At 35.0% G+C, this 67,924-nt stretch overlaps 3 protein-coding genes and 1 long non-coding RNA gene across 12 annotated transcripts; all 4 read left to right on the plus strand.

Annotated features, from left to right (window-relative positions):
- Positions 1 to 25,486: 25,486 nt before the first annotated feature.
- On the plus strand, positions 25,487 to 31,110 carry LOC138312050 (uncharacterized). Of its 2 annotated transcripts, XR_011206837.1 has the most exons (4): positions 25,487 to 26,298; positions 28,069 to 28,130; positions 29,912 to 29,974; positions 30,455 to 31,110. It is a non-coding gene; the product is annotated as an uncharacterized lncRNA (long non-coding RNA). The 2 variants fall into 2 exon arrangements; XR_011206836.1 differs by lacking the exons at positions 29,912 to 29,974; positions 30,455 to 31,110 and adding an exon at positions 28,611 to 29,726 and having other exon boundaries at positions 25,880 to 26,298.
- Positions 31,111 to 32,560: 1,450 nt separating this feature from the next.
- LOC138312053 (uncharacterized) lies at positions 32,561 to 50,234 on the plus strand. 8 transcript variants are annotated; one of them, XR_011206841.1, is made up of 5 exons: positions 32,561 to 35,194; positions 44,477 to 44,633; positions 46,238 to 46,333; positions 46,833 to 46,898; positions 47,113 to 50,234. XR_011206841.1 is itself a non-coding variant. In XM_069253129.1 (4 exons), exons 1-3 carry the CDS (start codon positions 34,540 to 34,542, stop codon positions 44,964 to 44,966), a joined length of 831 nt encoding a protein of 276 aa, XP_069109230.1. In that variant the 5' UTR covers positions 32,565 to 34,539; the 3' UTR covers positions 44,967 to 45,013; positions 46,238 to 50,234. The 8 variants fall into 8 exon arrangements, 2 of the variants coding, with proteins under 2 accessions (XP_069109229.1, XP_069109230.1); XR_011206843.1 differs by adding an exon at positions 44,948 to 45,013 and having other exon boundaries at positions 32,565 to 35,194; positions 46,833 to 50,234; XR_011206842.1 differs by lacking the exon at positions 46,833 to 46,898 and adding an exon at positions 44,948 to 45,013 and having other exon boundaries at positions 32,565 to 35,194.
- Positions 35,207 to 40,431, plus strand: LOC138312051 (repetitive organellar protein-like). The gene has a single exon (XM_069253126.1). The coding sequence runs from the start codon at positions 35,299 to 35,301 to the stop codon at positions 40,429 to 40,431; it is 5,133 nt and encodes a 1,710-aa protein (XP_069109227.1). The 5' UTR covers positions 35,207 to 35,298.
- On the plus strand, positions 41,646 to 44,390 carry LOC138312052 (ATP-dependent DNA helicase PIF1-like). Its single transcript, XM_069253127.1, has one exon. It carries the CDS (start codon positions 41,646 to 41,648, stop codon positions 43,935 to 43,937), a length of 2,292 nt encoding a protein of 763 aa, XP_069109228.1. The 3' UTR covers positions 43,938 to 44,390.
- Positions 50,235 to 67,924: the final 17,690 nt, after the last annotated feature.

Raw genomic sequence — 67,924 nt, forward strand, 5'->3', positions numbered from 1 at the left:
TCTACTTGTCTTTTATATAATAAATAGTTATTGTACCTGTATTTACCTAGTTATTAGTTATTTATTGGATGCTTCCAATAAGTTAGTAGTGCTTCCGCTACATCCTAGAGATCGAACCTGTTGAGATACAGGCCTGTAACCTGTGGAGGAAACGGGATCAAATCGGATAGAGGATTTGTGACGACTGTGGACTCTGTTGTATACTAAAAATACTATACGATCACGATTTGGGACTTATACATATAACGGGAGCTACAGTCGGATCGCCCCTCCGGGTCTCTTGTGGAAAACCCTCCCTATTACAGTAGCACTTAAAACTTACGAAAAGTATTGAAAACATAAATGTAAAAATACCTTCGAAATTGAAACGAAGATTGAGCCCAGGACAAATTTTTTTAAACCCGGCCGCTGAAACTGGTTTTATGAATTCAAAATTAAAATGTGTTTTCTGACAGGTAATTATTCCTTGATAACCTTGACAAAGCCGATATGAGATTTACAGATTTTTATAAAGGAAATTTTTAAAATGAACTCCTGTATCAATGATATTTTGACATAGATTCAATCATGTAATTTTAAATGACAACGGAATTCTCCTTTTCTTCCAAATATTGTAATTCAAAATTAATCTTTAATTTTTTCAGATTTGAAAAATATCCCCTTTAGAAACATATAATTTTGTATTATTGAAAGATTTCACCAAATCAAAATGTAATCAACAACTCAAAATCGCTGAAAGTGATATACCTACGCCAAATCATATGACATTGAAATTGGTCAATTTTAATTTAGGATCTTTCACATCCAATTCAAACAATTACCTTAGAATAAACATTTAAATATAAAATTTAGGTAAAAACTGAACGAAACGCCAATTCGGAGGTTGTTTTAAAATTTTCAAATTCATTTTGAATTAAAACTCTGTTGGAAAGAATTCTTGGTACATTTACATTAAAATAACAATGTAAACATAAAGGTTACGAGCTAAAAATTAGAAAAAAATAAGACTAAAACATTATATCCCAATGAAACGTCGTGCCACAAGGACAAATATCAAACTCAAAATTCGCTGATGTTCTATATCTCCGCCATTTTGAATCTTATGACATTGAACTTTGGTCATTTTATGTGTCTGAAAGCATGATCTTTCACATCCAATTCAAAACATTTCACCGTAATAATTACATAAAATTTACGTTAAAATTGAATCCGTTAAAATTTTGTCATTTAACGGAAATTATGTCATGTAAATTTTTTGGAAAATAAAAAATGTCGAAACATTTTCCATTTAAATGTATATTTCTATTGATCCGCATTTCAACATTTCATGAGATTTTTAAATTGGTTTGACAAAAATTAAAAAAAAAGAAACAAATTGCCATATTTAGTGCATTATTTCCGCCATTGCTAAAATATAACCCCTTAAAAATAAACTTGAAAATTTACAACATAAATGATCCAATTGTTTCTGTACATACAACATGAGGACAAAATAAAACTAAAAATACGAGCTCGATGTCCTACACAAAAATAAAAAATTGAAAAATCATTTTACAAATTGCCATATTTGGAGAGCTATCCTATATTTTCGCCATTTTTCTATATTTAACCCCTTTAAAACCTTAAATAACTTTTGAAGATAAAAGTTTGAAAAAAAACATAGGTATGATACATCAACATGTTTGTACATACGGTTTGAAATACAAAGGCGCTGAAACGTTCGTTCTCGTGCAAGGGACAAAATAAAAACTAAAATTTCGATTTTCGATGTCCTATATCTCCGCCATTTTGAATTTATGACCTTGAACTTTGGTCATATTTATGTGTCTTAAAGAATTAATTATTACTCCAACGTTCAAAATTTTCTACATCCCTAAAAATTCGTTTTTCAAAATTTTTTTATTTCATTTTGTGATTTTGAATGAATTACCCTCAAAAAAACGTTTAAAAAAACATGAACGAAATATAAATATTCAACTGTGTGTTTTCCGCCATATTAAAGGCGAATTTAAACCTTAAAATTTTTTGAAAATTAAAAACCTTGTACAGACAAAGTTAAAGCCATTTTGGACATTTACAAAAAATTGTAAATATTAAATAGGATCAAAGGCCCTACGAGCTCACAATAAACATTTCGGACAAAAATTTTGACCTTTTTTAAAAAACTCTTGACCTTTATGCCATATTTGGAAAAAGAAATTTCATAGATATTTTCGCCATTTTCTATGTAACCGTAAATAATGAAATATTTTTTTAAACTTGTTCAAATAGTTTTTTACAAAATTAGGTATGAATAAATGAACAAACATTTACTTACATGTACATTAAGGCGAAAAAAATCAAAGTAAATTTCAAAATATATGTTTTTTCTAACTTTTGATGTTGAATTCTCCGCCATTTTGAATCTAGATAACCTTCAAATTTTTGAAATTGAAAAATTTTCAAATAAGTATGATTCTGAAATAGACATCGCGAATCAAAAAACTTTTACATACATGTCATTTTTGAACTTGAAACATTTGAAAAGGCATGTCACTCAAAATCAGAAAATTTTGAAATTTCTGGTTAACCGAAAAAAAAGATTTAAAATCGCCCTTTGGGAAAAGATTTCATGAGAAAATATATAAATCACATTGGAAATTTGTGGGTCGGAACAATACATGAATGTAAATTTTGTAAAAATTTTGAAACTTCCAAAAACCTGATTAGTAAGCAAAATTAAAACGGTAACCTTATAATTTATTTGGTACTTGATCTTAAAACGTGATATCTGAAAATAGTGTTTTGTGATATCCTTGTGACATGAGGCTTTTTTAAAACATAAAAGCATCACAAAACCTTTCATTATTGTGTTATGACAAATTACGTCCTATTAACAGGGTCACGTAAGGACGGCCTCCCATATGGGAAAAGTTAAAATTTAACGCCATTTTCAATATATATGAAACTTGCAATCTAATATTTTGAATTTTTAAATTGAACAATCAACATGTATTTTATAAATATAGATAAGCTATCATTTTGCATAAAATGTAACCAATTGCAATCTTCTATGTCTTCACTTCATTGATTGTTTATTATCTTGAACCCAAATTCAGGGGAAACCGTGAAAGGTCTTTCTTAGGGTGTGTAAATTTTACAGTCAATTTAATCAAAGTTGTCCTCATGAATCACCCCAAGACAATTTTCCAAATTACAATGGTACAATAATTTTTAAAGTCAGAATTTGAAAAGTCAATAACATTTTATATATTTAGTGTGTAGGTAAATTTAAGCTACGGTTTCACCTAAATATTCTCTGTCCGGACATTGAAAATTGGTAACTTTGGGGTACTGGATGATTTGAATAAGTTATAAAAAAAATGATGGGTCTTTACTTAATGTATATATATAACGTAAAAATTTTCACAGGTTCTTACACCAAAAAATCCTTTTTACTTTGTTTTCCAAACCTTATTCCTAAGGCTAATCAACATTTGTTGGGCTCAAGGGGTTAGGCTTTTGTTTAGGGGAATAAAAATTACAACCGTCAAATATTAAAAACCTCGAAAACAATAATCTTCCAAAATTAAATTCTTAAAAATTATTTTTTTTGCCATATTTGAATTTTGCAAATAATTTAGGAAATTTCTATTTATATTAAATTTTGGAGATTAAATACTGTTTTTGAACTGTATAGTTAATTTTTAGTGTCATACAAAAACATCTAGAATCAACCTGTTACATACAGGTTTACCATGGAGGAAAGGGATCTTCTGAAAATCTCTGTGGTAGGGTATAAAATAAACTAAAAAAAATATCGATTTTTCGATGTTCCTAAATATGTGTGAAATCACCTTTTCAATCTTTATAAAACATTAAAGTAATTGGTCAGGATTTATGATTTTGACGAAAGCATGATGTTTGACAATTATTAATTTATACATTTTACCTTTGAATTTTAATGAATTACGCTAAAATTTACGTTAAAAAATTTCGAAACTTTATGCCAATTCGGAACTAAATTTGGTACATACATGATTGGAAAAGTATTTGAAAATCAACACTGTACATACAGTTTAAAGGCGCTGAAACGTCTCGTGCAAGGACAAATATAAACTAAAATTTTCGATTTTCGATGTCCTATATCTCCGCCATTTTGAATCTTATGACCTTGAACTTGGTCATTTTATGTGTCTGAAAGCATGATCTTTCACATCCAATTCAAAACATTTCACCTTTGAATTTTCATGAATTACGCTAAAATTTACGTTAAAAAATGAACGAAACGCCATATTCGGAGGTCTATATTTCCGCCATTTTTCAAATTCATGTCTTTGAAATTAAAAACCTGTACAGACAATAGGCTAAAGCTAACATTTACAAAAAATCAACACCCTACATGAGATGATAAAGGCCCTACGAGCTCACAAACAACGGACAAAAATAAGAAAAATGAAACAAATTGCCATATTTGGAGAGCTATATTTCCGCCATTTTTCTATATATAACCCCTTAAAAATAAATAACTTTTGAAGACAAAAGTTCATACAACATAGGTATGAAAAATCAACACTGTACATACAGGTTTAAAGGCGCTGAAAACGTCTCGGCAAGGACAAATATAAACTAAAAATTCGATTTTCGATGTCCTATATCTCCGCCATTTTGAATCTTATGACCTTGAACTTGGTCATTTTATGTGTCTGAAAGCATGATCTTTCACATCCAATTCAAAACATTTCACCTTTGAATTTTCATGAATTACGCTAAAATTTACGTTAAAAAATGAACGAAACGCCATATTCGGAGGTCTATATTTCCGCCATTTTCAAATTCATGTCTTTGAAATTAAAAACCTGTACAGACAATAGGCTAAAGCTAACATTTACAAAAAATCAACACCCTACATGAGAGATAAAGGCCCTACGAGCTCACAAACAACGGACAAAAATAAGAAAAAGAAACAAATTGCCATATTTGGAGAGCTATATTTTCGCCATTTTTTCTATATAACCCCTTAAAAATAAATAACTTTTGAAGACAAAAGTTCATACAACATAGGTATGAAAAATCAACACTGTACATACAGGTTTAAAGGCGCTAAAACGTCTCGGGCAAGGACAAATATAAACTAAAAATTCGATTTTTGATGTCCTATATCTCCGCCATTTTTGATCATATGACCTTGAAATTGGTCATTTTATGTTCCTGAGAGCATGATCTGTCATATGCGCTATTCAAAACTTTTCTGTGACAAATTTCGTTTTTGACCTTTGTTTGACCCCGTAGCGAACTCTTGACCTTGACATAATCTCTGATAACATGGCATGGGAAAAGCACGCGCAATGTCAAGATCTGTCTGAATAACTAAACGTGAACCATGTACAGCGTACGGTAATGAAGTAATGAGCGTTTAAACTTCGTTCCGAAAAATTTGTTTTTTACGTCTGTGACCTTGACCTTGAACCTTATCGTACAAAAAAATACGAACTCCATTACGTTTCAAGTTCCGTCTCATGAGTACATACATAACGTGAATAATAAGAATAATAATAATAATCCAAATTTGAAAAAAGCGTCGTACCTTGTTCCATCCTTCGTGAGAAAAAGTGTAATAAGATGGTTTTCGTTAATGAAAACAATAATAATAAGAAATACCATCCTTAACAACATATAATAATAATAATAACTAGATTTGATCGCGATCAAAACACGGGATTTCCACCTTTGTAATGATGTAAGTAATGTTAGCGAACGGACGATTGCTTGAACGAACGGGCGATCTCACTCAATATTAATCTGAAAGCGTTTCTTACGAAAGTAGTCTGGTTCAACCGAAAAACAGATTTAGGGGGAATCCCCCTTTGGGCAAAAGATTTCATAGAGAGGTGAATATATAGGAGCCTGCTGATTGGATATATTTGTGTGGGTCGGAACAATACATGTAGATGTAAATTTTGTAAAGAATTTTGATAACTTCAATTAACCTGAATAGTAGCAAACGTTAACACGGTCCTCTATGGGAATTTATTTGGTTCTGTGATCTCAAAACGGCCGGATAGTTTCTCAAAATAGCACCGGTTGTGTTTGAACATCCGGTGTCACAGGTGACGGCTCTGCCACACACATAAAAGGTTTTTAAACCTGTCAGTTATTGTGTTTGTGCATTACTTTTATTGTTTGTTTGTTCAAATGTACGTCCTATTAACAGCTAGGGTCACGTAAGGACGGCCTCCCATGTATGCGGTGTAGTTACACATGTACGTGTATTTACGCAAACACGTGTACATTGTTCATATATACGTGTATATGTAGTGTGATAGAACGGGTTTCTATCATTGTTGCATTTATTATATATACAGTATGTATATTTGTTATTGCACTCTTCTAAGTCTTCACTTCAGTGATCTGTTTATGTATCTTGGACCCAAATTCAGGGGAACACCGTGAGAACAGGTCTTATCTAGGGTGTGTTTGCTGTTTAGCAGTCACATTCATCAACCTAGTTGTCCTCATGATCACCCCGATGATGACCGCTGGCCGGAGTACACGTGTGGTACACGTGGGAGGTTTTTATCAGTCAGTTGAGCCTTGTCTGTTTTAAGCGGAAGATATATTTAGTGTGTAGGTGGGTTGTTGTAGCAACGGTTTCACCTAAATATGGTGCTCTGTCCGGACATTGACCAATCAGTGGTCACTTTGGGGTACTGGGTTGATGAGTTGTTATAAAAGGGGCTGATGGGTCTTTACTTAGAGTGTATCTATAGCTAACGTAGGGTTTGTGTATAATTAGGGGTTGTCAGGGGCTTAGGGCTTAGGCATCCTAAGGTATCCTAGTTTACACCGTTGGTTTTATATACCTCTAGAGTTAAGAACACTTGTAGGTGGTTAGTTGGCTCCGTAGGGTGTTAGGCTTTGTTTAGGGAACGTGGTAATCACACAGGACTTAGCTAATTAGGCCTAAAGTTTGGCTATAGTTAATCTTGGATACATTGTAACTGCTTCGGCACTTATATATCTCTTATTGTTATCTGTCTTAACGGGCACTATTGTGAATCTTCTATGTAATAATTAATCTACTTGTCTTTTATATAATAAATAGTTATTTGTACCTGTATTTACCTAGTTGAGTTATTGGATTAGTGTCAGTGCTTCCGCTACATCCTAGAGATCGAACCTGTTGAGATACAGGCCTGTAACCTGTGGAGGAAACGGGATCCGGAGAGGATTTGTGACGACTGTGGACTCTGTTGTATACTAAAAATACTATACGATCACGATTTGGGACTTATACATATAACGGGAGCTACAGTCGGATCGCCCCTCCGGGTCTCTTGTGGAAAACCCTCCCTATTACAGTAGCACTTAAAACATCCCGAAAAGTATTCAAAACTAAATGAAAAAATACCTTCGAAACGGCCCGTGTGTATACAAGATTGAGCCCGGGACAGAATTTCAACCCGGCCGCTGATTGGCTGGCTAATTCTGAATTTCAAAAGTTAAAAATGTTTTCTGACAGGTAATTATTCCTTGATAACCGTGATATGAATTTGGAAATTCAGATTGAGATTTAGGTTCAAAATATCAATTTTGATAATGAATAGGTAAAAACATTAGAATTTCAGGTTTTTTAAAAGTGCAAAAATTCTCCTTATCTTATGAAGATCTTGGACCAATGCGGAATAACACGTACGATTAGAGTTTTAGTATTAGATACCGATTATCTCCCTTTGGCCACATGCCACATCATGTAATCACAACTCAAAATCGCTGAAAGTTCTATACCTCCGCCATTTTGAATCATATGACATTGAAATTGGTCATTTTATGTGTCTGAAAGCATGATCTTTCACATCCAATTGAAAACATTTCACCTTTGAATTTTCATGAATTACGCTAAAATTTACGTTAAAAAAATGAACGAAACGCCATATTCGGAGGTCTATATTTCCGCCATTTTCAAATTCATGTCTTTGAAATTAAAAACCTGTACAGACAATAGGCTAAAGCTTACATTTACAAAAATTCAACACTCTACATGAGATGATAAAGGCCCTACGAGCTCACAAATAACGGAAAAAAATAAGAAAATGAAACAAATTGCCATATTTGGAGAGCTATATTTCCGCCATTTTTCTATATAACCCCTTAAAAATAAATAACTTTTGAAGACAAAAGTTCTTCATACAACACAGGTATGAAAAATCAACACTGTACATACAGGTTTAAAGGCGCTGAAACGTCTCGTGCAAGGACAAATATAAACTAAAATTTCGATTTTCGATGTCCTATATCTCCGCCATTTTGAATCTTATGACCTTGAACTTGGTCATTTTATGTGTCTGAAAGCATGATCTTTCACATCCAATTCAAAACATTTCACCTTTGAATTTTCATGAATTACGCTAAAATTTACGTTAAAAAATGAACGAAACGCCATATTCGGAGGTCTATATTTCCGCCATTTTCAAATTCATGTCTTTGAAATTAAAAACCTGTACAGACAATAGGCTAAAGCTTACATTTACAAAAAATCAACACTCTACATGAGATGATAAAGGCCCTACGAGCTCACAAATAACGGACAAAAATAAGAAAAATGAAACAAATTGCCATATTTGGAGAGCTATATTTCCGCCATTTTTCTATATAACCCCTTAAAAATAAATAACTTTTGAAGACAAAAGTTAATACAACATAGGTATGAAAAATCAACACTGTACATACAGGTTTAAAGGCGCTGAAACGTCTCGGGCAGGGACAAATATAAACTAAAATTTCGATTTTTGATGTCCTATATCTCCGCCATTTTGGATCATATGACCTTGAATTTGGTCATTTTATGTGCCTGAGAACATGCTCTTTCATATGCGCCCTTCGAAACATTTCTATGGTAAAGTTCATTTTTGACCTTTGTTTGACCTCATTTGACCCCCTAGTGAACTCGTGACCTTGACATAATTTCTGATAACATGTAATGAGAAAAAAACGTGAATTATCGTGATCTACATGGAGAATGAAACGTACATGTTGTGTAGCGTACGGTTATGAAATTATGAGCGTTTAAAGTTCGTTCGAAAAAAGCAGTTTTTTACGTCTGTGACCTTGACCTTGAACGTTATCCTCCAAAATCGAGAGTACATTTTAAGAACTCATGTACGTACATAACGTCTCCAAATTTCAGCGCTCTACACCTCTTATTTATTACGAAGATGTCGTTTAAAGATTTAAAGCTTTTTGAACCCTGTGACCTTGAATGAATGTCAAGGTCAATAAAAAGGAATAAGTTCTGTAGACATTCGTCCATGCTATATCTATACAAAAATTCAAGCATGTATGTTAAGTATTAAAGGCGCTGAAACCTTTAAAAATTTTTGGCGGGAAAACGCCAAAATAGCCTTTTTTCAAAGGCCTATATCTCCGCCATTTTGGATCTCATGACCTTAAAACTTGTCATTATATATTTCTGAGGGCATGCCCTTTCATATCCAACTTTCAAAACTTTTCTGTGACAAATTTCGTTTTTGACCTTTGTTTGACCCCGTAGCGAACTCTTGACCTTGACATAATCTCTGATAACATGGCATGGGAAAAGCACGCGCAATGTCAAGATCTGTCTGAATAACAAAACGTGAACGATGTACAGCGTACGGTAATGAAGTTATGAGCGTTTAAACTTCGTTCCAAAAAAATTGTTTTTTACGTCTGTGACCTTGACCTTGAACATTTTTGTAAAAAATCGAACGTACATTTCAAGATCTTATGTACATTCATAACGTGTCCAAAGTTGAGCGTCGTACCTTATTTCGTTCCTGAGATATCCTGCGAACAAGATTGCTAACAAGATTTGTGGAAATAAGAATAAAAAAGAAAAATAAAGAATAATAATAATAAGAAGAAACTAGATTTGATCGCGATCAAAACACGGGATTTCCACCTATGTAATGATATAAGTAATGTTAGCGAACAGACGATTGCTTGAACGAACGGACGATCTCACTCAATATTAATCAGAAAGCGTTTCTTACGAAAGTAGTCTGGTTCAACCGAAAAAAGATTTAGGGGGAATCCCCCTTTGGGCAGAAGATTTCATAGAGAGGTGAATATATAGGAGCCTGCTGATTGGATATATGTGTGGGTCGGAACAATACATGTAGATGTAAATTTTGTAAAGAATTTTGATAACTTCAATTAACCTGAATAGTAGCAAACGTTAACACGGTCCTCTATGGGAATTTATTTGGTTCTGTGATCTCAAAACGGCCGGATAGTTTCTCAAAATAGCACCGGTTGTGTTTGAACATCCGGTGTCACAGGTGACGGCTCTGCCACACACATAAAAGGTTTTTAAACCTGTCAGTTATTGTGTTTGTGCATTACTTTTATTGTTTGTTTGTTCAAATGTACGTCCTATTAACAGCTAGGGTCACGTAAGGACGGCCTCCCATGTATGCGGTGTAGTTACACATGTACGTGTATTTACGCAAACACGTGTACATTGTTCATATATACGTGTATATGTAGTGTGATAGAACGGGTTTCTATCATTGTTGCATTTATTTCTACAGTATGTATATTTGTTATTGCACTCTTCTAAGTCTTCACTTCAGTGATCTGTTTATGTATCTTGGACCCAAATTCAGGGGAACACCGTGAGAACAGGTCTTATCTAGGGTGTGTTTGCTGTTTAGCAGTCACATTCATCAACCTAGTTGTCCTCATGATCACCCCGATGATGACCGCTGGCCGGAGTACACGTGTGGTACACGTGGGAGGTTTTTATCAGTCAGTTGAGCCTTGTCTGTTTTAAGCGGAAGATATATTTAGTGTGTAGGTGGGTTGTTGTAGCAACGGTTTCACCTAAATATGGTGCTCTGTCCGGACATTGACCAATCAGTGGTCACTTTGGGGTACTGGGTTGATGAGTTGTTATAAAAGGGGCTGATGGGTCTTTACTTAGAGTGTATCTATAGCTAACGTAGGGTTTGTGTATAATTAGGGGTTGTCAGGGGCTTAGGGCTTAGGCATCCTAAGGTATCCTAGTTTACACCGTTGGTTTTATATACCTCTAGAGTTAAGAACACTTGTAGGTGGTTAGTTGGCTCCGTAGGGTGTTAGGCTTTGTTTAGGGAACGTGGTAATCACACAGGACTTAGCTAATTAGGCCTAAAGTTTGGCTATAGTTAATCTTGGATACATTGTAACTGCTTCGGCACTTATATATCTCTTATTGTTATCTGTCTTAACGGGCACTATTGTGAATCTTCTATGTAATAATTAATCTACTTCTCTTTTCTTTTATATAATAAATAGTTATTTGTACCTGTATTTACCTAGTTGAGTTATTGGATTAGTGTCAGTGCTTCCGCTACATCCTAGAGATCGAACCTGTTGAGATACAGGCCTGTAACCTGTGGAGGAAACGGGATCCGGAGAGGATTTGTGACGACTGTGGACTCTGTTGTATACTAAAAATACTATACGATCACGATTTGGGACTTATACATATAACGGGAGCTACAGTCGGATCGCCCCTCCGGGTCTCTTGTGGAAAACCCTACCGGTGAAAACCCTCCCTATTACAGTAGCACTTAAAACATCCCGAAAAGTATTGAAAACTAAATGTAAAAATACCTTCGAAACGGCCCGTGTGTAACGAAGATTGAGCCCAGGACAGAATTTTAACCCGGCCGCTGATTGGCTGGCTTATTATGAATTTCAAAATTAAAAATGTTTTCTGACAGGTAATTATTCCTTGATAACCGTGATATGAATTTGGAAATTCCGATTGAGATTTAGGTTCAAAATATCAATTTTGATAATGAATAGGTAAACACATTAGAATTTCAGGTTTTTTTAAAGTGCAAAAATTCTCCTTTTCTTATGAAGATCTTGGACCAATGCGGAATAACACGTACGATTAGAGTTTTAGTATTAGATATGGATTATCTCCCTTTGGCCACAGGCCACATCATGTAATCACAACTCAAAATCGCTGAAAGTTCTATACCTCCGCCATTTTGAATCTTATGACCTTGAAATTGGTCATTTTATGTGTCTGAAAGCATGCTCTTTCACATCCATTTCAAAACATTTCTCATTGAATTTTCATGAATTACGCTAAAATTTACGTTAAAAAATGAACGAAACGCTATATTCGGAGGGCTATATTTCCGCCATTTTCAAATTCATGTCTTTGACATTAAAAAACCTGTACAGACAATAGGCTAAAGCTTACATTTACAAAAAATCAACACTCTACATGAGATGATAAGGGCCCTACGAGCTCACAAATAACGGAAGAAAAATAAGAAAATGAAACAAATCGCCATATTTGGAGAGGTATATTTCCGCCATTTTTCTATATAACCCCTTGAAAATAAATAACTTTTGAAGACAAAAGTTAATACAACATAGGTGTGGAAAATCAACATTGTACATACAGGTTTAAAGGCGCTGAAACGCGTGCCGCAAGGACAAATATAAACTAAAATTTCGATTTTTGATCTCCTATATCTCCGCCATTTTGAATTTTATGACCTTGAACTTCGTCATTTTATGTGTCTGAAAGCATGATCTTTCACATCCAATTAAAAACATTTCTCTTTGAATTTTCATGAATTACGCTAAAATTTACGTTAAAAAATGAACGAAACGCCATATTCGGAGGTCTATATTTCCGCCATTTTCAAATTCATGTCTTTGAAATTAAAAACCTGTACAGACAATAGGCTAAAGCTTACATTTACAAAAAATCAACACTCTACATGAGATGATAAAGGCCCTACGAGCTCACAAATAACGGACAAAAATAAGAAAATGAAACAAATTGCCATATTTGGAGAGCTATATTTCCGCCATTTTTCTATATAACCCCTTAAAAATAAATAACTTTTGAAGACAAAAGTTCATACAACATAGGTATGAAAAATCAACACTGTACATACAGGTTTAAAGGCGCTGAAACGCGTGCCGCAAGGACAAATATAAACTAAAATTTCGATTTTCGATGTCCTATATCTCCGCCATTTTGAATCTTATGACCTTGAACTTGGTCATTTTATGTGTCTGAAAGCATGATCTTTCACATCCAATTCAAAACATTTCACCTTTGAATTTTCATGAATTACGCTAAAATTTACGTTAAAAAATGAACGAAACGCCATATTCGGAGGTCTATATTTCCGCCATTTTCAAATTCATGTCTTTGAAATTAAAAACCTGTACAGACAATAGGCTAAAGCTTACATTTACAAAAAATCAACACTCTACATGAGATGATAAAGGCCCTACGAGCTCACAAATAACGGAAAAAAAATAAGAAAATGAAACAAATTGCCATATTTGGAGAGCTATATTTCCGCCATTTTTCTATATAACCCCTTTAAAATAAATAACTTTTGAAGACAAAAGTTCATACAACATAGGTATGAAAAATCAACACTGTACATACAGGTTTAAAGGCGCTGAAACGTCTCGGGCAAGGACAAATATAAACTAAAATTTCGATTTTCGATGTCCTATATCTCCGCCATTTTGAATCTTATGACCTTGAACTTGGTCATTTTATGTGTCTGAAAGCATGATCTTTCACATCCAATTCAAAACATTTCACCTTTGAATTTTCATGAATTACGCTAAAATTTACGTTAAAAAATGAACGAAACGCCATATTCGGAGGTCTATATTTCCGCCATTTTCAAATTCATGTCTTTGAAATTAAAAACCTGTACAGACAATAGGCTAAAGCTTACATTTACAAAAAATCAACACTCTACATGAGATGATAAAGGCCCTACGAGCTCACAAATAACGGACAAAAATAAGAAAAAGAAACAAATTGCCATATTTGGAGAGCTATATTTCCGCCATTTTTCTATATAACCCCTTAAAAATAAATAACTTTTGAAGACAAAAGTTCATACAACATAGGTATGAAAAATCAACACTGTACATACAGGTTTTAAGGCGCTGAAACGTCTCGGGCAGGGGCAAATATAAACTAAAATTTCGATTTTTGATGTCCTATATCTCCGCCATTTTGGATCATATGACCTTGAAAATTAATTTTATGTGCCTGAGAACATGCTCTTTCATATGCGCCCTTCGAAACATTTCTATGGTAAAGTTCATTTTTGACCTTTGTTTGACCTCATTTGACCCCCTAGTGAACTCGTGACCTTGACATAATTTCTGATAACATGTAATGAGAAAAAAACGTGAATTATCGTGATCTACATGGAGAATGAAACGTACATGTTGTGTAGCGTACGGTTATGAAATTATGAGCGTTTAAAGTTCGTTCGAAAAAAAGCAGTTTTTTACGTCTGTGACCTTGACCTTGAACGTTATCCTCCAAAATCGAGAGTACATTTTAAGAACTCATGTACGTACATAACGTCTCCAAATTTCAGCGCTCTACACCTCTTATTTATTACGAAGAGTCGTTTAAAGATTTAAAGCTTTTTGAACCCTGTGACCTTGAATGAATGTCAAGGTCAATAAAAAGGAATAAGTTCTGTAGACATTCGTCCATGCTATATCTATACAAAAATTCAAGCATGTATGTTAAGTATTAAAGGCGCTGAAACCTTTAAAATTTTTGGCGGGAAAACGCCAAAATAGCCTTTTTTCAAAGGCCTATATCTCCGCCATTTTGGATCTCATGACCTTAAAACTTGTCATTATATATTTCTGAGGGCATGACCTTTCATATTCAACTTTCAAATTTTTTCTGTGGTAAATTTCGTTTTTGACCTTTGTTTGACCCCGTAGCGAACTCTTGACCTTGACATAATCTCTGATAACATGGCATGGGAAAAGCACGCGCAATGTCACGATCTGTCTGAATAACAAAACGTGAACGATGTACACCGTACGGTAATGAAGTTATGAGCGTTTAAACTTCGTTCCAAAAAATTGTTTTTTACGTCTGTGACCTTGACCTTGAACATTTTTGTAAAAAATCGAACGTACATTTCAAGATCTTATGTACATTCATAACGTGTCCAAAGTTGAGCGTCGTACCTTATTCCGTTCCTGAGATATCCTGCTAACAAGATTTGTGGAAATAAGAAAAAAAAAGAAAAATAATAAGAAGAAAAAACAGAACAATAACAATAGGGATTTCCATCCTAAATGGAAATCCCTAAATAAAGAATAACTAGATTTGATCGCGATCAAAACACGGGATTTCCACCTATGTAATGATATAAGTAATGTTAGCGAACACACGATTGCTTGAACGAACGGACGATCTCACTCAATATTAATCAGAAAGCGTTTCTTACGAAAGTAGTCTGGTTCAACCGAAAAACAGATTTAGGGGAATCCCCCTTTGGGCACAAGATTTCATAGAGAGGTGAATATATAGGAGCCTGCTGATTGGATATATTCAGGGTACACCAGTTAATGGTTTATGTGTGGGTCGGACAATACATGTAGATGTAAATTTTGTAAAGAATTTTGATAACTTCATTTAACCTGAATAGTAGCAAACGTTAACACGGTCCTCTATGGGAATTTATTTGGTTCTGTGATCTCAAAACGGCCGGATAGTTTCTCAAAATAGCACCGGTTGTGTTTGAACATCCGGTGTCACAGGTGACGGCTCTGCCACACACATAAAAGGTTTTTAAACCTGTCAGTTATTGTGTTTGTGCATTACTTTTATTGTTTGTTTGTTCAAATGTACGTCCTATTAACAGCTAGGGTCACGTAAGGACGGCCTCCCATGTATGCGGTGTAGTTACACATGTACGTGTATTTACGCAAACACGTGTACATTGTTCATATATACGTGTATATGTAGTGTGATAGAACGGGTTTCTATCATTGTTGCATTTATTTCTACAGTATGTATATTTGTTATTGCACTCTTCTAAGTCTTCACTTCAGTGATCTGTTTATGTATCTTGGACCCAAATTCAGGGGAACACCGTGAGAACAGGTCTTATCTAGGGTGTGTTTGCTGTTTAGCAGTCACATTCATCAACCTAGTTGTCCTCATGATCACCCCGATGATGACCGCTGGCCGGAGTACACGTGTGGTACACGTGGGAGGTTTTTATCAGTCAGTTGAGCCTTGTCTGTTTTAAGCGGAAGATATATTTAGTGTGTAGGTGGGTTGTTGTAGCAACGGTTTCACCTAAAATTGGTGCTCTGTCCGGACATTGACCAATCAGTGGTCACTTTGGGGTACTGGGTTGATGAGTTGTTATAAAAGGGGCTGACTGGGTCTTTACTTAGAGTGTATCTATAGCTAACGTAGGGTTTGTGTATAATTAGGGGTTGTCAGGGGCTTAGGGCTTAGGCATCCTAAGGTATCCTAGTTTACACCGTTGGTTTTATATACCTCTAGAGTTAAGAACACTTGTAGGTGGTTAGTTGGCTCCGTAGGGTGTTAGGCTTTGTTTAGGGAACGTGGTAATCACACAGGACTTAGCTAATTAGGCCTAAAGTTTGGCTATAGTTAATCTTGGATACATTGTAACTGCTTCGGCACTTATATCTCTTATTGTTATCTGTCTTAACGGGCACTATTGTGAATCTTCTATGTAATACTTAATCTACTTGTCTTTTATATAATAAATAGTTATTTGTACCTGTATTTACCTAGTTGAGTTATTGGATTAGTGTCAGTGCTTCCGCTACATCCTAGAGATCGAACCTGTTGAGATACAGGCCTGTAACCTGTGGAGGAAACGGGATCCGGAGAGGATTTGTGACGACTGTGGACTCTGTTGTATACTAAAAATACTATACGATCACGATTTGGGACTTATACATATAACGGGAGCTACAGTCGGATCGCCCCTCCGGGTCTCTTGTGGAAAACCCTCCCTATTACAGTAGCACTTAAAACATCCCGAAAAGTATTGAAAACTAAATGTAAAAATACCTTCGAAACGGCCCGTGTGTATACAAGATTGAGCCCAGGACAGAATTTTAACCCGGCCGCTGATTGGCTGGCTTATTATGAATTTCAAAATTAAAAATGTTTTCTGACAGGTAATTATTCCTTGATAACCGTGATATGAATTTGGAAATTCCGATTGAGATTTAGGTTCAAAATATCAATTTTGATAATGAATAGGTAAACACATTAGAATTTCAGGTTTTTTAAAAGTGCAAAAATTCTCCTTATCTTATGAAGATCTTGGACCAATGCGGAATAACAAGTACGATTAGAGTTTTAGTATTAGATACCGATTATCTCCCTTTGGCCACATGCCACATCATGTAATCACAACTCAAAATCGCTGAAAGTTCTATACCTCCGCCATTTTGAATCATATGACATTGAAATTGGTCATTTTATGTGTCTGAAAGCATGATCTTTCACATCCAATTCAAAACATTTCACCTTTGAATTTTCATGAATTACGCTAAAATTTACGTTAAAAAAATGAACGAAACGCCATATTCGGAGGTCTATATTTCCGCCATTTTCAAATTCATGTCTTTGAAATTAAAAACCTGTACAGACAATAGGCTAAAGCTTACATTTACAAAAATTCAACACTCTACATGAGATGATAAAGGCCCTACGAGCTCACAAATAACGGAAAAAAATAAGAAAATGAAACAAATTGCCATATTTGGAGAGCTATATTTCCGCCATTTTTCTATATAACCCCTTAAAAATAAATAACTTTTGAAGACAAAAGTTCATACAACATAGGTATGAAAAATCAACACTGTACATACAGGTTTAAAGGCGCTGAAACGTCTCGGGCAAGGACAAATAAAAACTAAAAATTCGATTTTCGATGTCCTATATCTCCGCCATTTTGAATCTTATGACCTTGAACTTGGTCATTTTATGTGTCTGAAAGCATGATCTTTCACATCCAATTCAAAACATTTCACCTTTGAATTTTCATGAATTACGCTAAAATTTACGTTAAAAAATGAACGAAACGCCATATTCGGAGGTCTATATTTCCGCCATTTTCAAATTCATGTCTTTGAAATTAAAAACCTGTACAGACAATAGGCTAAAGCTTACATTTACAAAAAAATCAACACCCTACATGAGATGATAAAGGCCCTACAAGCTCACAAATAACGGAAGAAAAATAAGAAAATGAAACAAATCGCCATATTTGGAGAGCTATATTTCCGCCATTTTTCTATATAACCCCTTAAAAATAAATAACTTTTGAAGACAAAAGTTCATACAACATAGGTATGAAAAATCAACACTGTACATACAGGTTTAAAGGCGCTGAAACGTCTCGGGCAAGGACAAATATAAACTAAAATTTCGATTTTTGATGTCCTATATCTCCGCCATTTTGGATCATATGACCTTGAATTTGGTCATTTTATGTGCCTGAGAACATGCTCTTTCATATGCGCCCTTCGAAACATTTCTATGGTAAAGTTCATTTTTGACCTTTGTTTGACCTCATTTGACCCCCTAGTGAACTCGTGACCTTGACATAATTTCTGATAACATGTAATGAGAAAAAAAACGTGAATTATCGTGATCTACATGGAGAATGAAACGTACATGTTGTGTAGCGTACGGTTATGAAATTATGAGCGTTTAAAGTTCGTTCGAAAAAAGCAGTTTTTTACGTCTGTGACCTTGACCTTGAACGTTATCCTCCAAAATCGAGAGTACATTTTAAGAACTCATGTACGTACATAACGTCTCCAAATTTCAGCGCTCTACACCTCTTATTTATTACGAAGAAGTCGTTTAAAGATTTAAAGCTTTTTGAACCCTGTGACCTTGAATGAATGTCAAGGTCAATAAAACAGCATAAGTTCTGTAGACATTCGTCCATGCTATTCTATACAAAAAATCAAGCATGTGTGTTAAGTATTAAAGGCGCTGAAACCTTAAAAAATTTTTGGCGGGAAAACGCCAAAATAGCCTTTTTTCAAAGGCCTATATCTCCGCCATTTTGGATCTCATGACCTTAAAACTTGTCATTATATATTTCTGAGGGCATGCCCTTTCATATCCAACTTTCAAAACTTTTCTGTGTTGAATTTCGTTTTTGACCTTTGTTTGACCCCGTAGCGAACTCTTGACCTTGACATAATCTCTGATAACATGGCATGGGAAAAGCACGCGCAATGTCAAGATCTATCTGAATAACAAAACGTGAACGATGTACACCGTACGGTAATGAAGTTATGAGCGTTTAAACTTCGTTCCAAAAAATTGTTTTTTACGTCTGTGACCTTGACCTTGAACATTTTTGTAAAAAATCGAACGTACATTTCCAGATCTTATGTACATTCATAACATGTCAAAAGTTGAGCGTCGTACCTTATTCCGTTCCTGAGATATCCTGCTAACAAGATTTGTGGAAATAAGAAAAAAAAAGAAAAAAAAGAATAAAATAAGAAGAAACTAGATTTGATCGCGATCAAAACACGGGATTTCCACCTATGTAATGATATAAGTAATGTTAGCGAACAGACGATTGGTTGAACGAACGGACGATCTCACTCAATATTAATCAGAGAGCGTTTCTTACGAAAGCAGTCTGGTTCAACCGAAAAACAGATTTAGGGGAATCCCCCTTTGGGCACAAGATTTCATAGAGAGGTGAATATATCGGAGCCTGCTGATTGGATATATTCAGGGTACACCAGTTAATGGTTTATGTGTGGGTCGGACAATACATGTAGATGTGAAATTTGTAAAGAATTTTGATAACTTCATTTAACCTGAATAGTAGCAAACGTTAACACGGTCCTCTATGGGAATTTATTTGGTTCTGTGATCTCAAAACGGCCGGGTAGTTTCTCAAAATAGCACCGGTTGTGTTTGAACATCCGGTGTCACAGGTGACGGCTCTGCCACACACTTAAATGGTTTTTAAACCTGTCAGTTTTTGTGTTTGTGCATTACTTTTATTGTTTGTATGTTCAAATGTACGTCCTATTAACAGCTAGGGTCACGTAAGGACGGCCTCCCATGTATGCGGTGTAGCTACACATGTACGTGTATTTACGCAAACATGTGTACATTGTTCATATATACGTGTACATGTAGAACTTAAACATCTCGAAAAGTATTCAAAACTAAATGAAAAAAGACCTTCGAAACGGCCCGTGTGTATAGAAGGTTAAGCCCAGGACAAAATTTTAACCCGGCTGCTGATTGGATTGTTTGATTCTGAATTTCAAAATCAAAAATGTATTCTGACAGGTAATTATTCCTTGATAACCGTGATATAAATTTGGAAATTCAGATTGAGATTTAGGTTCAAAATATCAATTTTGATAATGAATAGGTAAACGCATTAGAATTTCAGGTTTTTTTAAAGTGCAAAAATTCTCCATTTCTTATAAAGATCTTGGACCAATGCGGAATAACTCGTACGAGTTTTAGTATTAGAGGATTATCTCCCTTTGGTGACATCATGTAATCTCAACTAATGTACAACACGTATGGTGTATCAATGTAATTGATGTATGCACTACAAAGTATACTAGCTCCGTACGTCATGAGTACGACCATGCAATCACAACAGATTGAACTACAATATAAAAGAACACACAATTCTTACTTCATTTCAGAAATATATAACTTAGACATTTTACACACTTTACAATTACAATAATCGGATCACATGTATACAATACATGTTTATCCGTATATATTTCATATTTTAAAAATATCTAAATTATAATAATCACATTCAAACCATTTTCATACTGGGAGAATAGAATAATGTATTAACCAAGATAAAGAACAAATACTAGAACAACCGAAAAGCAAGACTTACCAAAATTAATGAATTTCTCGACCGGGAAAACGAAACGTCCAACCAAGCACAGGGACGAAATTCAAATATCCCGAAATACAAAAAGATATATATCAAATACGTTAAACTGACCACACTGACCAATCAAACAACTTCGTCAATGTCCGTAACAGTCACATGTCCTGTCCGTCATAAAAGTCCGTCAGTGAACACTACTAACGGGTACACAAACATATACTGTACGTACATACACATATAGACAAACGCAGCGCTCGCGAATATATACGATATATTACGCACGCGAGTAAAACACGGCACGGCAGAGATACATACTAATATTATTATTCACTGCAAATTATATATTTGCAAATATTGAAACATCTTTCAAATACACTTTTATACCACTTTTATTTATTACATAAATTCACATAAAATATGACCCTACTACATACATACAGGTTTAAAGGCGCTGATACGTCTCGCGCAGGGACAAATATAAACTAAAATTTCGATTTTTGATGTCCAATATCTCCGCCATTTTGAATCTTATGACCTTGAAATTGGTCATTTTATGTGTCTTAGAGCATGCTCTTTCTCATCCTATTCAAAAACATTTCTCTTTGAAATTTCAAAAATTACGGTAAAATTTACGTTAAAAAGTGAACGAAATGCCATATTCAGAGGGCTATATTTCCGCCATTTTCAAATTCATGACTTTGAAATTAAAACTCTGTACAGAGAATGTGCCAATGTCTATATTTACAAACAATCAACACCTTACAATAAATGATAAAGGTGCTACGAGCTCAGAAATTACGGGACAAAAATAAGGAAATGACACAAATTGCCATATTTGGAGAGCTATATTTCCGCCATTTTTCTATATAACCCCTTGCAACTCATTTGTTTTCAAAACAAAAGTTCATACAACACAGGTATGAAAAATCAACACTGTACATACAGGTTTAAAGGCGCTGAAACGTCTCGTGCAAGGACAAATATAAACTAAAATTTCGATTTTCGATGTCCTATATCTCCGCCATTTTGAATCATATGACCTTGAAATTGGTCATTTTATGTGTCTTAGAGCATGCTCTTTCACATCTAATTCAAAACAATTTTCTTTGAAAATTCATAAATAACGGTAAAATTTACTTTAAAAAAATGAACGAAACGCCATATTCGGAGGGCTACAATTCCGCCATTTTCAGTGCTTTGTCTTTGAAATTGAAACCCGATACAGATAATATGTTAAAGTCTACATTTACAAAAAATCAACACCCTACATTAAATTATGAAGGCGCTACGAGCACACAAATTACGTTGAAAAATAAGGAAATGGAACAAATTGCCATATTTGGAGAGCTATATTTCCGCCATTTTTCTATATAATCCCTTTAAAACCCATAACTTTTGAAGACAAAAGTTCATACAACAGCCGTATGAAAAATCAACACCGTACATACAGGTATTAAGGCGCTGAAACGTCTCGGGCAGGGGCAAATATAAACTAAAATTTCGATTTTTGATGTCCTATATCTCCGCCATTTTGGATCATATGACCTTGAATTTGGTCATTTTATGTGCCTGAGAACATGCTCTTTCATATGCGCCCTTCGAAACATTTCTATGGTAAAGTTCATTTTTGACCTTTGTTTGACCTCATTTGACCCCCTAGTGAACTCGTGACCTTGACATAATTTCTGATAACATGTAATGAGAAAAAAACGTGAATTATCGTGATCTACATGGAGAATGAAACGTACATGTTGTGTAGCGTACGGTTATGAAATTATGAGCGTTTAAAGTTCGTTCGAAAAAAAGCAGTTTTTTACGTCTGTGACCTTGACCTTGAACGTTATCCTCCAAAATCGGAGTACATTTTAAGAACTCATGTACGTACATAACGTCTCCAAATTTCAGCGCTCTACACCTCTTATTTATTACGAAGATGTCGTTTAAAGATTTAAAGCTTTTTGAACCCTGTGACCTTGAATGAATGTCAAGGTCAATAAAACAGCATAAGTTCTGTAGACATTCGTCCATGCTATGTCTATACAAAAAATCAAGCATGTGTGTTAAGTATTAAAGGCGCTGAAACCTTAAAAATTTTTGGCGGGAAAACGCCAAAATAGCCTTTTTTCAAAGGCCTATATCTCCGCCATTTTGGATCACATGACCTTAAAACTTGTCATTATATATTTCTGAGGGCATGCCCTTTCATATCCAACTTTCAAAACTTTTCTGTGTTGAATTTCGTTTTTGACCTTTGTTTGACCCCGTAGCGAACTCTTGACCTTGACATAATCTCTGATAACATGGCATGGGAAAAGCACGCGCAATGTCAAGATCTATCTGAATAACAAAACGTGAACGATGTACACCGTACGGTAATGAAGTTATGAGCGCTTAAACTTCGTTCCAAAAAAATTGTTTTTTACGTCTATGACCTTGACCTTGAACATTTTTGTAAAAAATCGAACGTACATTTCAAGATCTTATGTACATTCATAACGTGTCCAAAGTTGAGCGTCGTACCTTATTTCGTTCCTGAGATATCCTGCGAACAAGATTTGTGGAAATAAGAAAAAAAAAAAGAGAAAATAAAAGAATAACTAGATTTGATCGCGATCAAAACACGGGATTTCCACTTATGTAATGATATAAGTAATGTTATCGAACAAATGATTTCTTTAATTGCTTTTTTTCCCTTCCATCTATTAAGAGATTTGATTCCGCTAAATGAGAATACAGTATATGTACTGTATATACGTTTATGGCTCTATCTGGACCTTGAGAAGATGCTCTACATGTACCTATCTTGATTCTTCACAACACAAGAACACATCTGGTTCCAAGTCCACGTTCATTCTCCTTTTCTTATATGAAGACCAAGGGGAATTACTCGTACAATTAAAGTTAAAATTATCTCCCCTTTGGCCACACAATGCTTCTCATCACATTAATACAACTACATACACAACATCACCACACAAAAAATAAGGAAAAAGCTAGAGAAAAGTATTTTGTTTTAAATGGAAATTTAAGATGATGCTGCCTCCCCACAGCAAATCATGGTGCAATATCCGTACCCGGTGTGCCACGGTGATGTTGAGATGTGAGTGACAAAAACTGTAACTTTTATAAATAACGTTGTTTACGCACAGGGGTCCAACTCAATGAAAATGGATGTTGTCATACAGTTTTTGTATTTGGTGGACGGACTGATGAGTACACATGACAGTCATGTATTTTTTTTTCCCCAGAAAATACGAGATATGAAAAAATTATTAAAAATCTTTTTTAAAATATTTTCAAATATCGTATTTTCTGGAAAAAAAAATCACATATCATGTATACTCATCAGTTCATCCATCAAATACAAACAAATGTATGACAAACATCCATTTTCATTGAGTTGGACCCCTGTGTGTTTACGGTGATCGTACCCAAAATGGCACACTTTTTGATAATAATTTTTCCGTTTTAATTCACTTTGGAAATTTGCTATAATTATTCCCTGATCATCATGAAATATTTTAATGGTGATATTTCTACATGACCATAGCTAGGAGGAATTTTGTACAGCCATAAACTTGAGAAAATACCTGAAGTCAAGTGTTACGGTAAATATTGCCCCGTGCAATGACTCTAGTTTTCCTCTTTTCGCTTAAAAGTCTATTATAAAAAGTGGGAACTAAAAATGGTATATTATATGTCTAGAACACAAATTTAATGAATTTAGTTGTCAGTTATTTGGTAGTTTCATAGTTCAGAGCTGTTTTATCCTCAGTAAATGTCGATTTTCTAGTACATACATGTATGGAAATTTTCATTTGCGATAATGTGCGCATGCGAAATGAAAGAAAGGTGCGCTCGAATAGCACTTAAAAATCCAAGAGTTACTTCCCTTATGCCATTTATATGTTGCTTAAAAAGGCAAAATATGCATGGATATTGTCGTAAAAATCATGTAAGAAAAGCAATTGATAACCATAAAGATGAAATTTTACCTGCGTATTGACTACATTAATTTTGACGTAAATCATTCTAAAAATAAATATTGAGAAAAGTTTTCAATGGCAATAATTGTTGTTTTTTGTATTGTAGTTTCAATATAAGTCAAATTATATTTGAAATATCCCGATATTTCTCTATGCTCACAGTTTTTACCTGGGTGTGCCAATTTAGGTACCCGCACCTGGTTGATATCAGGTGCGTTCCAGACATGTATCCAAGGATGCTATTTATGGACACACGTGCAGGAAGAATTCCAAACATAGACCAACAGAAAGATGATAGGCTCTATTTGTAAGATTGGTACAAAAAAAATGGAATTATTTTACAATCTGACAAATAGATGCATAAAAATAAGAAAAATGTGTGCCAATCTGGGTTACATGACGTTACCTACATGTATTTAAAAGCGCGCGCCCAAGCAACTGTGCGATCTGCGATACAGTTTATCGCACACCGCGCATTTTGGAACTATGGGTTCAATATTACAAAATCTTGCCTTATCGTAACTAAATCGCCTTAAACTTAGCAAATAGATTATCGTAAGTAGGCATTATAATGTACAAAGGGAAGCAACTCTGATAATAATTCCAGCGCACCCCATCTGGAACTCCACTAGTTTTGCAGAAAATCTTAAGGTGATCCGATTTTTTTGCACATTTGCAAAACATAGTTGCGTACAGCGCCATTTTTGCAAAACATAATTGAGTGGCCTACTAGCCTACACTGAGACGTTCTTTCTAATTTGCCTTTCTCAAGATCCGAAATTATATTGGAAAAGGATAGCTCCATTTTTGGTTAGTATTTTATGGATTCATAGTACTAGTATAGTAGGCTAGTATTCCCCACATCTGTGGGTTACCTGTGGCCCCGATTAACATGGCATCGCGCCATGCTCTTTTTAGGCCTCTACCTGACTCCATGCCCCGATAACCTGACGTTCTGCCCAGGCCTGTTGCCCCCTTTTCTTGACGCTTCCATACACTGTAGTACACGTTTACTAAATTACTGTTAGCAGGTTTACATAGTGATACGGTCAACTTCTAGCATGTTCGCTGTGGCGGACCAGTAATTATAAGTCCGGGGTCACTGCTCTCGCCCGTACGGCTAACAATATTTGGTTCCATCACAGGAGTTTTTCTTTATCTGGGAAAATATTTACATGAAATTGGGAAAATACAGCAAAATTTCTCTAGAGGAAGGGGCATTTATTCGACCCCAAATGTACCTAAAAAAATCACTGACTGGTATGTTTCATAATCATTGACATGCATGTATGTTGCTTCTCCCCGCTACTCTACAACATTCCTTATAGTAAGACTTATACATGTGTCGGTATGGTATTTTACTGCTAATTTGTGATGATGGAAATTCATCTCAATCAATTTGAGTGACTGTATATGCGTTTTTGTTAATTCCGGAATTATGGGTCCAAATTGTTCGATTATTAGTCAGTCAACTGTACTTCCCTTCAGTTTGTAACTGTTACCTTGTCAAAGCATCGATCATTATTTCATCACAAATAGATTGTGTAAAAAGAGTATTTGGTTTTAGGTACATAATGGTAAGTTGAAAATGTTCCAATTTTTATACTTAAGTAAAGTTTTACTATCATCTAAATCATTCTGAAATGTGTTTCAGTATATACATGCATGCTTGTTCACGAGCTACGGCACCCAATCGCCTAGCCAAATTATCACGTAGCTTCTGTGGCACACACTATACTGGTATCAATGCATAAAATATCTAAAATACGAAATCGCAATATACATACCCGGACTACAATACCTTTCGGCCGGGTACGAAATGGACCCCATGTGTGCTTGTGGAGCAGTGCCTCATAAATTCACTCAATTTTCTATACTTTGTTGTAGGTTTCCAATTATTTTAATTGTATACATGCATAAATGATATCTTTGTTTTGTCCAAAAGAAACATAACAACCATTCTGAATATCTACTTTACCACTCATAAGACGTCAAATTCATAATTTGTAGGCTTGTCATATAATTTTTTTCTTCGAAAAGGCCATATAATATTTATACATGTATGTGAAAAAAATAATGTCTTGCTGTGAATTTGATATTTTAAATGTAGGTAAGTGATATAAAACAAGTAAAATAAAATGCTTGCAGACATTTTTTTAATGGTTTGCATAATCATTACTTCGCTCACCTAATTTGCATAGGATTCTAACATCATTCTTATGTGAAGCTCATGTGCTTCTCATGAGCTTTGGTTAGCTTTTTCTGTATAGGATGTATTGTAATTCCAACAACATTACTGTGTATTGAACGGAAGGAAATATTCCGCCGTTCAACTGCATTGCGATTAACCGTTTCACTCGAGTTCGAATCCCATGTGGAGCAGTTGCCAAGTACCGACTGCTTTGCTGATTGGTGGCTTTTCTGTGGGTACTCTGGCTTTCCTTCACCAACATATCTGACAGTGACATGTCCTTAAAAGGCCCTAGCTGGCTTTTGATAGGATGTTAAATAATAATACCAAATCAATAATAAATATGGACCCTTGATTCAAAATGGCCACAAAACACTTTTTATGGTCAAGAATTAATAAGGTTGACGTATTGTCCAAGTATGATCTTGCCATTGACTATATTCGAGGAAGGTGAGACTAAGGTATTGCTTTTCTGTTAGCGGAAACTTGATCAAGTACTCTTTAAATTTGCATCTGAACAGAAAGCATGAACAGAGGTTTAGAAAAAATATTTACGTTACTGGGTACTGGCCGCTCGTCCGTGGTTTTTCTCTGGGTACTCTGGCTTTCCTCCACCAACAAACTTTGCATGTCCTTACATGACCCTGGCTGTTTATGCTCATTAGAACGTTAAAATAATAAAACCCAAACCTATATTTTAGGGCTATTCACTGAATTCTTGTGGATTTTGAAAATTAATGTCAAACAGTACACTGAAACTTGTTCAAGATACACTTTTTATGCTTATAGACAAAAATTGAGAAGACTATTTTACCTGTTTGTGTAAAAATTGTGGATAGTTACTATAGCTAGTCACGGGGAATAACCACACTACTTATCAAAAAATTAATAATTATGTACACCAAGACAAAACCTGTTCTAGCCAATATTATATGACTTTGATAATAAAAAAACAAAACATATCATCTACTGTACTTGTTGAATATTTAAATACACCCTACAGTATTTCGTATAGTTTTATGTATTTATAGACAAACTTCTGTTGTAAGTAGTAGTATTCTAAGAAAATGAAATGCCTATTTACAAAAAAAAATTCAACAAATTTTGAATTTTGAAAGATTGACGTGGATGTTTGTATCTTAATTTAATGTTTCAGAGTTTTTGACATTACTTACGGTAATATCCACATTCAGAGTTTGAGCAAGACTCACTTTCTTGGTAAGATTTCTTCTGTCATTGTATAATATTGAACCAATTACTAAATTAAATGATAACATGCTTGCTTAATTGATTGTTATAATTAATATTCAATTCACATCATAAGATTACATTCTATCTCAAAGGAACTCAAGTTTTGTGTTATTCATATCGCTCAGAGCCTTCTTGACTGCAGGGTACTAGTTTATAAGATATTGATACATTGTTTCAAGATGTTTGTTTATTGGTATACCGTATTGCTCACAGAATTCAATGACAAGCTGATCTATATACCATGTACAATTAATGTAATACAGATTCATATCCTTCATGGTAACAGATGAGGAAGTAAAAGGGCTGAAAAAGTTGAATGGTTGCTGACTTATAAGTCAACACATTACATTGAGATTGAATAGTTTGAACTGTGTTTGCATTTTTCAGTAAACCATCATGATTTAATTATCTTTATAACACGTCATACCTTTTTGTTTCTTATTTCAGGTTTGTTGGTAAGCATTTAGGTCTGATGGAGAAATTATGGTTTGTATTACTGGTAATGTTTGATCAATATTCAATTTTAATTGAAAATTGATTGCTTTAAAGATTATGAAAGGTAACAGCCTTGGTTGAATGAGAAAATTTCAGATGCCTTAATTGACCCAATAAGCGCCCCATCTCTATAAGTGCCTCTCCGACTTTTTTAAGGCTCCAATTTCACTTACTTTGAATTAAATTCATACTCAAAATATAAAATTTTTGTTGGTTTCCTTACTGATTTCTTTTGCAGATTGATTAATGGCTTATTTCTTAGAATAATTTTTATGAAAGTCTTGTCAATTTGCTTCATTATTTTAAAGTCCTAATATCCATAACTGTCTTAATTATTTTGTGATTTAGAAGAATGTTGGGGAAAAAAATCTTGTTGTAAATCATGCAGAGACATGACTAAATCGAAGTCAAGACAAGTGATAATAATTCAGAAGCTTAATTTCAACTAGTACATCTACAAATACTAACAATATCGGGGTAAAATCTAACTTGACCTTTAATTTGTTGATAGTTACATATATAGTGTGGCTTTAAGCACCCTGGATGCTTATTGGGTCGAATATGGTATTTGTTACAAGTATTTTTAGCCAATAATCATCAAATTACCTTTCGTCTGTGGTTTGTCTGTCTGTAAACACATTATTGTAAGTATATCACTTATCACTATCTGAAGGGTTCTCTCAAATTTCATGCATAATGGATTTTTGACAGTTACATGGCCATGCTGGTAGATATAGATGTACAAACAACAGTTACACAGACATGTCGGTAGATATAAATGTACAAACAACAGTTACACAGACATGTCTGTGGATATAGATGTACAAACAACAGTTACATAGACATGTCTGTACAGACAGATGTACAAACAACAGTTACACAGACATGTCTGTAGATATAGATGTACAAACAACAGTTACATAGACATGTATGTACAGACAGATGTACAAACAACAGTTACACACACAGGTCTTTAAATATAGATGTACAAACAACAGTTACATAGACATGTCTGTACAGACAGATGTACAAACAACAGTTACACAGACATGTCTGTACAGACAGATGTAGAAAACAACAGTTACACAAACATAATATAAAACAAGTAAAATAAAATGCTTGCAGACAAAACTTCTGTTGTAAGTAGTAGTAATCTAAGAAAATGAAATGCCTATTTACAAAAAAAAAAGTTCAACAAATTTTGAATTTTGAAAGATTGACGTGGATGTTTGTATCTTAATTTAATGTTTCAGAGTTTTTGACATTACTTACCGGTAATATCCACATTCAGAGTTTGAGCAAGACTCACTTTCTTGGTAAGATTTCTTCTGTCATTGTATAATATTGAACCAATTACTAAATTAAATGATAATATGCTTGCTTAATTGATTGTTATAATTAATATTCAATTCACATCATAAGATTACATTCTATCTCAAAGGAACTCAAGTTTTGTGTTATTCATATCGCTCAGAGCCTTCTTGACTGCAGGGTACTAGTTTATAAGATATTGATACATTGCTTCAAGATGTTTGTTTATTGGTATACCGTATTGCTCACAGAATTCAATGACAAGCTGATCTATATACCATGTACAATTAATGTAATACAGATTCATATCCTTCATGGTAACAGATGAGGAAGTAAAAGGGCTGAAAAAGTTGAATGGTTGCTGACTTATAAGTCAACACATTACATTGAGATTGAATAGTTTGAACTGTGTTTGCATTTTTCAGTAAACCATCATGATTTAATTATCTTTATAACATGTCATACCTTTTTGTTTCTTATTTCAGGTTTGTTGGTAAGCATTTAGGTCTGATGGAGAAATTATGGTTTGTATTACTGGTAATGTTTGATCAATATTCAATTTTAATTGAAAATTGATTGCTTTAAAGATTATGAAAGGTAACAGCCTTGGTTGAATGAGAAAATTTCAGATGCCTTAATTGACCCAATAAGCGCCCCATCTCTATAAGTGCCTCTCCGACTCTTTTAAGGCCCCAATTTCACTTACATGTACTTTGAATTAAATTCATACTCAAAATATAAAATTTTTGTTGGTTTCCTTACTGATTTCTTTTGCAGATTGATTAATGGCTTATTTCTTAGAATAACTTTTATGAAAGTCTTGTCCATTTGCTTCATTATTTTAAAGTCCTAATATCCATATCTGTCTTAATTTTTAGCTCACCTGGCCCGAAGGGCCGGTGAGCTTATGCCATGGCGCGGCGTCCGTCGTCCGTCGTCTGTCGTCCGTCCGTCCGTCTGTCTGTCCGTCAACATTTCCTTTAAATCGCTACTAGTCATAGAGTTCTGCATGGATTGTGACCAAATTTGGCCACAAACATCCTTGGGGGAAGGGGAACAGAACTTGTATAAATTTTGGCTCTGAGCCCCTGGGGGCAGGAGGGGCGGGGCCCAATAGGGGAAATAAAGGTAAATCCTATAAATCGCTACTAGTCATAGAGTTCTGCATGGATTGTAAACCAAATTTGGCCACAAGCATCCTTGGGGGAAGGGGAACAGAACTTGTATAAATTTTGGCTCTGAGCCCCCGGGGGCAGGAGGGGCGGGGCCCAATAGGGGAAATAAAGGTAAATCCTATAAATCGCTACTTGTCCTAGAGTTCTGCATGGATTGTGAACAAATTTGGCCACAAACATCCTTAGGAGAAGTGGAACAGAACTTGTATAAATTTTGGCTCTGACCCCCTGGGGGCAGGAGGGGCGGGGCCCAATATAGGAAATAAAGGTAAATCCTATAAATCGCTACTAGTCATAGAGTTCTTCATGGATTGTAACCAAATTTGGCCACAAACATTCTTTTGGGAAGGGGAACAAAACTTGTATAAAATTTGGCTCTGATCCCCCGGGGGCAGGAGGGGCGGGGCCCAATAGGGGAAATAAAGGTAAATCCTATAAATCGCTACTAGTCATAGAGTTCTGCATGGATTGTAACCAAATTTGGCCACAAGCATCCTTGGGGAAGGGAAACAGAACTTGTATAAATTTTGGCTCTGAGCCCTGGGGGGCAGGAGAGGGCGGGGCCCAATAGGGGAAATAAAGGTAAATCCTATAAATCGCTACTTGTCCTAGAGTTCTGCATGGATTGTGACCAAATTTGGCCACAAACATTCTTTGGGGAAGGGGAACAGAACTTGTATACATTTTGGCTCTGACCCCCCGGGGGCAGGAGGGGCGGGGCCCAATAGGGGAAATAAAGGTAAATCCTATAAATCGCTACTTGTCCTAGAGTTCTACATGGATCGTGACCAAATTTGGCCACAAACATCCTTGGGAGAAGGGGAACAGAACTTGTATAAATTTTGGCTCTGACCCCCTGGGGGCAGGAGGGGCGGGGCCCAATAGGGGAAATAAAGGTAAATCCTATAAATCGCTACTAGTCATAGAATTCTGCATGGATTGTAACCAAATTTAGCCACAAACATTCTTTGGGGAAGGGGAACAGAACTTGTATACATTTTGGCTCTGACCCCCAGGGGCAGGAGGGGCGGGCCCAATAGGGGAAATAAAGGTAAATCCTATAAATCCCTACTTGTCCTAGAGTTCTGCATGGATTGTAACCAAATTTGGCCACAAACATCCTTGGGGGAAGGGGAACAGAGCTTGTATAAATTTTGGCTCTGACCCCCAGGGGGCAGGATGGGGCGGGGCCCAATATGGGAAATAAAGGTAAATCCTATAAATCGCTCTGTCCTAGAGTACTTCATGGATTGTGACCAAATTTATTTGGCCAATTAAATCCTTGAGGGGAAGGGGCGAGCGTATAATCTTTTTAAAGGCTCCTATTTCACTTACTTTGAATTAAATTCATGCTCAAAATATAAAATTTTTGTTGATTTCCTTACTGATTTCTTTTGCAGATTGATTAATGACCTATTTCTTAGAATAATTTTTATGAAAGTCTTGTCCATTTGCTTCATTATTTTAAAGTCCTAATATCCATATCTGTCTTAATTTTTTTGTGATTTAGAAGAATGTTGGGGAAAAAAATCTTGTTGTAAATCATGCAGAGACATGACTAAATCGAAGTCAAGACAAGCGATAATAATTCAGAAGCTTAATTTCAACTAGTACATCTACAAATACTAACAATATCGGGGTAAAATCTAACTTGACCTTTAATTTGTTGATAGTTACATATATATAGTGTGGCTTTAAGTGCCCTGGATGCTTATTGGGTCGAATATGGTATTTGTTACAAGTATTTTTAGCCAATCATCATCAAATTACCTTTCGTCTGTGGTTTGTCTGTCTGTAAACACATTATTGTAAGTATATCACTTATCACTATCTGAAGGGTTCTCTCAAATTTCATGCATAATGGATTTTTGACAGTTACATGGCCATGCTGGTAGATATAGATGTACAAACAACAGTTACACAGACATGTCGGTAGATATAAATGTACAAACAACAGTTACACAGACATGTCTGTGGATATAGATGTACAAACAACAGTTACATAGACATGTCTGTACAGACAGATGTACAAACAACAGTTACACAGAAATGTCTGTACAGACAGATGTATAAACAACAGTTACACAGACATGTCTGTAAATACAGATGTACAAACAACAATTACATAGACATGTCTGTACAGACAGATGTACAAACAACAGTTACACAGACATGTCTGTGGATATAGATGTATAAACAACAGTTACACAGACATGTCTGTACAGACAGATGTATAAACAACAGTTACACAGACATGTCTGTACAGACAGATGTACAAACAACAGTTACATAGACATGTCTGTGGATATAGATGTACAAACAACAGTTACACAGACATGTCTGTACAGACAGATGTACAAACAACAATTACATAGACATGTCTGTACAGACAGATGTACAAACAAGTTACATAGACATGTCTGTACAGACAGATGTAGAAACAACAGTTACACAGACATGTCTGTGGATATAGATGTATAAACAACAGTTACACAGACATGTCTGTACAGACAGATGTACAAACAGCAGTTACATAGACATGGATGTACAAACAACAGTTACATAGACATGTCTGTACAGACAGATGTACAAACAACAGTTACATAGACATGTCTGTGGATATAGATATACAAACAACAGTTACATAGACATGTCTGTAGATATGGATGTACAAAACAACAGTTACATAGACATGTCTGTACAGACAGATGTACAAAACAACAGTTACATAGACATGTCTGTGGGTATAGATGTATAAACAACAGTTACACAGACATGTCTGTACAGACAGATGTACAAACAGCAGTTACATAGACATGTCTGTACAGACAGATGTACAAACAACAGTTACATACACATGTCTGTGGATATAGATGTATAAACAACAGTTACACAGACATGTCTGTACAGACAGATGTACAAAACAACAGTTACATAGACATGTCTGTGGATATAGATGTACAAACAACAGTTACATAGACATGTCTGTAGATATGGATGTACAAAACAACAGTTACATAGACATGTCTGTGGATATAGATGTACAGACAGATGTACAAACAGCAGTTACATAGACATGGATGTACAAACAACAGTTACATAGACATGGATGTACAGACAGATGTACAAACAACAGTTACATAGACATGTCTGTGGATATAGATATACAAACAACAGTTACATAGACATGTCTGTAGATATGGATGTACAAACAACAGTTAGTTCACTACCATGTTGATAGTGACAGATGTACAAACAGCATTCTGAATGTAATGCAAAGCTTGCATGCAGGAATGACATATAAATGTATTTATAATACATAATGCAACGCAGTAGAATTAGATTCCAGAAAAAATTGAAGCTGAAATATAATTGAATGCTATTTGTGATTCTCAATGTTTATAGCAATTATTAATGTACAAAATATTATTAATATTGTATTTTCAGAGATGCCACGAAAGAGCAAGCGCTCACTGGCTGCCATAGCTAGGAACAGAGTGAGACACCAGGGTGGTGATCCACCAGCAGATAGCCAGGAGTCAGTGCCTGCAGGCCTAGGAGAGCCTTCCCCCACCCTTGGGGGTAAATCTTCGTGTGACCAATCAGTAGGTGACCACGGGTTGTCACCTACAGGCCTAGGAGAGCCTTCCCCTCTCGCTGCGGGAAAACCTCTGAATGCCTTGAGGTTAGATCATCCTCAAGGAAGTCTGTATATCCAGAAGGATATCTCACCGCAGTCTGACTCGCCACCGTGCGTTTGTACAGCACCGACTGTACCTTCACCATTAACCTTCGGTGTCGCAGGACAGACGCAGCCAACTAACTCAGTGCAGAGGGACGTTGGTAGAACTAAAAAAGATCAAGAAACAATATACGAACTATATACTGAAATACAAACTAAACCATATACTGAGTCACCCAACAAGTCATGTGATGAGCCACAGACCAAGCCATGTAATGAACCACTGAGTGAACCATTTGCTGAAGGACGCAGTAAACCATGTGCTGAACAACGCAGTGAACCATGTGCTGAACAACGCAACAAACCAGGTAATGAGTTATATAATAAACAAAACAGTGTAGCATGTAAGATATGTAACGAACCTGATAGTGTAACAAGTACCGATTTAGTTCATAACAAACCAGGTAATGAAATGCACATCAAGCTAAATGAGCCACAAAGTAGACCATTTATTGAATCTAATAAACAAACCCATTGTAACAAACCAAATGAGAAAAATCTTTGTAACAATCCAAATGACAATGAACAAAATCGTTGCAACAAGCCAGATGAGCAAACGCGATGTAAAAACCAAAGTAACAAAACAAATGAGCGAACTGAAAGCAACCTTACAGACATGATACACAATAAGAAATCAAAACCGGAAAAACACATGATCTTTGTAGAAGTAGAAAATGACCAAAAACCAAATGATCAGAAAAAAAGTAAGGATAAGATCAAAGTAGAAAAGAAAACGCCACTCTTATCAAGTGAAATGAAAATTAAAATAGAACATAGAATGAGTCAGCTTGAAAATGTAAGCAGTGTGAATTCATTAAGTTTTACTACTGTAAAGAACTTGGCAAAAATGACAAAGGGAAGTAAAAGTGTTAAACAGAGAAAACTAAAGAGAAATAAGGAAACTTCTGAATCAGATGTGGTATACAAAGGGGAAACAGGGCCAGTGGTTTATACGTTTAATGTATTAACTGAAAGTACACAGAAAAAGTTGGCAAATACCCTGGGTATAAATGACAGCATTACCAAACCAAGAGAATCCACAAATGCTAGGCCACTTGGAAAACCACTACAAACACAGTGTATTGAAGGAGATGGTAACTGCTTTTTCCGTGCTCTATCATTCAGTGTATTTGGTGATGAATGTAACCACAGAAAAATGCGATGTGCAATAGTGAACCATATGCTTAAGAACTCGAACAAGTATGTAAGCCATTTAAGATCAGGATACAAATCCGTAAGTGAGTGGGTAGAAAAGAAGCAAATGTTCAAAGCTGGAAAATGGGCAACAGAAATAGAGATTTTAGCTGCTGCTGATTTGCTCTCTACTGATATCTATATATATGAGGACAATATGGCTTCATGGCACAAATTTTCTGCTACTCAAGTAGACAAAAATGCTTCAGTGGAAGAGGAAGCTATCTACCTCCTACATCAATTCCAAGCACATTATGACGTAGTAGTTTCAGTTGGTGATGTACAAGAAAATGTGGTAACATTTGCTGGAAGTAACAGAGCAAATTATGGAGATACTTACATAGAAAGTGAACATGCTGAAATTTGCACACAAGATACACATGTAGTTCGTAAAGCTTTTGAAGACATTTCACTGAAGTGTTCAAGAAAAAGTTCTATTATATCTGAAAGTGAGAATAATACAAAAGATGATAGACCTGCTGTTGCAAAAGAAGGAAATAGGAATGTAAAAACATGTAGAGATAATGCAACGAAGGTTACCTTAAACTGTAATGAAAATTCAGAGACAGATATAGAGATCAACAAGAAAGATTTGACAACAATATTAACAACACATGACAGCAATGACCATATAACTTCTGCAGAAGTAAATGTTAGAGATCAAAAACATGATAATGCACCAGGAACACTACAAAACATTGACAAGTACAATTGTTCAATTATTAAACATGAGGAACATGAGGAAAGAGAAACTCAGATGCCATTGAACCGTTTTGTAAAAGGGAGTTATCATCAAGGTCATTCATATTTCATGGAAAATGCAGGTAAACAGTGTGTACTGAATAGCTTATCAGCTGTTATATATAGCCAGAAAAGAGACATGAATTTATGGACATCATCAGATTTAGACCATGTACTTGAAATTGGCAATGAAATGTATGGCCATCTCAGGAACAGCTCAACCATGATGAATGATTACATAGCTATTAGTGAAGTGCCAAGATTGATTGAATGCTATGGTAAAATGTTTGATCTAAAATTTCAACATTCAATATCAGGAACACTGGGTAATACAAACATTGACAATGACATTTTTCAATTTCACACATTATATGCAGCATTACAAATGGCTCTGGATCAAAGAGAAAGTCACGCAGCCTTTGTAACCTTTAAAGGTAATACATTTATTGTTGTGAAACAAAATACTCGATTTTTTGTGTTTGATTCCCATTCCAGAAATGCAAATGGTATACAAATACCCAATGGAACTAGTATTTTGTTAAATTTTTACAGTATAGATGATGTATATACACATTGCCTTAATTTAGCAACATCAATGCATTACATGCCACAAGATCAATTTGAAGTGACCGCAGTTTTTGTGTCTGTTCAAAGAGAATTAGTGTTACCCAACCTGACAAGTACAAATAACTTAAATGACAATGTAGATAACCTGCTTACAGATGCAGAGAATCATATACCAGCTTGTGAAATTCATGATTTTGTGACATGCGATATAGATATGAAAGGACTTGAAATCAATAAACAGAAGTTTGAGATTGGAAGACAGTCTCTAATGAGAAGGAAGGCAAAATCATATAGTAGAAGAAATCAGCTTCAGAAAGAGCAAATGAGGAAAAAACGGATAAAAAAATCTATGTTAATGGATTATTCAACAGAAAATGAACAAGAAACAGACATTGTAAACACTGAAAACTTTGTTACTTCTAAAAGAGCAGCAGCAGATAAAGAAAGGTACCACATGAATGAAAATCGTAAAACAAAATTGAAAAGAACATCATGCTTAAAATACAAAGCAAATGCATCTCACAGAGAATCTGTAAAAGAAGCAAGCAAGAAAAAGTACATTTTGAATGTTGACTATGCAGAAATTAAGAAAGAGACTGCAAAGACACGGTACCATGGTGATACCATTTATAGAGAAAGTGTAAATGATGCATTAAAAATGAAATACAAGCTAGATGAGGTCCATAGAGAAAAAGTGAAGGTACAGTCAAGGCAAGTGTCAAAGAGAAAATATGATATTGAGGAAATCAGGGAATCAAAGATACAAGCTTCAAAAAGTAAATACAGATGTGATGAAAAATACCAGCGAAATTTGCAGCTGGCATCAAAAAGAAGGTATGAACTGAATGAGAAACACAGAGAAAATGTGAAGCAAGTATCAAAAATAAAGTATGAACTAAATGAGAAACACAGAGAAAACAGGAAACAGACATCAAAATTAAAGTATGAACTTAATGAGAAACACAGAGAAAATGTGAAACAGGCATCAAAAAGAAAGTATGAACAAAATGAGAAACACAGAGAAAACGTAAAACAGGCATCAAAAATAAAGTATGAACTTATTGAGAAACACAGAGAAAATGTGAAGCAGGCATCAAAAAGAAAGTATGAACTTAATGAGAAACACAGAGAAAATGTGAAGCAGGCATCAAAAAGAAAGTATGAACAAAATGGTGAATTTAGAGCAAATAAGAAGGAAGTGTTAAAGAACAGATATCAAAAGGATAATGAGTACAGAGAATCTAAAAGGAAAGCTTCAAGAATGAAATATGAAAATGATGAGGAATACCATGAAAAAGTTAAAAAGAGAGTTATAACTTCAAGGAAATCAAAAGATGAACAGAAACATGATATGGAATATGTAAGTGCACAGTTTCTAGAAGAGATAAGTGAATACCCAGATCATGTATGTTCTGTTTGTTTGAAGTTGTTGTTCCGCAAACAAGTTGTGAGTTGTAATAAAGAGACATACAGAGAAAAAGGAAAAGAGATATATGATCTTGCTGAACTATGCATTTCTGATGAGTATTTAAGTCCCTGTCCTGAGACAGACACACATAACTGCACAAGTAGATGTAAACTATGGATCTGTTACACATGTCACAGAAAACTCCTTGCAGGTAAAGTACCATCAGAGGCTGGAGTTAACAACCTTAAATTAAAAACTATTCCAGAGGAACTGAAATGTTTAAATGCAGTTGAAAGACATTTGATCTCTGTTGTTATTCCATTCATGAAAATGATACCACTGCCAAAAGGAGGTCAGTTTGGAGTTCATGGACCTGTTGTATGTGTTCCAACAAACGTAAATCAATCCATCACTGTCTTACCAAGGACTGAAAATGAAAACCAGTTGATACGTGTGAAATTAAAGAGGAAATTATCATACAAAGGACACTATAAGTATGAATTTGTAAATACAGCTCGACTTAAAACAGCAATACAATTTTTGAAGGAAACAAATAAGTGGTATAAGGATGTAGAAATTGATGAGTCATGGGAAAATCCAATTGAAGAAAATTGTCATTGTGTAGCAGGGAACATTGTTTCTATTCAAGATGAAAACAGCATTAAACTTCCAATCGATAACAATAATGACCCGACAGAGGAAAGTGATGAGGATAATGATGACGACAAATTACATGCCATGCCATTAGATACCTGTCTACAACCAGCAGACATAGCTCAGGAAATTTTAGATCAGTATTTTGATCAAGTATTTTCAGTTGCACCATGTGAGAAAAACAACCCAATCAGTCTTTTAATGGAAAAGGGCATAGAAGCAAAGGCATTTCCCGTACTATTTCCAGATGGTGAGAATGTGTTCAGTGATGAACGTGACACAGTGATAACATTAAGTAGATATTTACACAATAGGCTGATGAATGTTGACAACAGATTTGCACAAGACACAAATTTCCTATTTTTTGCTCAGTACTTATCTGAACTACAGCAAGTGATATCGAGTGTGTCAATAGCTTTAAGAAAAGGTGAGACAATTGGAAAAGGTGGTCAAAGTATAACTGCAAGTATGCTACAAGATCAAGAGCATGTTAAAGATATCCTGAAAAAAGATGATGGCTACAAATTTCTTAGACCTATTAGAGGCACTCCTCCATACTGGCAAGCTACACAGAAAGATCTTTTTGCTATGTTGAGACAACTCGGGCTTCCAACGTGGTTTTGTTCATTTTCTTCAGCTGAAATGAGATGGACTGAGATTATTGAAGCTATTCTCAAGCAACAAAATGACAACCGGGAAGTTCATGATTTGGACTGGAAATCAAAAAATGACATTTTAAAGAGCAATCCTGTCACTGTTGCTAGAATGTTTGACCATAGGTTCCATACATTTCTGAAAGAGGTAATTATGTCAAATGCACAGCCTATAGGTAAAATCAAAGACTACTTCTACAGAGTTGAGTTTCAACAAAGGGGATCACCACACACACATTGCTTATTCTGGGTAGAAGATGCTCCAAAACTAGACAAAGATGATGACAGGGATATAATTGAGTTTATAGATAAGTATAATTACTTGTGAAATGCCACCAGATTGTAAATCTGAAATGTATGACATAGTATCTAGTGTGCAACAGCACAGTAAGAACCATTCAAAATCTTGTAGAAAAGGTGATAAAGAGTGCAGATTCAATTTTCCGAGACCACCATCAGAGAGATCATTTATTTCACGTCCCAGAAATGAAACCACAGATGATAATGTGTCGGAGTTTGAGAACGGGTGTACCATGAATAAAGAAGAAGCTAAGGCAATCTTAGATAGTGTTTGGAGAGAAATGTCTAATGACAACAATAAATCAACAACTCAAGAAATATTTGAAGAGTTGGGAATAACACAGGATATTTTTGAAAATGCATGCAATGCCCTAACCAAAAAAACAGGTGTAACATTGAAAAGAAACCCTGATAGTGTTTGGATTAATCAGTACAATCCCCATCTACTGCGTTGTTGGGATGCAAACATGGACATACAGTATGTAACAGATGCATATGCTTGTGTGGTTTACATTGTTTCCTATATATCAAAAGCAGAAAGAGAAATAAGTCAAGTTCTAGAGCATGCTCAAACAGAGGCCAGAGATGGAAATACAGATGCTGAACAAGCAATGAAAAAGCTGGGAAGTGCATATCTCCACTACAGGGAAGTCAGTGCTCAAGAGGCAACATATAGAGTGTGTAATCTGAGGCTAAAAGAAAGTTCTAGAAAGGTACAGTTTATTCCTGTGGGGGACAATCCTATTAGAATGAGTTTACCATTGTCAGTTATACGTCAGAAATCCAATGTTGATGAGAGTAATATCTGGATGACAAGTTTAATAGACAGGTACAAGGCTAGACCAAAAAGTGAGGAATTTGAGGAAATGTGTTTAGCAACATTTTGTTCAGAATACAGAGTACTGGCATCTAGTGAGGCGTCTAGAGCAAAACATCAAACTAATGTGTATGCATTGCAAAATGATTTAGGTTTCATAATGAAAAGAACACGTACAGATGCAGCTGTGGTACGATACCCAAGATTTTCCATGACTCGAGCCCCTGAAAAGTATTATCAAAGCGTGTTGCAGCTCTTTTTACCATATCGGACTGACATTCAATTGAAACCAAATATGTTTGAAAGCTATGAAGAATTCTATCAGAGAGGCTGTGTCAAATATAAGACTCAAACAGTGTTGAAAGAAGTGATGGAAATTGTTGAAAATAATCGTTTGATATATGAAAAAGATATGGAAATCTTAGATGATGCTCAACAAATATTTGAGGAGTGTGGATTGCAAGAAGATGCATGGGCACAGATCTGTCCTGAAACAGAATGTGAACGAATTGAATGCCAACAACAAATGCTACAAATTGATGAGCCTAATGAGGATCTTGGTGGAATTCCAGATTTTATTAACAAATGAAAAAAACAGCAATATAGAAATTTGTCCAACAGTGATATCAAAACAAGAAGGCCTTGCATTATTACGATCGATGAATGAGAAACAAAGTGAGGTATTTTACAAGATAAGGAAATGGTCTTTAGACAAAATCCATGGTCAAAATCCAGATGCATTCCAACTTTTTGTAACTGGTGGTGCTGGTACAGGAAAGTCACATTTGATAAAAACAGTGTTTTTTGAATTGACAAGACTTTTTGCTCCAACATTGTCTAATCCTGAGGATACTTCAGTACTACTTGTTGCTCCAACTGGTGTCGCAGCTTTCAATATAGGTGGCTCTACTATTCATAATGCATTATCAATACCTGTAGATGCACCACTGACATACCAACCTCTAGGTGATGAGAAGATCAATTCTTTGCGCACAAAACTTGGTCAGTTACAGCTACTTATTATTGACGAAATATCAATGGTTGACAAGAAATTACTGTCCTATATACATGGAAGACTGAGACAAATTAAACAGACAGGTGACCACTCTCCATTTGGTAACGTTAGTATACTTGCTGTAGGAGACTTTTACCAACTTCCTCCTGTTAAAGGAAAGGCTCTGTTTACTAAAGAAATCTGTTATGATTTATGGAATGATAATTTTTCTATAGTACAGTTAGATGAAATAATGCGCCAGAAAGAAGACAAGCAGTTTGCTGATACACTTAACCGATGCAGATTAAAACTTAAGAAGGAAAAGTTAACTCCACAAGACAATGGTTTGCTGTCTGGTAGAGAAACTGGTGAGCTGAGTGATGCTTTACATATATTTCCTTGCAATAATCAAGTTGATGAGCACAACTTGGAGGCATTACATTCTAAGTGTGAAAACCCTGTATGTATTGAAGCAGAGAACTGGTCAAAAGATGAGCGAAGTGGGAAAATGACTAAAGAAGTCGCAGTTTCTGGAAATAAAAGATCATATTCTCTTCAGCAATCATTATGGCTTGCAATAGGAGCACGTGTCATGCTTACCAAAAATGTAGATGTAACAGATGGATTAGTAAATGGGGCATTTGGTATAGTTACAAATCTCGTGACTGATAATTTAGATACAATTTCAAAAATAACCCACATAGAAGTATGTTTTGACAATAAAAGAATTGGATTAAAACAGGGTATGAAATTTGGAAATGAAGTAAAAGTTATGTTAGACCGTTATGAAGAATATAATGGGCGAAATAAACGATACATCAGAAGACAATTTCCACTTAAACTTGCATGGGCATGTACTGTTCACAAAGTACAAGGGCTTACAACAGAAAAAGCTGTAGTTTCACTGGAAAAAGTGTTTGCACCAGGACAAGCATATGTGGCATTAAGTCGTGTTACATCATTGAATGGACTGACAATAGTTGGTTTTAACGAGAAAGCAATTTTCTGTAACCCCAAAATTAAAGAGGCGATGGAAAACATGCCTTTGTTTCTATGTGACTCTGCTGGAGGAAACCCAGATCTAACTACCATTATTTATCACAATACTGAGGGATTTTTATCACATATCAGAGATATAAATGTCAACAGGCAGATACAAACTGCAGATTATTTATGTTTCACAGAAACATGGTTACCAGATTTCACTGGAGGTGATATCAATGTGAAGAATTTCTCACTAGTACATAGTCAATCCAGACAAGAATCCTACAATGTGACGCATGATCTCCACTGTCAACAACATGGCGGAGTAGCAGTATTTACCAGGCATAATGACAAGATTCAACACATAGATTTTGAAATAGAAAACCTGGAATATGTAGCATTTGATGTGAAAGGAGTAACTGTAGTTACTATATATCGTCCTCAGTCATACTGTGTCACAGAATTTAGGAAAACACTTCTTCACTTGTTACAAAAAGTAAATCAACATAGTAAGGGGTCTATCGTATTGGGTGATTTTAACCAGAACATTTTACTTAATACATCTTCATTGAAGAATGCAATGGAAGAAAAAGGTTACAGGCAATATGTTACAGAAGCAACAACTGAACGTGGAACTCTTATTGACCATGTTTATGTAAAGGGTGTTGATATTGGAAATGTTGAGGTGATACCATGTTACTATAGTTTTCATGAAATGGTAAAAGTAAGTTTTTACTGACGTCTTTGTCTAAAAAGCTTATATTTTCATTCTTGCATTTTATGAGAGATATGGAGAAAAAGAGATACAAAATCTGTTAAAATCTTTTGGTAGGCAAGTCAAGATTTGCTGACTGTATTACGTGGGAACTGTCTATGAATTCCATTATAAGCTTGTTTATTAAGACAGTAGCACTTTCTTATAATTAGAACTGTTGATTACAATTGGATGTGAACAGATTATTAGTTATATATATTGATAAACAAAGATATTTTATCAGACTATTGAATTATCCGAGTTAGCCCTATATATAGGGCAATTATTCTGTAGAGATCATGTCACCTGTATGACATGACCATAATAGGTAAGTGAATTTAGTTTCTTCACTTTACAAGTTTCATTGTCACAGATAAATTAAAGAATGTAAAGGTAGCTTTATTTGCAGCATACAAAAGTGATAGGTATTCTAGTCACTAGTATAAAATTGAGGTTTAATCTACTTCAGTATGTAATACTATTATATAAAGAATCATATTAATGGTAACACTCTATCTTTCCAGACCAGCCACAGTCAGATCTGCTTGACTTACACCTGTGTTCATATGTGCTGATGGTCCTGTTTTGGTGCATGGTGTTATCATTCTTAAAAACCGGTGTTTGTGGTGCTGACCTGAATGTGATGATCTGTGACTTTATCATCATCGTGGTTGTGAAAAGGTATTCAAAGTTATGCTCTCTAAAAGACGGTATTATGTCTATGGTTAAGATGTAGATGAATATGTCAAGTACTTACATTCTGTAATGGTAGTTACACTGCTCATTACATACATATAAAATGTATGAACATGTTATTTCAGCATTGATATATTTTTACAAACAAGTGACAGACTGTTCTGGAACGTAACACTAGAGAATGATAATACCAGGTATTGCTTTCATTTTAAATTTTGATGTATTGTTTTTGAAAGGTTAATATTGTTGATAAGCATTAGTAGAAATGATTGAGACATCCATTGAAACTTATCTTGTAGTAACAACAAAGTATTGTAGACCCGTCTGCTGTCTCAACTTGTACAAAACAGAGGTTCTAATTATAGGTAGGTCAACTAAGTAGTTGTTGTAGAAATATTTTGTAGCTGTAACTCACGACATCATGCAATAAAATTACTATTAAAAAATGTTGCAGAGCTGTCATTATTAGCTCACCTCGTCTGAAGGACCAAGGTTAGCTTATGCTATACCATGGCGTCCGTGTCCGGCCCCTGTCCGTCCATCTGTCAACAATATACTTCTTCTTCACAACCGCTTGAGAGGCGGGGCCAAAAGGGGTCAAACTGGTTATTTTCATGTAAACAACTTCTTCTCTGAGACTAAGCATATGATAGCACTCATAATGTAATGGTAGCATGATTATAGGGTGGGTATTCAAATTGTACAAATGATGAGGCTGACCCCCTGGGGGCGTGAGGGGTGGGGTCAAAATGATCCATGTCAAATTGGCTATTTTCATATAAACGACTTTTTTTCTGAAACTAAGCATGGGATAGCACTCATAATGCAATGTTGGCATCCAATTAGGTTGGGGGTTCAAAATTGTACAAAGGGTTGGGCTGACTTCCCGAGGGCCTGAGGAGTGGGGCCAAAAGGGGTCAAATTGGCTATTTTCATATTAACAACTTCTCTGAAAGTAAACATAGGAAAGCACTCATAATACAATGGTATCATTCTTATAGGGTAGGGATTCGAAATTGTACATATGATGGGGCTGACTCCCGGGGGGCTTGAGGGGCATGGCCAAAAGGGGTCAAATAGACTATTTTCATATAAACGGCTACTTCTATGAAAGTAAACATGGAAAAGCACTCATAATGCAACGGTAGCATCCTTATAGGGTGGGAATTCAAAATTGTGAAATGTCCAGCTGACCCCCGGGGGCCTGAGGGGCAGAGCTAAAGGGTCAATTTGGCAATTTTCATATAAACGACTTCTTCTCTGAAACTTAGGATTGACTAACACTTATAGTCATTTAATATTAATAGTACCATTATATGGTTGGGTTTCAAAATTAAACTAATGGTCTGGTCAACTTAGCTATTTCTGATTGTAAGAGTTTTTGTGATGATTAGTAAAATAAAATCCAGTTGAGTGATACAAGCCCTCTGGGCCTCTTGTATTCTGCTAGGCAATGGAAAACCATGCAGCTATTGTCAGTTTGATAATCTTAGCAAAATCTGTTTGAAGTTAATTCTTCATTTTAGTGAAGTGTTTTTTTATTTGTAGATAAGTTCTTTTTTCATTCTATGACTTTTGCTTAATTTCAGGAAAGAAATTGTGAGTAGTAACTTGTGAAGGAGATGGTGAAAAAGTGCAAACAGATCAGCACCTGCATGATGATTGGCAATACCACCCACTCACTGGTTTGTAATTCTAAATTACTTTATTGGAATGTTAAGTATAATTATGCCAAATATAGCATTGATAAGTAAATTGTATGATACAATTAAACAAAAACCACTTAAAACCATAATGTAAATTGTGTGATACAATTTTCAAAAACGCTTCAAACCATAATGTATTAGGTTGTTTAAAGAGATTTAGTTCCAGTTCAGTGATAATCAGAAAAACAACTAAGCACAAAATAATGGAGTTGGAGTTAATTTGGAGTCATGAGCATAGTTGGGGTAAGTAGTTAGGTTTTTTTCAAATGAATGACCTTGACTAACCACAGCTTAATCAAGGTTAAGCCTAAGGTTTCTGACTCAAAAGACATGATGGATGAAGTATAATGTACGTAAGCTTGTTTTAAAGACTTCAGTTGCTATGACTTTTACACAAAATTTGACATATCAGAGAGATTTAAGGCTCAAAAAGGAAACAAAATTAAGTATTTGTTCTTATTGTCACTTTCTTTTTAAGTTCACTGTTGGGTTGTCTTTGGAAAGAAACCTTTGTTGTCGGTGTGGCCTTGATAATATTGTAACAGTAAGTCTGCAATAAGATTTGCCATCAAAACCATAAAATAAAACGTGTACATCAGTCATGGAATTATATATAATGTAATCCTGTATCCATTCATGTTAGTTAAGAAGAAATAATGTCATTAAAATGTAGTCTTATTACAAGACTTTCACTTTAAAGTGTATAACCTTTGAAACGGTTTCATGTAAAGGTAAATATGTTGTTGTTTTTTTCACAGGTTGTCCAACACTTTATTTATACATGTAAAGAGATGGTAGTGACAGATGAAATGACAAAGACACTGAAGACTGTATACAGCTACTTTCAATGAAGACTGGTGCATCCATACATCAAGAACAATATTGATGCAATTTAATAGAAAATAAATGTAAATTATGAAGTGATGTAAACTTGTATGCACCATTTGATTTAAATGGTAGGAACAAAGTCATTTCAAGTTTTTATATGCTGTCAAAGTTAATTTTTAAAGACATGATATTCTTATGTCTGTTTGTAAACTTTTTCTTTCTTCTGGAGATGATCTGGAAAAAAGTTATATTCAACTATAATTACTGGAATTGTAACCCTTTGTTACCTTTTGGTTTTTGCTTCGTAGGACTACACTTGAAAACACATTTTAAACTTCTTCTCGACCAAGTGTTGTTTTTAACAGGTTGATCAGAAATCCAAGATGGCCACTACAGTCGCCATCTTGAAAACACATTTTGAACTTCTTCTCAAGTTCTGCCAGTGCAATTTGGCTGAAACTTGTCTGAAATTATCCTGATATGGACTTGACAAAGTCTTGTTAAGAAGGCCACTATAACACCATACATGTATCTAATTGATTTCTTATATGACTGTTGCCAAGGTTGTCAGATGACTGTTAAGGCCCTTGGGCCTCTTACTAATTTGTAAATGAAGAATTCATGACTTATCTAGTTTTATATCAAAACGATGTTCAGGTGATAAATTTGGTTTGCAAAGAATTTCTTTTGGTTTCATTTAAAAATTTCATTTTTACTTGTCAACCTTCAGTGCATAGTGTATATCTTGATTTCTTGTTTCACATATTATTTTCCTTACCATACTTTTTTCGATGGTAAGTTTTGTTCATTTTTAAACTTGGACTGGTTATCTTGATGCAGCTTTAAAAACAACCCAGAATGCAATATGTTAATTTTGTTAAGTGCAAATAGAAAATGGAGTATTCCAATTGCCTATAGCCTGTGGGCCATTGTCTTTACATCAGTAAACAATAGATGTTATATCACCACTTGTGATGGCGGCCTTTCAGGACTCCAAACTGATGAGAAGTTATACTTGTTGGGTTTACCTTGACCTTGGTTAGACTGGCTGCATTTTGGGAATGATTCGGGGAAAACATGACCGACAGTCGGCCATTTTAAAATTAAGTTATCACAATTTCTCTTTCACTTAAGCATTATTGGATGATCTGCATACAACATGGCCAATAGGCGGCTATTTATTTGTTGACAAATTAGTTATCTTGGGAAGTACTATTGGGAATTTTAAATTTAAGTTATCTTTTGGCATAGTTTTGAACATGAGCTGAGGCATTTTTCTTAAATTATGTAAGATTCTTTCTTACCGTTTGATTTCATTTCGAGACCGATGGAAAGGCAAAATTGGAAATAAAGAGCAGTTTGGAATTTAGACGAAGTTCGTTGACAGTAGTGTTGGGAATCTGTTCATAATCAATAATTGGTTTTGAACAACCTACTAATTATCTATTTTATAATTGGATACCATTTGCAGAAAACTCCTATATCTACATGTATATATTAACCTTTTAATTTCTCTAAAAAAAAAGAAAGATGAACAAACAGTGTAAATTGAAGCAATTTTTTTTCTTTGATTCAAATTTGAATTATTGTCTATCTAACATGTCTTTGGCATTCTGAAATGTGGTTTTGCATATAGATAACACATCATAAAAGTTAAGAACAGTATCAAATAAGCACAAGTTATCTCCCATTTTATTAATCGTTATTACCTTTCATTATTGATGGTCCTTACGAAAATTATATTCGATCGATCATTGATTAAAATGGAGAATCGGTCCAACACTAGTTAATAGTCATGTGTAGTTTCCTATTGTTATTGTAAATGTTTCAATGAAAAAAGGAAAAGAGAAAAGCAGATACACTATTCAATCTTCATTTAACTTTTGAAGGTTATTTCTGTTTTATTTACAGGTAAATTATTCATAGTATGTATTAAATGTTATTGAGGTATGTTAATTGATATATATTTGCTTGTTATTGTGTGATAGATATTGAGAAACTGTAAGTTTTTATTTTTTTTTTATAAAACAATGTTTGCCAGCTCAGGCATGTTACTGATTGTAATACGAATCCGTGCTCGATAGACCATTCACTTAATTAACAATACACTACTTTTCTTGGATTGGCAATATGTAAAACAGATATAAACTTCCATTCATAAATTCCCTATTCATTGAGTAATAGTCTTTTGGACCAATCTGAAAGTGGCCTTTCCATTACTGCATTACTTTAAGGCAGTCATGGGAAGCAACCTGTGTGTAGAATACAGACTGTGTATAGAAAACACAGTTCCATCTAGGTCTACTTTTTGACTCTCTGTGTATACACACTTCTGTCTATAACTTTCATAATTTCTGTTAATGATGATAGAAATTGGACTTACTATCTATGGCTTATAGACCTGAGATTTATAAAGTAAACTAATCAGAGTTTCTTTCTGTGTCCATTAAAATAATGTTTTAAATGATTGTTGAAAACAGATATGAGGTAAAAGCAATGTAAGGCTGCCCTCATGTGTGCATGGCTTTATGACCTACACAAGTGTGCAACACAAGAGTCAATAGTGTAGGAAAAGACTCATTTTAATGAATATAAGAAGTTTGTTTTCATTATTTTGAAATCCTTTATCTGAATTTGTAGAAATTTAATTAAGAATAATGTCAAACAAAATATGTACCGGTATGTATTTTCTGTGATCAGTTGAATATTCTTGAAATAGTTGATATCAAGTCGGCCACAACACATGAAAAAATGATGATTAAATATAATAATTTTATAATGGTTTATATATTTGATTTTGGAAATTCATTCGATTTCATTCTAATTTTTCTGTTTCTGCTGCTATGTATGTGCACTTTGATAATATCTTTGACAAGGGGAGAGTTTGATTGTCTTTGACAGTCTTAAACAGTCTCTGTTCCAATTTTCATTTCTGAGATGATTTTTTTTTGTCATTGTAAAAATATAAACTACTTATTGTAAGCGTGGCTGAAGATGTATTTGGATATTATTAAGTTTGGCATGAATATGTAATAAAACATATATAATGTAATTTTCTTGTTTTGGTGTTAAATGAACATGAATAAAAGTATTACTAAAGTGAATGTTCGATATTCCAGGAGTTACTAACACTGTTGTTATATCCACCCTTCGAACATTTCATAGCAAAACTGAAGGCTCTATGTGCGACCACAGATATGAAAATAGTTTTATTCTTTGACATACATACAAATAGATTATTACCAAAGACTCTGTCTTGTCTGTAATCTTAAAGGAATTCTTTGCAATGGTTATTTTTTTCTCCTGAACTGCCTTAGTTTTTTCTATTATTTGATGCAATATGTGGAGAATCCGATTATAAAATTACATTCATTGTTGAACCTGTATTGTTAAAGAAGTGTAGCGAAACTCTGCGGGAGTTATATAATTACGTTTTCCCAGCCCGCAGCCCTCGGAAGCTATATATAGAGATGCCTTCTAGGGTAGCGTCAGGCACCCGCCACAATACCTGAGTTTTGATAAAGTAGAGTGGGTCGTCGAGTAAAACACAATTCAACGCCGTAATAAAGTTCCATGTGTATTCAGCAACAATAGCATTTACAGGATACAGTTACAGCTCACAGGAATGGAAGTCAAGGTCATTCATTTGAATAAACTTGATTGACCTGCATCCCAACAAACCACAGGCCCAATATCAGGTCTCTAGGCCTTATTGGTTATTAATAAGAGGTCGTTTAAAGATTTTAAGCTTTTCTACCCCTGTGACCTTGAATGAAGGTCAAGGTCAATGAAAATATAATTCTGTAGACATTTGTTCATTCTATGCCTATGCAAAAAATCAAGCACTTATGTTAAGTATTAAACGCGCTGAAACCTTGTACATTTTTGGCGGGAAAATGCCAAAATCGCCATTATTCAAAGGGCTATATCTCCGCCATTTCGGATCACATGACCTTGACCTTGACACTTGTCATTATATATTTCTGAGAGCATGCCCTTTCATATCCAACATTCAAAACTTTTCTGTGACAATTTTCGTTTTTGACCTTTGTTTGACCCCGTAGCGAACTCTTGACCTTGACATAATCTCTGATAACATGTAATGAACAAAACACGCGCTATGTCACGATTTATCTTAATGACTAAACGGGGACAACGTACAGCATACGGTTATGAAGTTATGAATGAGTGCTCCACTTGGACACAAAGGGACTATTTCGTACCCGCCCGCGAAATGTATAGTAGGTTACAGTTGTGTCATATACATTTGTAAGTGAAGTTGGATTGAGAAACACAAAAACACATCTGGTTACAAGTCCACGTTAATTCTCCTTTTCGAATAATTATGACAAATCTTAGACAAAGATGCATAACTCGCACAATTAGAGTTAAGATTACTTGATTATCTCCCTCTGACCACATGTAATCTTATCACAGTAATACATACACAACAAATAAAATTTGGTTTACACAATTTTAACTATGCATGTTTAAGATTAGAAAGAGCTTCGATGCAGAATAGACAAAAAAGGAAACAGCTAATGAAAAGTATTTTGTTTTAAATGGAACTTTAAGATGTTGCTGCCTCCCCACAATACATGGTGCAGTATCCGAACCCGGTGTGTCACGCAGATGTGTGAAATGGGAGTGACAAAAACTGTAATTTTTGATAAATAACGTTGATTACGGTGATATTATGATCGCATTACCTACTTAAAACAGCGTGCGCCCAACTGTGCGATCTGCGATACAGTTTATCGCACACAGCGCATTTTGGAACTTTGCGTTAAATATTACGAAATCGTGTCTTATCGTAATAAAATCACCATATGCTTTCGCAAATATAGAGTCTAATAAATTGTCCAATATTTAGTCTTCTAATATTTCACACAATATGTAGCTTGTATTATATTCGAATGCTTTTTAGCTACGTGTACGATGGTGAACGACCTTTATGTACGCACGCATCCTCGATACTGCAGGTGTTACTATAACTGACGTTATATATATATATATATATCCGCTGCCCATTTGTATCATCTGTCTATGCACATATCCTTACGGACAGACAGGACAGCACTGCGTATGAAACAAACATACTTTCAGCTATGCTTTCATTAGGTCAGACAGATAAACACAAGGGCATTAAAAAAACCTATTTGGCCCCTGTTAACTTGAATGAAGGTCAAGGTCATTCGTTTAAACAAACTAAGTTGCCCTTTACCCCAGCATGCAACAGACCGAATATCAGGTCTCCAGAACTCTTGGTTATTAAGAAGTCGTTTAAATATGTTTCAACCTATTTGACCCCTGTGACCTTATATGAAGGTCAAGGTCATTCCTTTCAACCAACTTGGTAGCCCTTCATCCCAGCATGCCACTGCCCTAATACATGGTCTCTAGGCCTCTTAGATATAAAGAAGAAGTCGTTTGAATATAATCTAGTTATTTTGACCCCTGTGACCTTGAATGAAGACCAAGGCCATTCATTTGAACAAACGTATTAGCCCTTCATACCAGCATGCAACAGCCCTAAATATATGGTCTCTAGGCCTCTTGGTTATTAAGAAGAAGTCGTTTAAATATATTTCACCCCTATTTGACCCCTGTGACCTTGAATGTAGATCAAGGTCGTTCATTTGAATAAACCTATAATAACATCATCCCAGCATGCCACAGACCCAATATCATGGTCTCTACGCCTCTTATTTATAAAGAAGAAGTCGTTTAAAGATTTAAAGCTTTTTGAACCTGTGACCTTGAATGAATGTCAAGGTCAATAAAAAGGCATAAGTTCTGTAGACATTCTTCCATGCTATGTCTATACAAAAAATCAAGCATGTATGTTAAGTATTAAAGGCGCTGAAACCTTTAATATTTTTGGCGGGGAAAACGCCAAAATAGCCTTTTTTCAAAGGCCTATATCTCCGCCATTTTGGATCTCATGACCTTAAAACTTGTCATTACATATTTCTGAGGGCATGACCTTTCATATTCAACTTTCAAAAATTTTTTCTGTGGTAAATTTCGTTTTTGACCTTTGTTTGACCCCGTAGCGAACTCTTGACCTTGACATAATCTCTGATAACATGGCATGGGAAAAGCACGCACAATGTCACGATCTGCCTGAATAACAAAACGTGAACGATGTACAGCGTACGGTATTGAAGTTATGAGCGTTTAAACTTTGTTCCAAAAAAATTGTTTTTTTACGTCTATGACCTTGACCTTGAACATTTTTGTAAAAAATCGAACGTACATTTCAAGATCTTATGTACATAATTCATAACGTGTCCAAAGTTGAGCGTCGTACCTTATTCCGTTCCTAGAGAAAAGTATTTGTTTTAAATGGAAAAATTTAAATGATTTGAGCCTCTCCCACAGCAAATCATGGTGCAATATCCGTACCGGTGTGCACCGGTGATGTTTGAGATGTGAGTGACAAAAAACTGTAACTTTTATAAATAACGTTGTTTACGCACAGGGGTCCAACTCAATGAAAATGGATGTTGTCATACAGTTTTTGTATTTGGTGGACGGACTGATGAGTACACATGACAGTCATGTATTTTTTTTCCCCAGAAAATACGAGATATGAAAAATTATTAAAAATCTTTTTTAAAATATTTTCAAATATCGTATTTTCTGGAAAAAAAATCACATATCATGTATACTCATCAGTTCATCCATCAAATACAAACAAATGTATGACAACATCCATTTTCATTGAGTTGGACCCCTGTGTGTTTACGGTGATCGTACCTGTCCCCCAAAATGGGCACACTTTTTGATAATAATTTTCCGTTTTAATTCACTTTGGAAAATTTGCTTATAATTATTCCCCCTGATCATCATGAAAATAGTTTTAATGGTGATATTTCTACATGACCATAGCTAGGAGGAATTTTGTACAGCCATAAACTTAATGAGAAAATACCTGACTGTCAAGTGTTACGGTAAATATTGCCCCGTGCAATGACTACTAGTTTTTCCTCTTTTCGCTTAAAAGTTCTATTATAAAAAGTGGGAACTAAAAATGGTATATTATATGTTAGAACACAAATTTAAATGAATTTAGTTGTCAGTTATTATTTGGTAGTTTCATAGTTCAGACTGTTCAAACTAAAAAAATCCTCAGTAAATGTCGATTTTCTAGTACATACATGTATGGAAATTTTCATTTGCGATAATGTGCGCACATGCGACAAAATGAAAGAAAGGTGCGGCTCGAATAGCATACTTAAAAATCCAAGAGTTACTTCCCCTTATGCCATTTATATGTTGACGCTTTAAAAATGGCAAAATATGCATGGATAGTGTCGTAAAAATCATGTAAGAAAAGCAATTGATAACCATAAAGATGACAATTTTTACCTGCGTATTGACTACATTAATTTTGACGTAAATCATTCTAAAAATAAATAGGTTTGAGAAAAGTTTTTCAATGGCAATAATTGTAAGGTTTTTTGTATTGTAGTTTCAATATAAAGTCAAAATTATATTTGAAATATCACCGATATTTCTCTATGCTCACAGATTTTTACCTGGGTGTGCCAATTTAGGTACCGCACCTGGTTGATATCAGGTGGCGTTCCAGACATGTATCCAAGGATGCTATTTATGGACACACGTGCATGAAGAACTTCCAAACATAGACCAACAGAAAGATGATAGGCTTATTTGTAAGATTGGTACAAAAAAAAATGGAATTATTTTACAATCTGACAAATAGTAGATGCATAAAAATAAGAAAAATGTGTGCCAATCTGGGGTGTTATATGACGTTACCTACATGTATTTAAAAGCGCGCGCCCAAGCAAACTGTGCGATCTGCGATACAGTTTTATCGCACACCGCGCATTTTTGGAACTATGGGTTCAATATTACAAAATCTTGCCTTATCGTAACTAAAATCGCCTTTAAACTTAGCAAAATAGATTATCGTAAGAAGGCATTATAATGTACAAAGGGAAGCAACTCTGATAATAATTCCAGCACCCCATCTGGAACTCCACTAGTTTTGCAGAAAATCCTTAAGGTGATCCGATTTTTTTTTTGCACATTTGCAAAACATAGTTGCGTACAGCGCCCATTTTTGCAAAACCACAAATAATTGTGTGGCCTACTAGCCTACACTGAGACGTTCTTTCTAATTTGCCTTTCTCAAGATCCGAAATTATATTGGAAAAGGATAGCTCCATTTTTTGGTTAGTATTTTATGGATTCATAGCTTATAGTATAGTAGGCTAGTAATTCCCCACATCTGTGGGTTACCTGTGGCCCCGATTAACATGGGCATCGCGCCATGCTCTTTTTTAGGCCTCTACCTGACTCCCATGGCCCCGATAACCTGACGTTTGCCCAGGCCTGTTGCCCCCTTTTCTTGACGCTTCCATACACTGTAGTTACTCGTTTACTAAATTACTGTTAGCAAGGTTTACATAGTGATCACGGTCAAATCTTCTAGCATGTTCGCTGTGGCGGACCATTAATTTTAAGTTCCGGGGTCACTTGCTCTCGCCCTTACTGCTAACAATATTTGGTTCCATCACAGGAGTTTTTCTTTATCTGGGAAAATATTTACATGAAATTGGGGAAAATACAGCAAAATTTCTCTAGAGGAAGGGGCCATTTATTCGACCCCCAAATGTACCTAAAAAAAAATCACTGACTGGTATGTTTCATAATCATTGACATGCATGTATGTTGCTTCTCCCCGCTACTCTACAACATTCCTTATAGTAAGACTTATACATGTGTCGGTATGGTATTTTACTGCTAATTTGTGATGATGGAAATTCATCTCAATCAATTTGAGTGACTGTATATGCGTTTTTTGTTAATTCCGGAATTATGGGTCCAAATTGTTCGATTAATTAGTCAGTCAACTGTTACTTCCTTCAGTTTGTAACTGTTACCTTGTCAAAGCCATCGATCATTATTTCAATCACAAATAGATTGTGTAAAAAGAGTATTTGGTTTTTAGGTACATAATGGTAAGTTGAAAATGTTCCAATGCTTTAAAGTTTTACTATCAATCTAAATCATTCTGAAACAGTATATACATGCATGCTTGTTCACGGCACCCAATCGCCTAGCCAAATAATCTCGTAGCTTCTGTGGCACACACTTTACTGGTATCAATTCATAAAATATCTTAAAATACGAAATCGCAATAAACATACCCGGACTACTATACCCTTTCGGCCGGGTACGAAATGGACCCCATGTGTGCTTGTGGAGCAGTGCCTCATAAAGTTCACTCAATTTTCTATACTTTGTTGTAGGTTTCCAATTATTTTAATTGTATACATGCATAAATGATATCTTTGTTTTGTCCCAAAGAATATCTACTTTACATTGTCAAATTCATAATTTGTAGGCTTGCCATATAATTTTTTTCTTCGAAAAGGCCATATAATATTTATACATGTATGTGAAAAAAATAATGTCTTGCTGTGAATTTGATATTTTAAATGTAGGTAAGTGATATAAAACAAGTAAAATAAAATGCTTGCAGACATTTTTTTAATGGTTTGCATAATCATTACTTCGCTCACCTAATTTGCATAGGATTCTAACATCATTCTTATGTGAAGCTCATGTGCTTCTCATGAGCTTTGGTTAGCTTTTTCTGTACAGGATGTATTGTAATTCCAACAACAACATTACTGTGTATTGAACGGAAGGAAATATTCCGCCGTTCAACTGCATTGCGATTAACCGTTTCACTCGAGTTCGAATCCCATGTGGAGCAGTTGCCAAGTACCGACTGCTTTGCTGATTGGTGGCTTTTCTGTGGGTACTCTGGCTTTCCTTCACCAACATATCTGACAGTGACATGTCCTTAAAAGGCCCTAGCTGGCTTTTGATAGGATGTTAAATAATAATACCAAATCAATAATAAATATGGACCCTTGATTCAAATGGCCACAAAACACTTTTTATGGTCAAGAATTAATAAGGTTGACGTATTGTCCAAGTATGATCTTGCCATTGACTATATTCGAGGAAGGTGAGACTAAGGTATTGCTTTTCTGTTAGCATAAAACTTGATCAAGTACTCTTTAAATTTGCATCTGAACAGAAAGCATGAACAGAGGTTTAGAAAAAAATATTTACGTTACTGGGTACTGGCCGCTCGTCCGTGGTTTTTCTCTGGGTACTCTGGCTTTCCTCCACCAACAAACTTTGCATGTCCTTACATGACCCTGGCTGTTTATGCTCATTAGAACGTTAAAATAATAAAACCCAAACCTATATTTTAGGGCTATTCACTGAATTCTTGTGGATTTTGAAAATTAATGTCAAACAGTACACTGAAACTTGTTCAAGATACACTTTTTATGCTTATAGACAAAAATTGAGAAGACTATTTTACCTGTTTGTGTAAAAATTGTGCATAGTTACTATAGCTAGTCACGGGGAATAACCACACTACTTATCAAAAAATTAATAATTATGTACACCAAGACAAAACCTGTTCTAGCCAATATTATATGACTTTGATAATAAAAAAACAAAACATATCATCTACTGTACTTATTGAATATTTAAATACACCCTACAGTAATTTCGTATAGTTTTATGTATTTATAGACAAACTTCTGTTGTAAGTAGTAGTATTCTAAGAAAATGAAAATGCCTATTTACAAAAAAAAATTCAACAAATTTTGAATTTTGAAAGATTGACGTGGATGTTTGTATCTTAATTTAATGTTTCAGAGTTTTTGACATTACTTACGGTAATATCCACATTCAGAGTTTGAGCAAGACTCACTTTCTTGGTAAGATTTCTTCTGTCATTGTATAATATTGAACCAATTACTAAATTAAATGATAACATGCTTGCTTAATTGATTGTTATAATTAATATTCAATTCACATCATAAGATTACATTCTATCTCAAAGGAACTCAAGTTTTGTGTTATTCATATCGCTCAGAGCCTTCTTGACTGCAGGGTACTAGTTTATAAGATATTGATACATTGTTTCAAGATGTTTGTTTATTGGTATATACCCGTATTGCTCACAGAATTCAATGACAAGCTGATCTATATACCATGTACAATTAATGTAATACAGATTCATATCCTTCATGGTAACAGATGAGGAAGTAAAAGGGCTGAAAAAGTTGAATGGTTGCTGACTTATAAGTCAACACATTACATTGAGATTGAATAGTTTGAACTGTGTTTGCATTTTTCAGTAAACCATCATGATTTAATTGTCTTTATAACACGTCATACCTTTTTGTTTCTTATTTCAGGTTTGTTGGTAAGCATTTAGGTCTGATGGAGAAATTATGGTTTGTATTACTGGTAATGTTTGATCAATATTCAATTTTAATTGAAAATTGATTGCTTTACATGTAAAGATTATGAAAGGTAACAGCCTTGGTTGAATGAGAAAATTTCAGATGCCTTAATTGACCCAATAAGCGCCCCATCTCTATAAGTGCCTCTCCGACTTTTTTAAGGCTCCTATTTCACTTACTTTGAATTAAATTCATACTCAAAATATAAAATTTTTTTTGGTTTCCTTACTGATTTCTTTTGCAGATTGATTAATGGCTTATTTCTTAGAATAATTTTTATGAAAGTCTTGTCAATTTGCTTCATTATTTTAAAGTCCTAATATCCATATCTGTCTTAATTTTTTTGTGATTTAGAAGAATGTTGGGGGAAAAAAATTGTAAATCATAGATATAGATGTACAAACAAACAGTTACACAGACATGTCTTTAATTTGGTAGATATATAAATGTACAAACAACAGTTACACAGACATGTCTGTGGATATAGGATGTACAAACAACAGTTACATAGACATGTCTGTACAGACAGATGTACAAACAACAGTTACACAGAAATGTCTGTACAGACAGATGTATAAACAACAGTTACACAGACATGTCTGTACATAAAGATGTACAAACAAGAACAGTTACATCAGACATGTCTGTACAGACAGATGTACAAACAACAGTTACACAGACATGTCTGTGGATATAGATGTATAAACAACAGTTACACAGACACTGTCTTGTACAGGACAGATGTATAAACAACAGTTACACAGACATGTCTGTACAGACAGATGTACAAACAACCAGTTACATACACATGTCTGTGGATATAGATGTACAAAACAACAGTTACACAGACAGTAGACATGTCTGTACAGACAGATGTACAAACAACAGTTACATAGACATGTCTGTACAGACAGATGTACAAACAACAGTTACATAGAACATGTCTGTAGATATAGATGTAAACAAAACAACAGTCTTACATAGACAATGTCTGTACAGACAGATGTACAAACATCAGTTTACAAATAGCAGTCTGTACATGGAATGTACAAACAACAGTTACATAGACATGTCTGTGAAGCTATAGATTTACAAAATAGATTTACAAAACAAACAGTTACACAAGACATGTCTGTACAGACAGATGTACAAAACAAACAGTTACATAGACATGTCTGTACAGACAGAATGTACAAACAACAGTTACATAGACATGTCTGTAGACATAGACAGATGTATAAACACACAGTTGCACAGACATGTCTGTGTGACAGGACCTGATGTACAAACAAGCAGTTACATAGACATGTCTATAGATATGGATGTTACAAACAACAGTTTAGTTCACTACCATGTTGATAGTGACAGATGTACGAAACAGCATCATACAGTAAATGTAAATGCTGAAGCTTGCATGCAGGAATGACATATAAATGTATTTTATAATACATAATGCAACGCAGTAGAATTAGAAAGCACACAGAAACAAATTGAAAGCTGACATAATAAATATGTGAATGCTATTTAGTTAGTAATTCTCAAAAGTATTAAAGCAAAAAATATAAGTGTACAATGGAAAATTCATACAATAGTAAATTATCCAAGAGAAGCCAACGTGAAATAGCAATGCGCACACTTGCTAGCCATATCTAGGAACAGAGAGAAACACCCATTGAATGTGAATCCACCATAAGATTGCCAGATCCATGCCTTCCGTCCTAGGAGAGCCTTTCCCACCATCCTTGTTTGTAAAACATCGTGTGACCAAACATTAGTGTGACCACGGGTCCACACCCTACAGGCCAAGGAGAGCCATCCCCTACCTCGCAGCGTTGAAAACCACTTAAAACCTTGATGTTAGAATCACATCCTCAAGGGAGTTCAGAATATCCCGAAGATATCATCACCCGCATGTCCCTGACTCGAGCAACCTGGGGCCGTATAGAACCGCATCCGACAGTACCGAATCACCATTAACCTTCGTGTGTATGCGGTACAGACTCAGCCAAACTAACACAGATGCAGATGGGACTGTTTGGTGAGAACTCAAAAAAGAATCAAGAAGAAACAATATACGAACTAAATACAGAAATACAAACTAAACCATATACTGAGTCACTGAACCAACAAGTCATGTGATGAGCCACAGACCAAGCCATGTAATGAAAACCACTGAGAGTGAACCATTTGCTGAAGGACGCAGTGAAACCATGTGCTGAACAACCGCAGTGAACCATGTGTCTGAACAACGCAACAAACCAGGTAATGAGTGTTATATAATAAACAAAACAGTGTAGCATGTAAGATATGTAACGAACCTGATATGTGTAACAAGTACCGATTTAGTTCATAACAAACCAGGTAATGAAATGCACATCAAGCTAAATGAGCCACAAAGTATAGACCATTTATTGAATCTAATAAACAAACCATTGTAACAAACCAAATGAGAAAAATCTTTGTAACAATCCAAAATGACAATGAACAAAATCGTTGCAACAAGCCAGATGAGCAAACGCGATGTAAAAACCAAAGTAACAAAACAAATGAGCGAACTGAAAGCAACCATTACAGACAGAGATACACAATAAGAAATCAAAACCGGAAAAACACATGATCTTTGTAGAAGTAGAAAATGAACAAAAACCAAATGATCAGAAAAAAAAGTAAGGATAAGATCAAAGTAGAAAAGGAAAACGCCACTCTTATCAAGTGAAAATGAAAATTAAAATAGAACATAGAATGAGTCAGCTTGAAAATGTAAGCAGTGTGAATTCATTAAGTTTTACTACTGTAGAAGAACTTGGCAAAATGACAAAGGGAAGTAAAAGTGTTAAAACAGAGAAAACTAAGAGAAGATAAGGAAAATTCTGAATCAGATTGTTGGAATACAAAGTGGGAAACAGGCCAGTGGTTTATCACGTTAAATGTATTAACTGAAGGTACACAGAAAAAGTTGGCAAATACCCTGTGGTATAAATGACAGCATTACCAAACCAAGAGAATTCCACAAATGCTAGGACACTTGGGAAAACCACTACAAACACAGTGTATTGAAGGAGGAATGGAAACTGCTTTTTTTCCCGTGCTCTATCATTCAGTGTATTTGGATGATGAATTGGTAACCACAGAAAAAATGCGATGTGCAATAGTGAACCATATGCTTAAGAACTCGAACAAGTATGTAAGCCATTTTAAGATCAGGATACAAATCCGTAAGTGAGTGGGTAGAAAAGAAAGCAAATGTTCAAAGCTGGAAAAATGGGCAACAGAAATAGAGATTTTGGCTGCTGCTGATTTGCTCTCTTACTGATATGCTATATATAAGAGGACAATATGGCTTCATGGCACAAATTTTCTGCTACTCAAGTAGACAAAAATGCTTCAGTGGAAGAGGAAGCTATCTACCTCCTACATCAATTCCAAGCAACATTATGACGTAAGTAGTTTCAGTTGGTGATGTACAAGGAAAATGTAGTAACATTTGCTGGAAGTAACAGAGCAAATTATGGAGATACTTACATAGAAAGTGAACATGCTGAAATTTGCACACAAGATACACATGTAGTTCGTAAAGCTTTTGAAGACATTTCACTGGAAGTGTTCACAGAAAAAGTTCTATATTATATCTGAAAGTGAGAATAATACAAAAGATGATAGACCTGCTGTTGCAAAAGAAGGAAATTTGGAATGTAAAAACATGTAGAGATAATGCAACGAAGGTTAACTTAAACTGTAAATGAAAATTCAGAGACAGATATAGAGATATCAACAAGAAAGATTTGACAACAATATTAACAACACATGACAGCAAATGACCATAATATTACTTCTGCAGAAGTAAATGTTAGAGATCAAAACATGATAATGCCACCAGGAACACTACAAAACATTGACAAGTACAATTGTTCAATTATTAAACATGAGGAAACATGAGGAAAAGAGAAACTCACGATTGCCATTGAAACCGTTTTTTGTAAAAGGGAGTTATCATCAAGGTCTAATTCAAATTTCATATGGAAAATGCAGGTAAACAGTGTGGTACTGAATAGGGCTTATCAGCTGTTATATTATAGCCAGAAATAGAGACATGAATTTATGGACACAACATCAGATAATAGACCATGTACCTTGAAAATTGGCAATGGAAATGTAGTGGGCCCATCTCAGTGAAAACAGCTCAACCATGATGAATTGACTTACATAGATATTAGTGGAAAGTTGCCAAGGAATGATTGAATGCTTTGGCTTAAAAAGTCTTGAGTCTAAAGATTTTTTTACAACATTCAATTTTCAGGAACCACTGGTGTTTTAATACATATCACATGAACAATGACATTTTTTCAATTTACACACAATTATGATGCTGAGCATTACAAAATGCTCTGATCAAAGAGAAGATGGAACGGCTGCCTGTTGTAACGCTTTTAAAGTGTACTACATTTTATTGTTGTGGAAACAAAATAATACACAGAAGATTTTTATTGTGATTTGATTCCCTTTCCAGAAGATGCAAATTGGTATATCACATTAACCAATGGAAACTTGCTATTTTGTGTTATAATTTTACAGAAATATATGATTGTTTATACAACATTGCCATTAATTTCTCAACCATCATGGCCATACATGAGCCTACACAGAACAATTTGAAGTGACCCAGCAGTATTTATAGTGGTCCTTTTCAAAGGAAGAATTTAGTTGTTAACACCATACCGTTAACAATTAACAAATTAACATTAGATGACATAAGTAGTATAACCTGTTTACATATGCAGGAGAATGCATATACGCAGCCTGTGATGAAAATTACAAGATTTTGTGAAATGATATATAGTTAAGAACTGGGACTGGAATTTCAATGAAACATGAGTTTGAGATTGGATGGACAGTCTCACCTAATGAGAAGGAAGGCAACAATCAATTTAGTAGAAGAAAATCAAGGCTTCCAGCAAAGAGCAAATGAGGAAAAAAACGGATAAAAAAATCTATGTTGAATGGATTATTCAACAGAAAATGAACAAGAAACAGGACAATGTAACACACTGAAAATCTTTGGGTTACTTCTGAAAAGAGCAGCATAGGCAGATAAAGTTAAAAGGGTACCGACATTGTGAATGAAAATCGTAAAACGAAAATTGAAAAGAACATCCATGCTTAAGAAATACAAAGCAAAATGCATCTCACAGAGAAATCATGTCAACAGAAGCAAGCTAAGAAAAAGTACACTAATGGAAATGTTGGACAATGCAATAAATTAAGATAAAGAGACCTGCAAAGACACGGTACCATGGTGATGACCCAATTATAGCAGAAAGTGTATAATGATTGCATTAAAAAATGAAATACAAAGCTAGATGAGGTACCATAGCATGAAAAGTGAACGGTACAAGTCAAGGCAAGTGGTCAAAGAGGAAAATATGATATTTGAGGAGAATCAGGGAATCAAAGATACAAGCTTCAAAAAGTAAATACAGATGTGATGAAAAATACCAGCGAAAATTGCAGCTGGCATCAAAAAGAAGGTACTGAACTGAATGAGAAACACAGAGAAAAAGTGAAGCAAGTATATCAAAAATAAAAGTATGAACTTAAAATGAGAAACACAGAGAAAACAGGTAAAACAGACATCAAAATTAAAGTATATAACTTATAAAGAGAAACACAGAGAAATATGTGAAACATTGCATCAAAAAGAAAAGTATGGACAAAATGAGAAACACAGAGAAAAACGTTAAAACAGGCTGTCAAAAATAAAGTATGAACTTATTGAGAAACACAGAGAAAATGTGAAGCAGGCATCCATAAAAGAAAGTATCGAACTTAATGAGAAACACAGAGAAAATGTGAAGCAGGCATCAAATAAAAGAAAGTAGTAACAAAAATGGTGAATTTAGAGCAAATAAGTAAAGGAAGTGTTAAAGAATCAGTTATCAAATTGGACTAATGGAGTACAGAGGATTCTAAACGTAAAGCATACAAGAAATGAAAATTATTGAAAATGAGGAGCGAATACACATGTATAAAAGTTAAAGAAGAGAGTTATAATCTTTCAAGGAAATCATAAAGATTAACAGAAATCATGAATTGGAGTTATGTACAGTGCATAGTTGTCTAAAAGAGATAAGTGAAAACCCCAATCATGTAAGTTCTGTTTGTTTTGAAGTTGTTGTTCCGTCAAAACAAGTCCTGTGTGATTTTTATAAAGTGACATACAGAGAAAAAGGAAAAAGAGATAATATGATTCATGCTTGAGACATGCAGTCGTGATGTGTATTTAAGATCACCTGTCCTGAGACAGACCACACATAATTGCACAAAGAGACTGTAACAACTTATGGATCATGTTACACATGTTCACAAGAAAACTCCTTGCAGTTAATGTACCGATCAGAGGCTGGAGTTTAACAACCTTAAAAGTTAAAAAACTATTTTCCAGAGGTAACGTGAAATGTGTTAAATGCAGGGTGAAAAGACATTGAGATGAAGCCGATCGTGTTCGTTTTTCCATACACTGAAAATGAACCCACTGCCAAAATTCGGACGGAGTAATGTGTTTAGTTGAAGGGCAGGGGTAAATGTTGGAAGTTTGTCTCCAACAATAGGCGGGTGACCGATTCCAGACGCGAGACAGCGATGAGTTCTCCCGGAAGTGACTCTGAAAATGTGAAAGGACCGCAGATGTATAGACACATTACGGGGAGAGAGTGAGACTTAGGGGGGGGGGTGCGTGGACTGGGATTGCACGGGGTAGGATGGGTTGATCATGGACAAGGGAGGGGGGGAGAACGGACGTATTTGGGGGGGGAGGGGGTTGATGGGGGGTGGAGAGTTGGTGGGTGTAATAATACAGCCCTCCGACGTTGTATAATCAATTTCCAATTTTGGTTGAAAGTGTGCAGACAAATTAAGATGGTATAAGGATGTAGATACTTGAGGAGTCATGGGAAAATCCAATTGAAGATAAAATTGGTCAATTGGTGTAGCAGGGAAACATTAGTTTTTAGTTCAAGATGAAAACAGCATTAAACTTCCAATCGATAACAATAATGACCCGACAGAGGGACTAAGTTGATGAGGGCATAATGATGACTAAATAACATGCATTAGCAATTAGAGACCTGGTTCTACAACCCAGGCAGAACATTAACTTCATGGAAATTTTTTGCATTCAGTATTATTGATCAATAGGATTGGGTTCAGTTATAGCGGCCCAGTTGGAGAGTGCAGACAAAACCATACGTCCAATCATGATCTTATTAATGGAAAAGGGTGGGCATAGAAGCAAAGGCATTTCCCGTAATTTTTCCAGATGGTGAGAATGTGTTCAGTGATGAACGTGACACAGTGATAACATTTATTTAGATATTTACACAATAGGCTGATGAATGTTGACAACAGATTTGCACAAGACACAAATTTCCTATTTTTTGCTCAGTACTTATCTGATACAACAGCAAGTGTTATCGAGTGCTGTCAAAATAGCTTTTAAGAAAAGGTGAGACAATTGGAAAAGGTGGTCCAAGTATAACTGCTAAAGTATGCTACAAGATTCAAGAGCATGTTAAAGATACCTGAAACAAAGATGATGGCTACAAATTTTCTTAGACCTATTAGAGGCACATCCTCCATACTGGCACAAGCTAACACAGAAAGATCTTTTGCTTTGTTGAGACAACTCGGGCTTCCAACGTGGTTTATTAGTATCATTTTCTTCTGCTGAAATGAGATGGACTGAGATTATATGAAGCTAAGACGTCAAAGCAACAAATGACCAACCGGGATGTTTCATGAGATTGGACTGGTAAATCAAAAAATGACATTTTAAAGAGCAATTCCTGTCACTGTTGCTAGAATGATTTGACCATAGGTTCCATACATTTCTGAAAGAGGTAATTATGTCAAAATGCACAGCCTATAGGTAAAATCAAAGACTACTTCTACAGAGTTGAGTTTCAACAAAGGGGATCACACACACACACATTGCTTATTCTGGGTAGAAGATGCTCCAAAACTAGACAAAGATGATGACAGGGATATAATTGAGTTTATAGATAAGTATATTACGTGTGAAATGCCACCAGATTGTAAATCTGAAATGTATGACATAGTAATCTAGTGTGCAACAGCACAGTAAGAACCATTCAAAATCTTGTAGAAAAGGTGATAAAGAGTGCAGATTCAATTTTCCCGAGACCACCATCAGAGAGATCATTTATTTCACGTCCCAGAAATGAAACCACAGATGATAATGTGTCGGAGTTTGAGAACGGGTGTACCATGAATAAAGAAGAAGCTAAGGCAATCTTAGATAGTGTTTGGAGAGAAATGTCTAATGACAACAATAAATCAATCAACACTCAAGAAATATTTGAAGAGTTGGGAATAACACAGGATATTTTTGAAAATGCATGCAATGCCCTAACCAAAAAAACAGGTGTAACATTGAAAAGAAACCCTGATAGTGTTTGGATTAATCAGTACAATCCCCATCTACTGCGTTGTTGGGATGCAAACATGGACATACAGTATGTAACAGATGCATATGCTTGTGTGGTTTACATTGTTTCCTATATATCAAAAGCAGAAAGAGAAATAAGTCAAGTTCTAGAGCATGCTCAAACAGAGGCCAGAGAGAAATGGAAATACAGATGCTGAACAAGCAATGAAAAAGCTGGGAAGTGCATATCTCCACTACAGGGAAGTCAGTGCTCAAGAGGCAACATATAGAGTGTGTAATCTGAGGCTAAAAGAAAGTTCTAGAAAGGTACAGTTTATTCCTGTGGGGGACAATCCTATTAGAATGAGTTTACCATTGTCAGTTATACGTCAGAAATCCAATGTTGATGAGAGTAATATCTGGATGACAAGTTTAATAGACAGGTACAAGGCTAGACCAAAAAGTGAGGAATTTGAGGAAATGTGTTTAGCAACATTTTGTTCAGAATACAGAGTACTGGCATCTAGTGAGGCGTCTAGAGCAAAACATCAAACTAATGTGTATGCATTGCAAAATGATTTAGGTTTCATAATGAAAAGAACACGTACAGATGCAGCTGTGGTACGATACCCAAGATTTTCCATGACTCGAGCCCCTGAAAAGTATTATCAAAGCGTGTTGCAGCTCTTTTTACCATATCGGACTGACATTCAATTGAAACCAAATATGTTTGAAAGCTATGAAGAATTCTATCAGAGAGGCTGTGTCAAATATAAGACTCAAACAGTGTTGAAAGAAGTGATGGAAATTGTTGAAAATAATCGTTTGATATATGAAAAAGATATGGAAATCTTAGATGATGCTCAACAAATATTTGAGGAGTGTGGATTGCAAGAAGATGCATGGGCACAGATCTGTCCTGAAACAGAATGTGAACGAATTGAATGCCAACAACAAATGCTACAAATTGATGAGCCTAATGAG

Source organism: Argopecten irradians, unplaced genomic scaffold (genome assembly GCF_041381155.1).
Source record: "Argopecten irradians isolate NY unplaced genomic scaffold, Ai_NY scaffold_0193, whole genome shotgun sequence".
Taxonomy (NCBI): Eukaryota; Metazoa; Mollusca; class Bivalvia; order Pectinida; family Pectinidae; genus Argopecten; species Argopecten irradians.

Excerpts from the sequence above, each read along its gene's own strand:
- LOC138312053 (XM_069253128.1), top strand. The coding sequence starts at position 34,540 with ATGTTTATAGCAATTATTAATGTACAAAATATTATTAATATTGTATTT. Across the intron at positions 35,195-44,476 it reads TGAACAACGCAACAAACCAG|ACCAGCCACAGTCAGATCTG; the intron begins GTAATGAGTTAT and ends CTATCTTTCCAG. Across the intron at positions 44,634-46,237 it reads ATCATCGTGGTTGTGAAAAG|GAAAGAAATTGTGAGTAGTA; the intron begins GTATTCAAAGTT and ends GCTTAATTTCAG.
- LOC138312051 (XM_069253126.1), top strand. The coding sequence starts at position 35,299 with ATGCACATCAAGCTAAATGAGCCACAAAGTAGACCATTTATTGAATCT.
- LOC138312052 (XM_069253127.1), top strand. The coding sequence starts at position 41,646 with ATGATGCTCAACAAATATTTGAGGAGTGTGGATTGCAAGAAGATGCAT.